The sequence below is a fragment of the Dermochelys coriacea genome, chromosome 20 (assembly GCF_009764565.3).
Source record: "Dermochelys coriacea isolate rDerCor1 chromosome 20, rDerCor1.pri.v4, whole genome shotgun sequence".
NCBI lineage: Eukaryota > Metazoa > Chordata > Testudines > Dermochelyidae > Dermochelys > Dermochelys coriacea.
This window is the reverse complement of record NC_050087.2, coordinates 5,613,644-5,671,594: the sequence shown is the minus strand read 5'-3', so window position 1 is coordinate 5,671,594 and position 57,951 is coordinate 5,613,644. Positions and strand designations below refer to the sequence as shown.

The 57,951-nt window shown below is 57.2% G+C and overlaps 2 protein-coding genes across 3 annotated transcripts; both read right to left on the bottom strand.

Moving 5' to 3' along the window:
* Positions 1-1,945: 1,945 nt before the first annotated feature.
* MFSD5 (major facilitator superfamily domain containing 5) lies at positions 1,946-10,543 on the bottom strand. Its single transcript, XM_038379277.2, has 2 exons — positions 7,098-10,543; positions 1,946-3,920 (listed from the first exon to the last, which is right to left on the bottom strand). Exon 2 carries the CDS (start codon positions 3,870-3,872, stop codon positions 2,514-2,516), a length of 1,359 nt encoding a protein of 452 aa, XP_038235205.1. The 5' UTR covers positions 3,873-3,920; positions 7,098-10,543; the 3' UTR covers positions 1,946-2,513.
* A 1,018-nt stretch (positions 10,544-11,561) lies between these two features.
* Positions 11,562-43,573, bottom strand: LOC119846165 (nuclear receptor subfamily 1 group D member 2-like). Of its 2 annotated transcripts, none has more exons than XM_038379442.2 (8): positions 43,267-43,573; positions 27,931-28,221; positions 25,310-25,398; positions 24,908-25,052; positions 17,337-17,833; positions 16,129-16,314; positions 14,195-14,405; positions 11,562-13,546 (listed from the first exon to the last, which is right to left on the bottom strand). In XM_038379442.2, the coding sequence occupies exons 1-8, from the start codon at positions 43,280-43,282 to the stop codon at positions 13,350-13,352; spliced, it is 1,632 nt and encodes a 543-aa protein (XP_038235370.1). In that variant the 5' UTR covers positions 43,283-43,573; the 3' UTR covers positions 11,562-13,349. The 2 variants fall into 2 exon arrangements, with proteins under 2 accessions (XP_038235370.1, XP_043362592.1); XM_043506657.1 differs by lacking the exon at positions 43,267-43,573 and adding an exon at positions 42,688-42,803 and having other exon boundaries at positions 11,563-13,546.
* Positions 43,574-57,951: the final 14,378 nt, after the last annotated feature.

Below are 57,951 nucleotides of genomic sequence, written 5' to 3'. Positions count from 1 at the left end.
TTGGAGAACACTTCAATCTCTCTTGTCACTCGATCACAGACCTAAGAGTGGCTATACTTCAACAAAAAAGCTTCAAAAACAGACTAAAACCAAAAAGAAGGAGATTTTCCCCCAGCTCTTGGCAGGGAAGTGGAGCAAAGGCCCCAGCTCCAGAACAATGGCCCAGAAGGCGTCAGGTGGCAGGCCTTAGGGCTGAGATGGAGAGAGCTCTCCCTTTGCACTGGCAAAGAAGAGAGAGCCAAAATGGAGTCCGCAGCAGCTTGTCCATGTGGCATGCTGGCTTGGCCAGAATGGACTCCATTTTAACCTTTCTTTGTTTCTCTTAACCTAGGGACTTCCCGACACCATGTTCCAGGTGACTAACAAACCCTGCTCTGTTCTGAAAAGGCTGCCTGGCGTCACTGCAAATCCTTGCCGGGGTGCCTTGGTCCCTGAAGAGTGGCCAAGTCTCTGAGCGGGAGTCTACGTCATTCTTGCTGGGCAGAGGTCATGGTGTGAAGCAAGGGAGCTGGAGCCCCGAGGCTCAGTCGCAGAGGTGTTGAGACCCCATGGCCGATCCTTAAGGAAGAATGGGACCCGTTGGGGGTCTGGCCAACTCAAGCGGCTCCTCCAAGGAACTGTTTAAACATTGGGGTGTAGCATAGCTCTTGGGGATCCAGGACACGTCCCAACCCCCCTGTGAGGCAGGGCAGTGCTCTTATCCCCATTCTACAGGTCGGCAACTGTGGAACAGAGCAACTAAGAGTTGCCCAAGGTTACACAGGGCATCTGTGGCATAGCAGGGTCCTGAACTCGGGTCTTAAGTGCCAGGCTAGTGTCTTAACCATCCTTCCCCTTCATCCTACAGGGGGTCACCTTCAGAGGCAGGGGGGGCACTGAAGAAGAGTGCATGCTGAGGCATCCCAGTAGGGGGAGTTGCAATGGGAGTTTTAAATTAAGAGTCATTCTGTACACAGCACTTCAGAGCATTAACTTGTCACTCACCATGAAACAGGAAGGGGGCGCTCTCTATAGGGGAATGCAAGCTGCTGGAGCAAGGCTTCAGTTTTTACTCTTTATAGACCCAAGACTACAGGGCCCCTTTAACTAAGATGGACCAGCATGCTGCACCCTTAGGGCCCTGAGTACAGTCATGTTTCTGTAATCAATTCCTGACACTCCTCCAGTCCACTTACAAACATGGTTTAATTGGGGGTCCTGGCATCTTTCCCTCCCCCCATATCCCCAACACAACCTCACCCGTTTACCCTCCTGCCAAAGCCTATTTGCATTAGCGCATTCAGGGGAATAGCTGGGCATCTATCCCAAACTAACGCAGAAGGGGTAGAGGGCAAAAAGCAGCACCAGTAACCCATGGGGCAATGCACTCAGTAATGGAGGAGGACTGGCCAAACTAGTTTCTCCTGAAACTACTGAACTGGATACAGGAAGACAAGTATACGCCTGCATGACTGGCAAGGGCAACTCATTGTTGTCAGCTGCCTTGGTTCCTAACCAAGTATTAACCACATTCTGTGGGAATACAGCCTGTTTAGAGACAACCATGCCACTAAACTAGTCAAACTCTGTTCTAAGATGTGGCATGATCAGGATTCCAGATTGGTCTTGAGGTTGCAGTTGCTCTATTCAATATTCATGCAGGGCAGAGAGCAAGATGCTTCCTGAACCAGGTACTCCATGACAGCCAGCCACACACAGAGCTTAGGCATTGGCAAACTCAGTTCTCAATTCCTGTCTAACAGGGTGTTGGGAAAGAGGGGTTAACATCTGCCTGAATTAAAATCCTAATCAATAGCAGCCTCCCCAGAGTCATCTCCTGGCCCCAACAAATCCAAGTGAAGCGACGGCAGATCTGCAGCCCTTGAACCAACAACCGTAAGAATAATTACATTTCCATGTACAGTGAAAGACTTCAGGACACAAAGGAATAAAACCACAGGAGATGTTTTCTCCGAGGAAAGAGTTTTATTTCTTTTTTATTTAAAAAAAATAATAGAGTGAAGGGATTTGGAGTTTGGCTCATGCAGTAACTGGGGTCAATACCTCCAACATGTGAAGAGAGTCTCTTTCCTTGTTCTCCCCCCCAGCAAAAGCTAGGGGCCAAGCAGCTGTGACGTGTTCCTACCGCCTGGCCTCTCCCCGCCATCTCCAAACATGGCAGCTACAGAACTGAGGATGCAGGGAGCTCCCAGAGTTTGAAGGCCCAGGTTAGGAAGTTTTGGATGCAGGCACTCCAGGGTGGGAAGGAACAAACTATGCTTGTTGGGTGCTCACGAGGCTGCTTGTGATTTATAGAAATTTTGTTTGAAACAATACGTTTTTCCAAGTGAAAATTAGAACATACGGGACCAGCCCCAACACCCAAAGACCAGTCCTCAGAGCAGCTGTCTTTTCTACAGAGTCTCTCTCACTTAGAGTCCTCTCCTCTAGCCCAGAGTCATGGTATTCAAAGTATTAAGCTTTTGGAGACTTTACCAATGGGAGGGGGGGTGCCAGTCGAGCCCGGCATGTGATCAGAGCTCCGGGGAGGACAGCTCATTCTGCCCCTGCGGGCTAGGCACCTTGAGCTCTGCGTTGTTCCTGACCACGGTGAAGAGGCTAACGACGGCCAGCAACGCCATCACCATCATCACAGAGCATATGGTGAACATGTTCCTGGTACCTGTCTTGTAGTCGCTGTCATGGAGGATGAGCATGCCAAGGCAAGCCAGCAGGTTCAGGGGGATGCGGAACCAGTTCATCACGCCCACCTGGTCCTTCTCTGGGATCACCTTCCGCCGGAGGAAGCCCATGGCAGGGAAATACAGCCCACAGGAGAGTTCAATCAGCAAAAAGGCCAGGAAGGACTCAGAAGGGCTCTCCTGCCCAGGGTTGGTGGAGAAAGTCAGCATGAAGAGGGAGAAGAATACCATCAAGACAGAAAGAGAGAGGATGTGCATGGGCTGGAGGTGGTACCTCTTGGATGTGGCAATACGGTACAGCGATGACCCCACCATGCTCGCAGCCATGAAGCTGGAGAAGACAATGCCCAGAGGTGGGTTGTGCGGATCGAGGACAGGTGTCCAGAGGAAGATGAAGATATAGATGACGCTTTCAAACAAGGCCTGGATAGCGCCCAAGAGCAGGACACGCCGGTCAGACAGGAGACACTTCAAACCATCGATGCAAGTCTTGGACAGTGCCCGCTTCTTGCCATAGTTCTCATCCCAGTTCTTCACGGCAAAGAAGCCCGTCAGCATGAGGAATGGGATGGAGACCATGAATGGGGCCACGGGGCCCAAGCCCAGCCACTCAGCGAAAAAGTTGGCTGTCACCCCCGCTCCGATCGCAATGACATTGTTCCAGAAGGCGGCCCTCGAAAAGGTGGCCGGGATCCACTCTGCCGGGAAGTCATGCCGTTCCACATGCTCATGCATATACCACGCCTCGAAGGCGGAGAACAGCAGGGCTGTGGACAACCCTCCTAATATCCTCCCCACTACCAGCACGAAGTAATCCCAGGAGAGCTTGGTGAGGCAGCAGACCGAGTAGGTCAGGGAGAAGAGGATGCAGGATTTCTTGCGACCCAGCCAGTCAACCAAGGAGGTGGAGACCAGTCCAAAGAGCACACTGGAGGCAAAGCCGCAGACATAAATGATGGCGATCTGGCCCTCCAGGAAGTGGTAGTGCTGATAGAGTTTATAGAGGTAGGGGCCCTGTAGCCAGTCAGCCGCCAGAGCCAGGAAATACACTTGGTAATAGTCCAGCTGGAACCGCAGGAAGGCAGGGTTGGTACAGGTGCTGCCAGTGAGCTTGGCGCGGCAGGCGGAGAACTCCAAACCCAGGCATATTGCCAGCAGGACAGCAAAGGCGACATATGCAGTGAATAGCATGGTGCCTCAAAACATCATGTGCATCCCCTGCGGTCTACTCCAAAGCACCTGAGAGAAGAGAAGAACTTGCAGTGAGACACAGATGGGAGAGCCAGTTTTATTGGATTTATGACAGTCAGCAGGGGCAGCAGCCCTGAGCACATAGCAGTTTGTGATGCATTGCACTGCTGTCAAACTGGCTTTGCTTGGAGATTAACCTCAGGCTCCCATGCACATACCCCGTGGGATGCTCGCTCCTTCCTAAAGCGCTCTGGCTCTTCTGTTCTTAGCTGGGCATGCGGCCTCCCTCAAACTTCCCACTTGACCTCCAAGTCCCAAAGGGTAGATGAGACATATGACTGGAAGTGCAGCCAAGAAATGTTCATTCAGGGTCGCCCAAGGGGAGGGGAAGACGTGTATAATTAGAAGTTGATGCTAAGCAAAGGGAAACTTGGGCTAAGAATTAGGGAAACCTTTCTGGGACTGAGATCTCTCAGGCTGTGGAAGAGTCTCCCCAAGGGAAGTACCAGAAGCCCCATTAGTTAGGATGTTTAGAACTGGACAGGATAAAACACCAGTGAATACATTGCATGGAGCTATCCTGCATGAGCCAAGGGCTCAGAGATATTGACTAGATGATTTAGGCTTTTAGACCATCCTACAGGGGGTAATTCCTAGGATCCCCTCCAGCTGTTTCATCTGCCTCCCTCCAACCCCATATTTGCAAATATTCAAAACCTGAATCATCAGCTGAACTAGCTACATTCTTCCATCCCTCTCTCGATAAGGGACCTCAAATCCCAACAGCAGTTCAGATCTCTCTGATTTAAGTTAAGTGACTTGCCCAAGGTCACATGGGAAGTCTGTGTCTGAGCTGGAATTGAAGCCAGGTCTCCTGAATCCCAGTCCAATGGCCTGACCACAGTAAATCATCCTTCTCACCCAGTGTGATAAAGACCTTCCTGCCATCGTATCCCCAGGGTTTAACCTCAACTAGCAACAACACTGACTCCAACTCATCCTTATCAACACTGACCACAAAGTTATGGGACGTATGCTGTCAGCTAACTTGACTACGCAATTATGTAGTAACACAATAACATACGGTAGTGAAGACAAGTCCACAGATGGTACAACTGATTTCATGATCTTTAATACTTCTTCAATGTGAATGGATGTAAAGATTTTGGTACCAACAGACTGTTGGACAGAGTAGCTAATGCCACAAATCAATGCCAGGAAAAATCACATCCTGTTTTCCTAGCCTCAAGTCATAGGGGAGGATAACAGTTAAAGTGAGAAGGGGGAGGGGGGGAAGCATGTGATTTGCTGTGTGATATTTGTAGCTCTCTAGATGTGTTCCTGAAAGAAAGATCCACTGGGGACAGTTGAATCAGAGATTTTAACTCCCATCTTGGCACATGTTTTTAAAGAAAAATTACAAAAAGACATGCCACCAGTTTCACAGCTAAATTTCACAGTGATTACCATAGAGTGGCTTCCTTTAGGTCTCCTGTAAATTACAAGATTGCCAGAAAGTGCCTGGAACCGTCCCCTCCTTTAATCTGGGTAAGGCACAATAAAGCCTCCCCTTGCATCTGTGTCCTCCCTCACGTCATTCTAAAACCATGCTTCAAATGCTCTTGTTGAGTTTCTTTGTAGCTTTACCTTTTAAAGAGACTATTTTTTTTTTTTGTAAAGTAATGGTGGAAGGTGCCAGACTGAACATTCTGGAGGCAAAAGTCCTGTTTAGTCATAGAGGGAGAACAGCGTAGGCTGGGGCACAGCCAGCATCACCTGCATTCCCCTGCCCACATGCCTCCAATCTGACCTGAAGGGATTCTTTTGTTCAAGGAGTGAAAGAGCAGGTTAGCCTGTATACTCTGTTCAATTTTAAGCCTATGGGCTGAAACCTGCAACTTGTGATGATGACGTCTGTGCTCTGGTCTGAGAGCCTCCTGCAAATTAAATACAGGACATCAAAGCTTTCCTCTGACCAATACTCTCCCACCTGAGCTCAAAGATAAACCAGAGGACAGATCAAATGTGAAAGAGCTCGAGATTGCTCTTAGTACAGTTGCTAGGGTGCCAGTGTGTTCAGTAACCATCACCACATTGTGGCACCTTAGAGACTAACAAATTTATTTGAGCATAAGCTTTCGTGAGCTACAGCTCACTTCATCGGATGCACGAAAGCTTATGCTCAAATAAATTTGTTAGTCTCTAAGGTGCCACAAGTCCTCCTTTTCTTTTTGCGAATACAGACTAACATGGCTGCTACTCTGAAACCCATCACCACATTAACTCCTGTGCTCTGGAGAAACTCACTAGCATAGAAAAAGTCAACTGAAAACATGGTCAAAGTGGTGCCCTGTTAGCAGCAGGAAACATTTTAACAGAAGAGAGCACTTTACCCGTGGGCTTGGGAAGGGAGAGGAGGAGCCACCTCAGCATCTCCCCACGCCTCCCTGGGAAAAGGGCAAAGCTGAGCAGGGGAACCATGTGGAGTTATAGCCTCAACCTCATCAACAGCACTTGGGGGCCACAGCCCCCATTGGCAGGCAGCTCCACCCAGCTCAGAGGGACCCCCCAAGACTCCCCCCATTCCCACCCGTCCACTCACAGCCCCCCAGGCTCCCCCACAAGGATTTGCCTCAGAACCCACAACTAACTCTCCGTTCCCACACAAAAAATATCCCCCAGCTTCGCTCCCTCTCGAGTCGCTCACTCCCCCAAAGCCTGAGCCTCCCTCGAGCCTCCCCACTCCCCCACAGAGCCCCCTCCAGCCCCCACTCCTCCCAGAGCCCCCTCCCCAGAGCCCCACCTCCTTCCCTCAGCCCTCCTCCTCCCAGAGCCCCCTCCCCAGAGCCCCACCTCCTTCCCTCAGCCCCCCTCCTCCCAGAGCCCCCTCCCCAGAGCCCCACCTCCTTCCCTCAGCCCCCCTCCTCCCAGAGCCCCCTCCCCAGAGCCCCACCTCCTTCCCTCAGCCCCCCTCCTCCCAGAGCCCCCCTCCCCTCAGCCCCACCTCCTCCCCAGAGCCCCACCTCCTCCCCTCAGCCCCCCTCCTCCCAGAGCCCCCTCCCCAGAGCCCCACCTCCTTCTCTCAGCCCCCCTCCTCCCAGAGCCCCCTCCCTCACCCCCGAGCCTCCCCCGCTTCCCTCAGCCCCCCGCAGAGCCCCCACTCCCCGGGGTTCCCAGAGCCCCCCCCAGTTTCCCCAGCGTTCGGCTCCCCGCTCAGCCCCTCACCTGCCCCGCTCGCTCGGGGGGGGGTGGGGGCTCCTCGCCAGCGCCCGCCCGCCTCATTGACACGCAACCCTTCCCGCTTCCGCAACACCCCGCCGGGCCCCGTCCGAGGCAGCCCAGGGCGCCGCCATGCTGGGGGGGTCACGTGACGGGGGAGCCGCTTTGGCCCCGCCCACAGGGCGAGCGTTGCAGGGGGCCGGGTCGCGGGGCCGCTCGTGCTGCTTTCGCGCCTTCTCCGTGACCTCTCCCGCCCCGCCCCCCGAGGGCCTGAGTCGGGGTTGTTGGGCACATAAGACCGGCCCAGCGTTGCCATGGTGCTGGTGCGTGACGTCCTACCGTTGCCATGGTGATGGCTCTTGACATCCTCGCGTCGCCGGGGTGACGGCGCACGACGTCCGATTTCGGCTGGTGCGTGATATCAGCGCGTGGCCCGCTCCCAGCGCGGCCGCAGGACCCTGGGGGCGGGGGGCAAAGCGGGGTGCAGGGTCACGTGACGCCGACGTGGGGTGACCTGGCCCGGCGGGGACCCCCTCCAAATGTGGCCACGTGCTGCAGCCTGGCGAAGTGGCAGGGCGGGGAGGCCCCAAAATGCCAGTGTGGGGCATGGAGGTGGCTGGGGGGGGGAATAGCACCATCTCCCCCATCCCAGCCTCCTGGAGTCATGGCGTCACCCCACCCACGCGTAGCAACAAGGCCGGCGTCGTGTCAGCAGGAAGCTCCGCCAGAGCCTGCTCCCCTCTTATCTGGCTGAGGCGCTTCCATGGCTCCCATTCCCGCAGCGTTGGAGCGCATCGCAGCCATTACTGGGTTTATCTGCACAACCCCACCCCGCCCCCGCGTGAGGTTGAGAAGCATTATTACCCCCATTTTAAAGAGGGGACGCTGCGGCGCAGAGAGGCTAAAGATCTGTGCAGTTCTGCCTCAGCTTGCCGCGCAGTACGTGGTCACGGTGACAAGCTTGGTGTGGGTTGCCCAAGGTCGCACAGGAAGCCAGCGAGTGACACAGCCAGAACTTGAACCTGAATCACCAGGGCTGGTGCCATAACCACCACTGGACCTCATCACTTATCCTTTGCCTTCCCCAGCCTACCACCAGGCCTGCCCCTTGCTCTTCCTGGGGATGAATCTTTTCCACAACGTTCCCAGCCCCTGCTAGCTCAGTGTTGCAGAGATCAGGATCCCTGTATGACCCCAGAGCTTCACCCAGCACTTACGTAAAGAAATAGATTTGAAAAATGTAGCTCAAATAATGTCCCATCGATTCCTTTCCCCTGGGAGTAGCACAGACTCCTCGGATCCAAACAGCTCGGCCTTGATACAGACAGTGAACATCAAACGCAGTAGCCCTCCATCCCTGCTGGACCATACAGTGTCTTTCCTCTTTATTCTTCGGAAGCGTTTTCCCCCTAGCACAGCCCCATTCGGCTGCTGGGTGCCAGGGCTCTGGTCTCCAGCTCCATCAGAGCTGCCTGTCTCTTTGCCCTGGGGTCAAATGCTGCACGCCAAAGGGTGGGTGTGGCATCATGCTCCAGCATTTGGTGCCAGGAAATGAGATGTCATTAAGAATCACAAGAAATGGGAGGGAGCAGCCCATTTTAGTATGTGGGCAGCAGTGGCACACAAAACTGGGCTAAAACCTGCTAAAGAGATTAAGGGGCATGTTTCCAGGGAACAGAGGCTCCATGCATGTCTCATTGTGAGCCTTTATTTGCCCAGTTAACCTAGATTTACACCAGTGTGAGAGCAGAATTTGGCTCTGTGTGTCAGTGGCTCTATTGCTGCTGCTGTGTTTGTCTGCAAGGTGGGCTCCAGAAAGTCACTTTCTGGGCAACAATCACAGCTGAGCAGATGTTCCCAAACCAGCTGTTTTCCTCCTCAGCAGAATGATCCCTGATGCTACAGTAAAACAGTGAAGGTTTCAGGCTTTTGGAATTGAGGGTCCCAGACTGGGTGTTGGACAAGGAGACTGCAGAGCGGGAGGGTTGGATCCTCTGCTGATCGGCATGGGAGGTGCGGGCCTGGCAGTGGAGAGGTAACAAGGTGTATTTCACCACCCTTGTGCCTCCGGGATTCCAGCTTGCAAAGGAGGGTGGCCAACACCAGTCCTGAATTGCGCCTGCACTGGGAGTATTCCCATCCTGGAACCAAAGCCATAATAATGAGGTCAGATGAAGGGATTGGCATTGGTACCCCCTCCCTCAAAATTCAGAGGGATCCAGTTTTGAGGCTCTGGTTTTGACCCGTCTCTGCTCCTGGTTCTGTTCACACCAACACTGGTTTGATACTAGGGTAGCCCCATTGACTTCATGGCAGCGTTACCAACTCTTGTAAGTTGGAGAGTTTTCTTAAAGTCCCAGCTCCTGAAGTCATGCAAATACGAGAGAATCTCAGCCTTCATTTAAAAAAAAAAAAAAGGAAGTTTCTATCATCATAAATTCTGCATATATGTTAAAGGATTTTAGGGACAAAATATACCCTTGTCTCACACCCCACCCGGTGGAAAACCCGCTGGTTGCACTTTGGCCTGTTGGTGGTAGAGACTTGTGATGAGTTCAATAAGAGGCTTTGGAATCCCCATGTCTGCCAGTATCCTCCAAAGATGGGGGTGTGGGACAATATCTAACACTTTTGGGATGTCAATGAAACACATGATTAATGGATGAATGCACTCTGCATTCTTCAATGATGTGACAGATATTTGTGATTTGGTCACATGTGTTTCGGCCTTCTCTGGAACCAACTTGTTGGGGTGGTAGTTTTGCTTCTATCCTTCATTTCATGCGACGCTGGATTACACTGAGCAGAGCTTTGCTCGCATGCAATGTGAAGATCGTACGATAGTTACTTCACTCTGTTATTTATTCCTATTTTGGTAAAGGCAGAAAAGGTCCCTTCAGGCAGTAGTCACCCCCTACATCATTACAGATTTACCATGTAAGATCAATAACTGAAGATGGCTCGCTCAGTTGTGGCCTCCCTTAAGAAAATATGGAAAAACAGTTACATCTCGAAATGTGGGAAGGTGCAACTGGTGAAAAGCCTAATTTTTTCAGAGCAATTTCTGGATGTGAATCATGGGAGGTTAATGCTGCTGGCCAGAAGACAATTGAAGCTTTTGAAATGTGGTGCTGGCAAAGACTTTTGCATATGTCCTGGACGAAAAAAGAAGGGCAAATGCCTATGTTGGAAATATTATTGGAGAGAAGCAGACCTGGTTGCCAGAAATCAACAGATGCAAACTTATATGCTGTGGTCACCTGAGACATAGAGATGGGAATAACCTTGAGAAAATTATTATGGAAAGAACGGTGGAAAGTCATTGTAGTAGGGGTCGACCGGGAGATGATGGATGGATGGTGTGCAGAAGATCAGTGGAAGGTCAGCTACTGAGCACTCAAAGCTAGCGATGGATTGTGAAGACTTCTAAAAATTTCAATAAATGGATGTACTAGCTTAGGTTTCTTTCCCTTGTGGCTGAGGAAAAAAGCTGGAAAACATGATCCCTGAAGCCTAAAAAACCTTAAAGTAACTAAAGGATCCCCAAATTATTGTATTTTTAAAACCTCAGGAATTTTAAGCCAATTGCATGATTTTGGGAGGGCTGGACTCTTGATGCTCGAATGGTTGGGATTAGTCATGGTTGACAGAGTTACTCCAGATTCACACTGCTGCACAATCAATTGCCTTTTCTTAAAATGGGGTTCACTCACTTCACCCTGTCCCCCTGGGACAGAGAGAGACGGAGCCCAAAAGTGAAGAATTGATGTGCTTAGATACCATACCATGATTATAATATATGATTTAGGCTAAATCAGGAGTTCTCAAACTGGAGGTCGGGACCCCTCAGGGGGTTGCAAGGTTATTACATGGGTGGTCGCAAGCTGTCAGCCTCCACCCCAAACCCCGCTTTGCATCCAGCATTTATAATGGTGTTAAATATACAAAAAAGTGTTTTTAATTTATAAGGGAGGGTCACACTCAGAGGCTTGCTATGTGAAAGGGGTCACCAATACAAAAGTTTGAGAACTACTGGGCTAGCTAGCTAGATAGGAGGGGGTGCATGAGGATAGATTGATAGCCAGCTATCCAGCAGGTGGCTCTGTGGGCCAATCAGTAAGGGAATGAAAAGAAAGGGAGAAAAGAGAAATCACCCTGACAGAGTAAAATTGCATCCTAAACCAGATGATAATCTGAACGACGTCAGTGAATATCTGGAGTGACTCCAGATTTGCACCTGTGTACATGGGAACATAATAAGGCCCTCACCAGTAAGGCATTCAAACCCTTAGGAGGTCATGTTTTCCCCAACTACGAAAGCTAGAAACTGAAAAATTGAAATTGTCCTAGATTCCCACGACTCCGGGAGCTGGGGACTTGGGGCTATGGATGGACAGCACCTAGTGCAAGGGGGATCTGGTCTCAGCGAGGGGTGCACTTGGAATAGCAACAATACCAAACTACACACTCAGCTCAAGTTAAGCAAGTCTTTATTTTATTTATTGCACTTCAATATTAGACCAAAAATAAACTGTTTCTTTTCTTCCACTGCCAGGCACTAGGACTTTTTGCAGTCGTGCCCCGGGGGGCATCCCTTTGCTGATATGCTCCGAGTTGGGATAGGGGATAGTTTATTTTTTTCTGTACATTTATATTTTTCAGAAAAGTGCAAAGTTTTGTTGCTTTTTTTTAAAAAAACAAACAAACAAAGAACAGAGCCACAGGGCCAGGAGCTGAGGCGTGGCCCAGCTCCCCCTCTCCCTGCAGATGTTCTGAGCTCGGCAAAGAACCAAACACAAACTATAAAGTGCTCCCTTCTGGTGTGCTAATTTCCTCTCCCCACGGACCTTCAGGATCTGATATGCATCGAAATGCAAAGCCGGGGAGCTTTGGCCCCAGTTCTGGTCCTCACACTTGTCTCCATCTTATAACAGTCTAAAGTGCCACCTCCTCCACAAAAACAGAGCCAGTCTCTTCTGCAGTGGGGGAGCTGTCTAGTGGCTAGGGTGGGGAGAATTAGATTCAGGACGTTTGGGTTGTAATTGTGGCTCTGGGAGGGGAGTGGGGTCTACTGGTTAGACCATGGGGGTAGGGAACAGGAGCCAGTCTTCCTGGCTCGGCGATGGGGTCTAGTGGTTAGAGCAGATGTGGTGGGAGGCAGGACGCCCGAGTTCTGTTCCAGGCTCTGGGAGGGGAATCATGGGAAGCCTGGCAGGGAGGGCTGTACAAAGCACACTGCTCCGGATAGAGGAAAGAAGCAGAAGGGTTTCATTAACCTCCTCCTCCCCAGGGCCGAATTAATCCCATCTCTTCTGAAATAGCCAAGGTGGAGAGACACCCCCAGGTTCCAGTGGGGGAGGAGTGGCGATTAAACCCTTTCTCCTATTTCAGTCACCTGCTTACATTCAAGATCTGCCTCCTTCAACCTCTCCCATCTGAGAGACAGCGCCCCCCCCAAGCCAGCACATCCCACACCCGTCCAGCCGAGCCATCGCGCGTCAGCCTCTTCCGAAAACTCCCTGGAAGCCCTGATGGCGTGAGACGTTTTTAAAAAATACCAGCCAGGAAAACACACAGCACAGGATGGGGGTGGGAGAGAGAACTGTCCCTGCCCCTCCCTGGCCGGTGGAAATGGACCGGACGAGTGCTCCTACCATCCCTGACGAAAAGGCTCCTTGGATATTGTTTTTTGATCCAGTCTATCCTATACCGTCCACAGATCGCAGCTCCACAAGCTACCCATAGGAGAGGGCCGGTATGAATGGAGGGTGGAGGCGGAAAGGAATGGGCTAAAACAGCATGCACCCTAAGAAGGAACTAGATCTTCAAATGAAACATGAGTGGGGTGAGCCGTCCCCCCCCCCCGAGATCTACCAATACGCAGTATGTACAACATATCCAGGCTCTTTATATACAGACTAGAACCTCAACACAATACAGAGCAAGAGTTCTATACACATATATACACTGTGTCTGTGTTGGTGAGGTCAGTTCGGACGCATGTTCTCTACGCTCTCCAGGCCTTGTGGCACAGAGCGCCATGTGGGAAGCGTGCTCTCTCCTCCTGAACCCGCTCACCCCAGGTTGGGGGACGTGCGCTGGCAGAGCCCGGCTTCGACAGGCCATGTGCTGCCCAGCAACGCCAAAGCCCTCCTTCCTCGTCTTCGAAAGAGCTAAATGCAGCCCGAGGCGCTGGGTCCGGTGACTGTTCTTGATCCTTCTCCCCCTAGGCTCGGAGGGCGGGCGTCTCCGGTGGGCTTAAGGATCGATCCGGAAGGCCAGGAGCTTCTCCGAGTGCTGGTTGTTGAGGGTCCGCAGGTCGGGAAGGCGCAGCAGGAGTTTGGGGAAGAGGGTGGAATCGTCGGGATGCTTCTTCGTCACCAGAGTCCGCAGGGCCCGGATGAGGGTCTCTTGAAGGATTTCCACGGCATCCACGTCTGAGATGCCAGAGCGATCTATGAACCAGATGAGCCATGACATTAATACCCAACGTGCTTCAAAAAAAAGCAACTGGTCCCCGCTGCAGGGAAATCTCCCTCCATGACAGCGGTATAAGGCATTTGACACACGCAACAGCTCACAAACTGCGAGGAGAGGCTTCCTAATGCTGAGATCTCAGCCTGGGGAAGAGTCTCCAGAGGTAAGGGATGGGACATTTAAAACCAGGCTGGACAAAGTAGTGCCCAGTTAGGTCTTTCCCCACCTCTAACACCCATCGGCAGCAACCATCCTGTCGAAACACTAGGAGAAGGCTTCCCTGGAAAGCTTTAGCCCAGGGAGCTGCCACAGTCAGTCCTGTTCAGTGGGAGGTCTGGAAGGTCCCAGGCGGGTTGAGCTCCTTGTGCAACAGAATGCTGCGTGCACTGGGCGTGCGATCCCTGAGGGACATGGGGGACTCCCGCTCCGTCATTGTCCTTGCCCCCAGGGCCACGCATAGAGAACAGGCAGCAGAGCTTTTAGCAGTGGTCCAGCCTGCATAGTACAGAACACCTGGCCCGATACACCTGGGGATGGGCTTTGCAGGAGGATTATAGCTGATGTCACCTGTGTAGCTTTGCAGAGAGAGAGCCAGCATCAGAGATCCCCCCAGGGCGCGCACCCACCTGCTGAGACAAGGACGACAGCCATGAAGAGCGCCATCTCCTGGGCGTCCAGCCCGAGGGAGCTGAGCTTCTCGCTGAACTCGAACATGGCATCCAGCAAGCAGCCCATGCCCATGGAGCGCAGGGTGCAGAGCGAGTAGGTCTCGCCGCTCAGGAACGTCACCACCTTCTCCTTGGGGTTGAAGAGGGAGGCGAACCGCACCATCAGCACCTGCGGGAGGGGAGGAGAAGGTCAGAGCTGAGCCTGCAGGGGGTGCTCTGACACAAGCGCCAGGGTGGGGGGCATCCAGATAATGTCCCCCGCTAGTTACCAGACAGTGTACAGGGTTTAGGAGTCTGGGGGTGCCAAGGGTTCTCAGGTGAGTTACAGAATTATAAGCCTGGGTTGCCTGTGATAGCAGGGGACTGGACTCATTGACCCACGAAGCCTTTCCCGTCCTATATTCCTATGACCTGGTCTCTTAGCTCAGGCAATGATAATCAGAATAGTACCTAGCCCTGGCCTAGAACTTGTCATCAGTAGCTCTCAAAGCAGGTCAGTATCATTATCCCTATCTTACAGATGGGGAAACTGAGGCACAGAGAGGGGAAACAGCCTGTCCTAAGCCCCAGTTCAATGCTCTAGCCACTAGGTCTTTAGATGCAGGTACTGGATTCGATCCCCGACCCTGCCCTGGAGTAACTTCCTCCCTCTCGGGCTTCCCAGTGGGAGTTGAGGGTGTTGCACAAGCTGCCTGGGTGAAAAATTGAATAGCCCTGGAAGCTCTGAGGCTTGAGATGAGGGTGATCCATGGTAGTAGCATGGGTTTAGTGCCTGGGACATGTACATGGATGGATGAACCTTCTCTACAGGTGCTGCCAGGCTACTGAAGTTTTATCTCAAGCTGTTTGGACACACATGTCCTGGGTTTGATCCCAGACAAACTCATGAAGGGAACTCTGGAGCCACTAGGACAGCAGTTTATCCCCCACCTGATGTTTCCCACATTAAACACAATATAACAGAATCTGTGCCGAGCATGTCACGGCCACTTAGACAGCAGGGGCAGAATCCAGCTGAATCCTCCTGCTGCAAAAGCCCTGAGCTAGAGGAGAATCACCCATGGCTGTTAGCAGTATGGGGGCTATGACACACAGGTCAGTAGTTCTGATTCCAGAGAGTAGGGGGCACACACGAAAAAAAAGAGGCCTTGCTCCCTCCAGCAGAGAGCAGCAGGGACACACACATAGATTCCAAGGCCAGAAAGGACCATTGTGATCATCTAGTCTGACCTCCTGGATAATCCAGGCCAGAGAATTTTCCCCAAATAATTCCTAGGGCAGATCTTTTAGAGAAACATCCAGTCTTGATTTTAAAATTGCCAGTGATGGAGAATCTACCATGATCCTTGGGAAATTGTTCCAATGGTTAATTACTCCCACTGTTAAAAATTGGCACCTGATTTCCAGCCTAAACTTGTCTATAGCTTCAACTTCCAGCCATTGGCCGGTGTCAGACCTTTCTCTGCTAGACCGAAGCGCCTGCTACAAAATATTTGCTCCCCATGTCGGGACTTATTGACTGTAAAAGTTGTGCTGATAGTTAATTACACTCACATAAAAATCTGTGCTTTATTTCAAGTCATAATTTGTCTAGTTTAGGTCACAGTTTCTGGATAACTGAGCTTGTGTTCCTCCTCCAGGGTCCCTCCTGGGCACCCACTTTCTGGTTCCCAGACATTTCCAATCTTGGATGGACCTGTGGTTCTCTCCCTGCTTATGGGGTTTTATAGCCACAAGTTCCCTGTGATATCCCCAGCAAGTCAGTGTGTCAGCTCAGGGTGAAGGGAAAAGACCAGACCCGACCCCGCAGGGGTCAAAGCTACAGATGCAACCCGAAGCCACTCTCCAGGCAGGAGGGGCCCAGATTCAGGCTGGAGGGGCATCTGACTGACCTGGAAGGTGCCTGCCTTGAGGAGCATGACCTGGTCCTGTTGGCAGAGCGACTGGAAGCCTGGGATGCTCTTGGCGAACTCCACCACCTCCTTGACAGCGGGCGTGAAGCACTGGGAGAACTCCTCCCACACCTGCTGGCTGCTCTTGCTGTTGCTGCAGTATGGGCTGGCGTTCAAAGGGCATGCCTGGGTGGGGAGAGCAAGGCAGGTCAGCAATGCAGGGAGGGACAAGAGGAGCACCAGCCTCCTAACCTGGGCAGGGTGGGCCTGGATTGGGACCCCAGAATGGAAACACCCTGAAAACTTTGGGGATGGGGGAATCAGATCCAGATTGGGGGAGGGGGAGCTCAGAGCCAGATTTGGGGGGAGCTGGAGGAACGAGATCCAGATTTGGAAGGGGGGTCCACATTTGGGGGGCTCAGTGACTCTGGATTGCCACTGGCAGGATCTGGCATCTCAGATTGTTGCGCGGGGGTGGGGAGGAGATTGTATTTGAGCCCAAGGGGAAACACATGGGGTTGCAGAGACAGACCCGCCCTGCAATGCAGCCTAGAGCGCATGAGGGTGCAGCAGCACCGCTGCTGCCCAGCAGGGGGAGCCAACTCTTAAGAACCAAGTTGCTTCTTGGTGTCAATCCAGCTGCAGATCTGGGGCTCTGGGGCCCAACCCAGAGGGGTGCAGAGCACCCTTCATTCCCAATGGGAACCCAAAGGGGGAGGAAGTTACTGTGGGGCAGGGAGGGGTGGAGGGATTTGAATACAATCAAATGGCAACAGTTTAGGAATTAGAGAGTCAGGACTATTCCTGGCTCTGGGTGGGGAGGGGGTCTAATGGTTAGAGTGGAGGGGTGGGTCTGGGAGTCAGGTCTCCTGGGTTGTATTCCTGGTCCTTTGTTTGGGGGGGTAGGGTCTAGTGGTTAGAGCGGGGACAGGCAGGGGCTAGGTTTCAGGACTCTTTGGTTCTATTCCCAGCTCTGGGAAGGGAGTGGGGTCTAATACTTAGGGCGGGGTGAGAAGATTGGGATCCAGGACTCCTGGGTTCTCATCCCAACTCTACTCGGCTGAGTAAGCCTGAGCCAATCACTCCCCATCTCTAGGCATCCATTTCCCCTCTGGATACACAGCTGAGCCAGTCCTGCTTCCCCCCAGGGGAGGGCCCGTGCCCTCCCCCCTAGCCCCTGCCATCGGGGGTCCTGCTCGGCTACTTACAATGCCTCTGCTGGTGGCCGAGCGCCAGGGGCACGCCCTCTCGGAGTAGCCGTACTCAAAAGAAGGGTAGTGCCCAGCGTTGGCCAGGTAGCTGGCCTGCTGGGCCTGGTAGATGTCGTTGCCGAAGCGGCGGGGCCCGTTGTCCACGTAGCCGGGGGCCTCCTGGGGGCAGGTGCCATAGCCGGAGAGGGGCAGGCGGGCCAAGTCGTACTGCCCGTAGGCGTTGCCGTTGTTGAGCTGCTGGTCAGCATAGCTGAGCGAGGGGTAGGGCTCAGCCCGCTTGCCCAGCCGGTCCTGCCCGCTGACAAAGATGTCGTGATAGGCCCGCGAGATGGCGCCGATAGCCTCCTCTTCCTGGGCATCGGGGCTGGGGGGTGCCTCCCCCTCGGGCCCCAGCCCCACGTCCATGGGGGCCTCGTTCAGGCTGTTCATGTAGCTCTGCATCTCGTCCATCAGGCGCTGCTTCTCCCGCTTGGGGATGCGCCCGAAGCGCACAGCTGCCGTGATGAGGGAGGAAGGAGAGAGGGCGTGAGCTGGGCAGGCACAAGGGGTGCACTTGTGAGCACCCCTTACTGGGGGTAGAGAGCAACGGGGAGGGAGCAAGCCAGCAGCGCTGGGAGGAGAGCCCCCCCCAGGGCCAGGCGGTAGGAAGTGGCGCTAGGGGCTTGTCACCCCACACAGTTCCCATCGTGGGGCATGCAGCACGGCCCCAGTCGCGGCAGGTAGTAACAGTAATGTCCTGTTCTACATGGCTGCACTTGGCTGCTGTGCTCTATCCCAGAGCATGCTGCATCGCAGAGCTGCCTCCCACGATGCAGCTGTTTCCCTTCCCTCCGGACGTCTGTGTGTCTAGACTGACACAGCTCCCTTTGCATCCCACACCCCCTACAGAACCCCCCCATGCGCCCTTCTCACACCACTGGCTGATGTCTCCCCCACCCCACAGTCGCACCTTTGCCTACCCCCCTTCCTCTGCCCAGATCACCCCCTGCCTGGCACATCTCTTCTCCACTTCTCTCTATAATGAGGTCTGTGGGTCAGGAGCAGCACCAAGGCCCATGGGAGACGCACAGAGGGGCTGGGGCAATCTACTGCTATTGGACCGTCTAGCACCTCTGACGAGGTGCGGGATTCACCCCTAGAGCCTCTTGAGGCAGAGATGGGGGTGGGGAGTATGAGATTTTATCAAGGCTCCTTATGACAGACAGACCGCATGGCTCCCTCTGCTCCTGCCCGCTGGTCTCACCACCCAGAGGGTTCCCCCAAGTCCCGACCTGAGGCCAGACATAAGCTGATGTAAATCAGGAGAGACTCATTGCAGTCAATATGGCTGCACAGGTGTCAGATCAAATCTTTGGCATGCAGCTACAGAGCCCTGAGTTCTATTCCTGGTTGGAGGACCGGAGTGGGGGGATGGCTAGAGTAGGGGTGGCTGGGAGTCAGGACTCCTGGGTTCTATCCCCAGCTCTGGGAGAGGAGTGGGACTAGAAGGTTAGAGCAGGGAAGTCAGGACTCCTGGGTTCTATTCCCACCCTTGGCGAGTGATGTCTAATTAGAGCAGTGGAAAGAGGAGCCAGGACTCCTGGGTTCTATTCCCACCCTTGGCGAGTGATGTCTAATTAGAGCAGGGAAAAGAGGAGCCAGGACTCCTGGGTTCTATTCCCCGCCCCAAGAAGTGACGATCTAGTGGTTGTGGGTGGGGGAAGGGAAGGGATCCAGGATTCCTGGGTTCTCATACCAACTCCAATTTGCTATGCAAGACACTTGCCTGCTCTGTGCCTCAGTTTCCCCCATCTGTTAAGTTGGGGAAAGTGATACTGCTCCACTTTGCAAAGTGCTTGGAGACCTCTGGCTGATAACAAGTATCTTCCTTATCCCCAGCCCCCACTTTCCCCCAATTCCTCCTTCCTCGCCCCGCTGAGGCCCGACAGCAGAATAACTCTGAATCAACAAGAGACTTTCCCAGGAGTGCATTTCCAGCCCTGCCTGTGCTGGGTGGGGATGGGGTGTATCACAGGGGTGGAAGGAACAGGGGAGGAGGAGGAGTAGCTCCAGGGATGCCTCCCTCCCCACACTGCGCCCCCGGCAGGTGTAGCACAGAGGGGCCCAATCCTGCATGGAAACAGGGCAACGAAAGCGGGATTGGGCCCCAGTGCTGCAGCCTCAGGCGAGGGGACACATGTGGGAGGTGAACGAGCCCTGTGCTGGGCAGGGCAGAGAGCCTAGTTCTCATGTCCACCTGGGGCTTGGTGGGGAGCAGCGTGCGGGGGAGGTGGGGGGGGAAGTCTGGAGGCTGATGCCTGCTCTGGGAGCTGCTGCCATAGCCTGAGCTGGAGCGGGGGCTGCACATGGCAGCCGTGACCTAGAAACCTTCTTTCCAGCACACAGGATCCCACTGCCCCCGCAAAGCCCCAGATGGGCCTGGAACTGGCAGGGCTTGTGGTGGGGAGAGCGCCCTGGGATTCCCTCCCCACCCCCTTCCCTCCCCTTCCCTCCTCCCCATCCTTCTCCCATACCCCCACCTCCCTGTCCCTGACCCTTTCCTCCCCCACTCTATACCACATCTCTTCCTATTCCCCACCCCCAGTCCCTGCCCCTCTCTGCAGTCCCCCCCCTTGTTAACACAGCAGCTGTAAGCCTGGATAATGCCAGTGGGCCTTTCCTGCCCTACACCCCCTGGCAGCTGGGGCTTTGGGGAGCTCTTGAGGCTGCTGCTCAGTCTTGGGGTTTAGTTCCTGATTCCCCCCACCTGCTTGTGAGGATCAGGCCCAAGGGAGGCGAGATCCCCAGGCTGTTTGCTCACCCTTAGGCTCTACTTTGCCTTTGTGTGCCCCTCTGCCCTGCACTCTGCACCAGTGAACGAGCTTTACCTGGCCCAATACGCCTAGCGACAGGCGGGACCCAGGAGCCTGGCCCCGGCTGCCCCCAGGCCCTGACTAGTGGTTGGACGGGTGCGCGGGACTCATGCATTTGGGTGTTGATGATGCTGAGATCCAGGGAGCTGGTTCTCACATGTTCCTGGCCCAAACCAGCAGAGAGCTAGAGCCATTGGGGAGGGGAGGAGGGAAGCCAGGGGAGCCAAGAGTCCCAGTGAAGAGGTCCAGGTGGGGAACCTCTGGTCCCAGATCCAGTCCACTTCCCTGGTTCTGATTCTGGGCCCAGTCCCGACCCATCTCCACGGCTCAAGTTCCAGCCCTAATCCCGGTCTGGCCCATCTCTGCAGTTCTGGTGCTGATCCAAGCCCATCTCCATGGATCTGGGTTTGGTCTCGGCCCATCTCCTGGTCTCTCCACCACCCCCTCACACCACACCCCCCCCGGCCATTCTTAGCATGCTAATGCTGACGAGCCATTTCAAAGTCTAACAAATCCATCATGAGTGGATGGGAGAAGCTCGAGCCATTCATCACAGCCTGGCCCTGGCATCCCCCCACACCACTGCCCCCCCCATTCTTGCTCAGAGCCATAAATCAGCCCCCAGCACAGAGCTCCCATTTATCAGCTGGGGCAGCTGCTGACTGGCCAGAGCAGCAGGGAGGCAGCTATGGCTGCCTCAGGGGGAGGTGGGGTCCCAGCCGCAGGGGGACAGGGCCCCGGCCTTTTGCCCCAAGCCGCCTCCCACATCCCCCACTAGATTCCTTTGTGGGTCTCCTGGGGAAAGGGCGGTTTGATGGCATATCAGAAACAGTCAGCACAATTCAGAGAGTATGCACAAGAGAGAACCAGGGCCAAGATAGAAGGGCGGGGGGCTGCAGGTTGGATTCAGGGGCACTGGCAGAGGAGGTGGGGGGGGGAGCCCACAGCGGGGATAGCAGGTGGGGTTGTGGGTTGGGCTTGAGAGACACTGGCAGAGGGGGCGTGGGAGGAGCCCAGAGCTGGGATAGCAGGTGGGGCTGCGGGTCGGGATTGAGGGACACCGGCAGAGGGGAGGTGGGGGGGAGCCCAGCGCTGGGATAGCAGGTGGGACTGCGGGTCGGGATTGAGGGGCACCGAGAGAGGAGAGGTGGGGGGGAGCCCAGCTCTGGGATAGCAGGTGGGGCTGCGGGTCGGGATTGAGAGGCACTGGCAGAGGGGAGGTGGGGGGGAGCCCAGGTCTGGGATAGCAGGTGGGGCTGCAGGTCGGGATTGAGGGACACCGGCAGAGGGGGCGTGGGAGGAGCCCAGGGCTGGGATAGCAGGTGGGGCTGCGGGTCGGGATTGAGGGGCATCGGCAGAGGGGAGGTGGGGGGGAGCCCAGAGCTGGGATAGCAGGTGGGGCTGTGGGTCGGGATTGAGGGGCACCGGCAGAGGGGAGGTGGGGGGGAGCCCAGCGCTGGGATAGCAGGTGGGGCTGCGGGTCGGGATTGAGGGGCACCAGCAGAGGGGGCGTGGGAGGAGCCCAGGGCTGGGATAGCAGGTGGGGCTGCGGGTCGGGATTGAGGGGCACCGGCAGAGGGGAGGTGGGGGGGAGCCCAGCGCTGGGATAGCAGGTGGGGCTGCGGGTCGGGATTGAGGGGCACCAGCAGAGGGGAGGTGGGGGGGGAGCCCAGCGCTGGGATAGCAGGTGGGGCTGCAGGTCGGGATTGAGGGACACCGGCAGAGGGGGCGTGGGAGGAGCCCAGGGCTGGGATAGCAGGTGGGGCTGCGGGTCGGGATTGAGGGACACCGGCAGAGGGGAGGTGGGGGGGGAGCCCAGCGCTGGGATAGCAGGTGGGGCTGCAGGTCGGGATTGAGGGACACTGGCAGAGGGGGCGTGGGAGGAGCCCAGGGCTGGGATAGCAGGTGGGGCGGCGGGTCGGGATTAAGGGTCACCGGCAGAGGGGAGGTGGGGGGGAGCCCAGCGCTGGGATAGCAGGTGGGGCTGCGGGTCGGGATTGAGGGGCACCAGCAGAGGGGGCGTGGGAGGAGCCCAGGGCTGGGATAGCAGGTGGGGCTGCGGGTCGGGATTGAGGGGCACCGGCAGAGGGGAGGTGGGGGGGAGCCCAGCGCTGGGATAGCAGGTGGGGCTGCGGGTCGGGATTGAGGGGCACCAGCAGAGGGGAGGTGGGGGGGAGCCCAGCGCTGGGATAGCAGGTGGGGCTGCAGGTCGGGATTGAGGGACACCGGCAGAGGGGGCGTGGGAGGAGCCCAGGGCTGGGATAGCAGGTGGGGCTGCGGGTCGGGATTGAGGGACACCGGCAGAGGGGAGGTGGGGGGGGAGCCCAGCGCTGGGATAGCAGGTGGGGCGGCGGGTCGGGATTGAGGGACACCGGCAGAGGGGAGGTGGGGGGGAGCCCAGCGCTGGGATAGCAGGTGGGGCTGCGGGTCGGGATTGAGGGGCACCAGCAGAGGGGAGGTGGGGGGGGAGCCCAGCGCTGGGATAGCAGGTGGAGCTGCAGGTCGGGATTGAGGGACACCGGCAGAGGGGGCGTGGGAGGAGCCCAGGGCTGGGATAGCAGGTGGGGCTGCGGGTCGGGATTGAGGGGCACCGGCAGAGGGGGCGTGGGAGGAGCCCAGGGCTGGGATAGCAGGTGGGGCTGCGGGTCGGGATTGAGGGACACCGGCAGAGGGGAGGTGGGGGGGGAGCCCAGCGCTGGGATAGCAGGTGGGGCTGCAGGTCGGGATTGAGGGACACTGGCAGAGGGGGCGTGGGAGGAGCCCAGGGCTGGGATAGCAGGTGGGGCGGCGGGTCGGGATTAAGGGGCACCGGCAGAGGGGAGGTGGGGGGGAGCCCAGCGCTGGGATAGCAGGTGGGGCTGCGGGTCGGGATTGAGGGGCACCAGCAGAGGGGAGGTGGGGGGGAGCCCAGCGCTGGGATAGCAGGTGGGGCTGCAGGTCGGGATTGAGGGACACCGGCAGAGGGGGCGTGGGAGGAGCCCAGGGCTGGGATAGCAGGTGGGGCTGCGGGTCGGGATTGAGGGACACCGGCAGAGGGGAGGTGGGGGGGGAGCCCAGCGCTGGGATAGCAGGTGGGGCGGCGGGTCGGGATTGAGGGACACCGGCAGAGGGGAGGTGGGGGGGAGCCCAGCGCTGGGATAGCAGGTGGGGCTGCGGGTCGGGATTGAGGGGCACCAGCAGAGGGGAGGTGGGGGGGGAGCCCAGCGCTGGGATAGCAGGTGGGGCTGCAGGTCGGGATTGAGGGACACCGGCAGAGGGGGCGTGGGAGGAGCCCAGGGCTGGGATAGCAGGTGGGGCTGCGGGTCGGGATTGAGGGGCACCGGCAGAGGGGAGGTGGGGGGGAGCCCAGCGCTGGGATAGCAGGTGGGGCTGCGGGTCGGGATTGAGGGGCACCAGCAGAGGGGAGGTGGGGGGGGAGCCCAGCGCTGGGATAGCAGGTGGGGCTGCGGGTCGGGATTGAGGGGCACCAGCAGAGGGGAGGTGGGGGGGGAGCCCAGCGCTGGGATAGCAGGTGGGGCTGCAGGTCGGGATTGAGGGACACTGGCAGAGGGGGCGTGGGAGGAGCCCAGGGCTGGGATAGCAGGTGGGGCTGCGGGTCGGGATTGAGGGACACCAGCAGAGGGGAGGTGGGGGGGGAGCCCAGCGCTGGGATAGCAGGTGGGGCGGCGGGTCGGGATTGAGGGACACCGGCAGAGGGGAGGTGGGGGGGAGCCCAGCGCTGGGATAGCAGGTGGGGCTGCAGGTCGGGATTGAGGGACACCGGCAGAGGGGAGGTGGGGGGGAGCCCAGCGCTGGGATAGCAGGTGGGGCAGCGGGTCAGGATTGAGGGGCACCGGCAGAGGGGAGGTGGGGGGGAGCCCAGCGTTGGGATAGCAGGTGGGGCTGCGGGTCGGGATTGAGGGGCACCAGCAGAGGGGAGGTGGGGGGGAGCCCAGCGCTGGGATAGCAGGTGGGGCTGCAGGTCGGGATTGAGGGACACCGGCAGAGGGGAGGTGGGGGGGAGCCCAGCGCTGGGATAGCAGGTGGGGCAGCGGGTCAGGATTGAGGGGCACCGGCAGAGGGGAGGTGGGGGGGAGCCCAGCGCTGGGATAGCAGGTGGGGCGGCGGGTCGGGATTGAGGGACACCGGCAGAGGGGAGGTGGGGGGGAGCCCAGCGCTGGGATAGCAGGTGGGGCTGCAGGTCGGGATTGAGGGACACCGGCAGAGGGGAGGTGGGGGGGAGCCCAGCGCTGGGATAGCAGGTGGGGCAGCGGGTCAGGATTGAGGGGCACCGGCAGAGGGGAGGTGGGGGGGAGCCCAGCGTTGGGATAGCAGGTGGGGCTGCAGGTCGGGATTGAGGGACACCGGCAGAGGGGAGGTGGGGGGGAGCCCAGCGCTGGGATAGCAGGTGGGGCAGCGGGTCAGGATTGAGGGGCACCGGCAGAGGGGAGGTGGGGGGGAGCCCAGCGCTGGGATAGCAGGTGGGGCGGCGGGTCGGGATTGAGGGACACCGGCAGAGGGGAGGTGGGGGGGAGCCCAGCGCTGGGATAGCAGGTGGGGCGGCGGGTCGGGATTGAGGGACACCGGCAGAGGGGAGGTGGGGGGGAGCCCAGCGCTGGGATAGCAGGTGGGGCGGCGGGTCGGGTAGAATCTCGGGCAGGGTAAGTGGGGAGCAGGCTGGCGGGGGACCAGGCCGGGGGAGGAGCAGGGGCGGGAGGCCGGGATCCCTGCGCTCACCGTCGCGGGACATGCCGACAGCCAGGCACTTCTTGAAGCGGCAGTGCTGGCAGCGGTTGCGGTTCATGCGCATGATCATGCAGTTCTCGTTCTTCACGCACATCTTGTAGTTGATGTTCTGCTGGATGCTGCGCCGGAAGAAGCCCTGCAGGGCGCCAACGGGGAGAGGAGTCAGCGCCAGGCAAACCCTGCCCATCTGTGACCCCCCCCAGCCTGCCCCGCCCTGCCTGCTAGCCACTCAGGCTCGGGGTGGGGGGTGGGCGTGCTGGCCATGAGCCGGGTCGCCCGAGGAGACGGCGCCATGGTGACGCTGCGGCTTGCAAGGAGGCTCCGCGTGTCCGCTCCGTCGTCCGTCCCCCCCCCGGCCACCCCGAAACCCCGCCCCTGGCCCCGCCTCCTCACCTTGCAGCCCTCGCAGGCGTGGACACCATAGTGGAAGCCGGAGGCGATGTCCCCGCACACCTTGCACAATAGCACCATCCCGCCTGTCTCTGCAAGGAGGAGAGGGCGGGGTGAGCATCACACTGTTTCGGTCCCCTCCTGCCCACCCCACTGCAGCCTCCCCGACAGAGAGGGAGAGAATCATAGAATCATAGAATATCAGGGTTGGAAGGGACCCCAGAAGGTCATCTAGTCCAACCCCCTGCTCAAAGCAGGACCAAGTCCCAGTTAAATCATCCTAGCCAGGGCTTTGTCAAGCCTGACCTTAAAAACCTCTAAGGAAGGAGATTCTACCACCTCCCTAGGTAACGCATTCCAGTGTTTCACCACCCTCTTAGTGAAAAAGTTTTTCCTAATATCCAATCTAAACCTCCCCCATTGCAACTTGAGACCATTACTCCTCGTTCTGTCATCTGCTACCATTGAGAACAGTCTAGAGCCATCCTCTTTGAAACCCCCTTTCAGGTAGTTGAAAGCAGCTATCAAATCCCCCCTCATTCTTCTCTTCTGCAGACTAAACAATCCCAGCTCCCTCAGCCTCTCCTCATAAGTCATGTGCTCTAGACCCCTAATCATTTTTGTTGCCCTTCGCTGTACTCTTTCCAATTTATCCACATCCTTCTTGTAGTGTGGGGCCCAAAACTGGACACAGTACTCCAGATGAGGCCTCACCAGTGTCGAATAGAGGGGAACGATCACGTCCCTCGATCTGCTCGCTATGCCCCTACTTATACATCCCAAAATGCCATTGGCCTTCTTGGCAACAAGGGCACACTGCTGACTCATATCCAGCTTCTCGTCCACTGTCACCCCTAGGTCCTTTTCCGCAGAACTGCTGCCGAGCCATTCGGTCCCTAGTCTGTAGCGGTGCATTGGATTCTTCCATCCTAAGTGCAGGACCCTGCACTTATCCTTATTGAACCTCATTAGATTTCTTTTGGCCCAATCTTCCAATTTGTCTAGGTCCTTCTGTATCCTATCCCTCCCCTCCAGCGTATCTACCACTCCTCCCAGTTTAGTATCATCCGCAAATTTGCTGAGAGTGCAATCCACACCATCCTCCAGATCATTTATGAAGATATTGAACAAAACGGGCCCCAGGACCGACCCCTGGGGCACTCCACTTGACACCGGCTGCCAACTAGACATGGAGCCATTGATCACTACCCGTTGAGCCCGACAATCTAGCCAGCTTTCTACCCACCTTATAGTGCATTCATCCAGCCCATACTTCCTTAACTTGCTGACAAGAATGCTGTGGGAGACCGTGTCAAAAGCTTTGCTAAAGTCAAGAAACAATACATCCACTGCTTTCCCTTCATCCACAGAACCAGTAATCTCATCATAAAAGGCGATTAGATTAGTCAGGCATGACCTTCCCTTGGTGAATCCATGCTGACTGTTCCTGATCACTTTCCTCTCCTCTAAGTGCTTCAGGATTGATTCTTTGAGGACCTGCTCCATGATTTTTCCAGGGACTGAGGTGAGGCTGACCGGCCTGTAGTTCCCAGGATCCTCCTTCTTCCCTTTTTTAAAGATGGGCACTACATTAGCCTTTTTCCAGTCATCCGGGACTTCCCCCGTTCGCCATGAGTTTTCAAAGATAATGGCCAAGGGCTCTGCAATCACAGCCGCCAATTCCCTCAGCACTCTCGGATGCAATTCGTCCGGCCCCATGGACTTGTGCACGTCCAGCTTTTCTAAATAGTCCCTAACCACCTCTATCTCTACAGAGGGCTGGCCATCTCTTCCCCATTTTGTGATGCCCAGCACAGCAGTCTGGGAGCTGACCTTGTTAGTGAAAACAGAGGCAAAAAAAGCATTGAGTACATTAGCTTTTTCCACATCCTCTGTCACTAGCTTGCCTCCCTCATTCAGTAAGGGGCCCACACTTTCCTTGGCTTTCTTCTTGTTGCCAACATACCTGAAGAAACCCTTCTTGTTACTCTTGACATCTCTTGCTAGCTGCAGCTCCAGGTGCGATTTGGCCCTCCTGATATCTTTCCTACATGCCCGAGCAATATTTTTATACTCTTCCCTGGTCATATGTCCAACCTTCCACTTCTTGTAAGCTTCTTTTTTATGTTTAAGAGAGGCCTACCGATGGGAGCTCCACCCCCTCCCTCGAACCATCTGCCCAGCCCCAGGGTCTCACCTGCCTCCCTCAGACCGATCCACCTTCCTACTGCTGCCCAGACTCACTAACTAGCCTCTCGGAGATGCCCGTTTCCCACCAGACTAGGTTGCCAGCCCTACAGGACTGGGGACCCCCCAAAGAGGGGGTGCATGGTCCACGCTGCGTGTCAATTTGGCCCCTTGAGCTTCATGTGAGAGTACCCTACCCCTCAGTATTCCGGTTGCTTTGGATGGTCTAGTGGTTAGAGCAGGGGGGCTGGGAGTCAGGACTCCTGGGTTCTATCCACAGCTCTGGGAGAGGAGTGGTGTCTAGTGGTTAGAGCAGAGGGGCTGGGCATCAGGACTCCTGGGTTCTACTGCTGAATTGCTGTCCCTTCCCCTCTCTGCGCCTCAGTTTCCCCAGCTGGAGCAGGGGGATGATGACAGAGCGTGCCCTGGTCACTTACTAGAGAAGGTGCCGGTCACGCTGTTCTGCTTGGCCGTGGCAACTCTGCTCTGGGTGGGGGGCGACTGGCCCTTGCTGGGGTACCTGACCCCCTCCGGGAACTGGAAGGCCACCTTGGGCGAGGATGGCGAGCTGGAACCCTGTGGCTTGATGGCCCCAATCTCAGTCAGCGTCAGCTCCTCCAGCGATGAGGGCAGGGAGTGCTGTGGGGAGGGCACCAGGTAGCCGCCGGGTGGGCTGCCTGGGGTGGGGCTGGAGCCGGCCGTGGAGCCCACGTAGAGGATCACGCTGCCTGGGGGAGAGAGAGCAGTGCGGGGGAGGTCAGATGGGGATCTTGGCTTGAGTCCTGCTGCAGAAAACAGCCGGAAGCAACAGCCGGGATAGAGGGTACTAAGGGTCTGCAGCCTCCAATAGGGGCAAGGGAACTGCATTGGGGGACGCAGGTTGGCATCCATCCCCCAGGGCTCAGGCCTGCCAGGGTTTAATCTTGGAGGGCACACAGGTGTTTTCCTGCCTGGCTAGTGTAATGGGAGAGGTGGGGAAAAAGAACAGGGGGCAGGGCAAATGAAACGGGAGGATGAAAAATGAAAGACATGGAGACACAGGGCAGAGAGAAATCTGTGCAACTGACGAACTCCATCACCTCCGAACCCCTGCACGGACTTAGGGTCCCTTCCCTTCCCCTGGCCACAGACAGCTGGAGGGGACGGGACCAGGGAGCGGCTACAGCCCACCTGGCTGGGAGATGGGGAGATCAGAGCCCCCCCTGGAGCTCGCCCAGTGTCTCACGTGGAGCTGCAGCATGGCGGGGGGGAGGAAGGAACACAGTGTCAGCCTGTGTACATGCACTCACACACACGTATACACACAGTCGCCGGGCAGCCCTGAGATGAGGCTGCGGGGAATGTGGGGCAGTGAGGCACGTGCTTCAGAAAGTAGGGCAAACAAACAGATGACAAAATGCAAACCCGCTGGAAGCAGGCCCAGGGGTCCGAGGGTACGGCAGAGGTCGTGCCAAAATTCCCAGGGACGCTGGCATGTGGAGCTGCCCGGGGGGGACGGGACGACGCCAGCTGCCTAGATTCCATCTCCCTGCAGGCCCAGTTCTGAGCGAGAGCTTTGAGCCAAATTCAGGTCGGACACTCAGCCCCCGTCCATGCCCCTCAGTCCCCACCCGCACTGGCAGAGGGGGCATGGGGGGAGCCCTCCTGCCATCCCAGTTCTGCCTTTTGCATTAGCAGAGGCCCCTCCGCCCTCAGTCACAGCAAACTGCCTGAAGATTGTGTGGAGGGAGCCCACAGAGGCGGAGAGGAGATTCATCCCCTTGTGCACGTGGGCACCCACATGCACGCATGTTCCTGGTGACCTATATCAGGAAACTAGCTGCTCTTCTGACTCAAAGATCTCAGCAGGAACCGGTTCCCCCACAGTGGGAACCGTCACACATTCCTTTGAACCCACCAGCACCCAAAATAAGCACTCCCCGCCCCTCCCGGCATTTTCTGAGGTTGTGCCTGTGATTTTAAGAAGGCCCCGATCCGGTCTTTTAACCCGGCAGGTGCTGCCCGGACTCAACCCCCGGCAGCCCAAATTCCAGCTCAGAGCAAATATTTATAGCCAAGCCCCGTCTGCTCCCTGAAAATGGTGGGGTGAAACTCAGAGAGGCCCTTTGCTGTAGCAGCAGGTTGCCAGGCGGGATGGGAGGAGGCACCAGGCTAAGCCAGCTGGGAGATTTGCCCCTTTCGTGCCACCTGTTCCATTCGGCCTGGGGGCAGAGAGAGACCAGGCTGCCATCGGGGCCTGCTCTCCCCATGCCCCCGGGGAGCAGCATGCCCTGGAGCCCAGGTAACACGGCCACAGGGCCTGAGGAATACGTGCACAACAGCCACATGGGCCAGCCGCTTTCTCTCCCCCCGCTCAGCCTGCCAGTCAGTGCCCACCACTCCAAAGCAAGACTCCAGCCCAGTTACTTTCTGCAGGGCAGGAAAGCGCAGGTAGTCTGGCAATAGTTCTCTCCTATCCTGACACCCACAGCACCCCCTGCTGGGAGGGGCTGGGAGTGGCATCCCCAGGAGCTCCTCGACCCCGGCCAGCGCTCCTGCCCCACTCCCTACAGTGCCCCCTGCCGGAATAGGCTGGGACTGGCGTCCCCAGGAGCTCCTCGACCCCGGCCAGCGCTCCTGCCCCACTCCCTACAGTGCCCCCTGCCGGAATAGGCTGGGACTGGCGTCCCCAGGAGCTCCTCGACCCCGGCCAGCGCTCCTGCCCCACTCCCTACAGTGCCCCCTGCCGGAATAGGCTGGGACTGGCGTCCCCAGGAGCTCCTTGACCCCGGCCAGCGCTTCTGCCCCACTCCTACAGCGCCCCCTGCTGGGAGGGGCTGGGCCTGGAGTAGCCCAATACAATTTTTAAACCCCCCCCCCCACTCCTCAAGTATAGTTGATTAAAATTCAAGCTGGCAGCAGAAATGAGAGGATTGACACCCCTCTCTCTTGCTAACAGAGGGACGGACAGACAGATGATGCCAGGGATGTGGGGTCAGGGGTAGGAGTGAGCACAACAGGAGGGAGGCAGAAGGGGTCAGGACAGGGGGACAGGAGGCAGAAGGGGGCACAATCGGGGCAGGGTGTAGATGGCACAATGGAGGGCAGAGGGGGCACAAAGGGGGGCAGGGGGGTTGGAGAGGTCATGCCGGGGGGCAGAAGGGAGAGGCAGGGGGTAGGAGAGGGCACAAGGGAGGGCTATGCGGTAGGAGAGGGCACGCTGGGGGGCAGAAGGGAGGAGCAGGGAGTAGTACAGGGCACAAGGGAGGGCTAGGGGGTAGGAGAGGGCATGCCGGAGGGCAGAAGGGAGGGGCAGGGGTAGGACAGGGCACAAGGGGGAGTAGGACAGGGCACAAGGGGGCAGGGGGGCAGAAGGAAAGGGGAGGGGCATGGGTAGGAGAGGGCACAAGGGAGGGCTAGGGGGTAGGAGAGGGCACGCCGGGGGGCAGGGGGCAGAAGGGAGGGGCAGGGGGTAGGACAGGGCACAAGGGGGGGTAGGAGAGAGCACGCCGGGGGACAGAGGAGCAGAAGGGAGGGGGAGGGGCATGGGTAGGAGAGGGCATAAGGGAGGGCTAGGGGGTAGGAGAGGGCACGCCAGGAAGCAGGGGGCAGAAGGGAGGGGCAGGGGTAGGACAGGGCACAAGGGAGGGCTAGGGGGTAGGAGAGGGCATGCCGGGGGGGCAGAAGGGAGGGGCAGGAGTAGGACAGGGCACAGGGGGGGTAGGAGAGGGCACGCTGGGGGGCAGGGGGCAGAAGGGAGGGGCAGGGGTAGAACAGGACACAAGGGAGGGCTAGGGGGTAGGAGAGGGCACGCCGGGGGGCAGGGGGCAGAAGGGAGGGGCAGGGGGTAGGACAGGGCACAAGGGGGGGTAGGAGAGAGCACGCCGGGGGACAGAGGAGCAGAAGGGAGGGGGAGGGGCATGGGTAGGAGAGGGCATAAGGGAGGGCTAGGGGGTAGGAGAGGGCACGCCGGGAAGCAGGGGGCAGAAGGGAGGGGCAGGGGTAGGACAGGGCACAAGGGAGGGCTAGGGGGTAGGAGAGGGCATGCCGGGGGGGCAGAAGGGAGGGGCAGGAGTAGGACAGGGCACAGGGGGGGTAGGAGAGGGCACGCTGGGGGGCAGGGGGCAGAAGGGAGGGGCAGGGGTAGAACAGGACACAAGGGAGGGCTAGGGGGTAGGAGAGGGCACGCCGGGGGGCAGGGGGCAGAAGGGAGGGGCAGGGGTAGGAGAGGGCACTCCAGGGCCGGGGGGGCGGGGGCAGGAGAGGACATCATCGCCCCCCCCATCAGGTCACGGCTCGCACGTGTCCGCCCGGGGCGCGGTGCCGGGAACAGCAGCGGGCGGGCGCCGCGCCAGCCCCGGGACACCTGAGCGGCTGCTCACATGGCTGCGGCGGCCCGGGGCGCTCGGGCGGGGGGGGTGCGATGGCTCCGGCTCGGTGCAGTGGCGATGGGCGGGGGGGGGCGCCCTCTTTCAGACGCCCCTAAGCTCCCGAATGGGGGGACGGGGGTAGCGGCAAAAGTGCCCGCGTGCAACGGGGGCTCGGCTGGGCCGATGGACAGACCGACAGACCTCGGGGGCGGCATCTCAAAGCTACCCGCCCTCTCCCTCATCCCCCTCCCACTGTGCCGAGGGGGGGGGGAAGGGAATAGAACCCAGGAGTCCTGGCTGTCAGCCCCTCCCTCAACCACTAGTCCCCACTCCCCTTCTGGAGCCCTGCACAGAACCCAGGAGTCCTGGCTGCCCTTTGTCTGCCCTAACCACTACCCCTACTGCCAGAACTGGGATCAGAACCCAGGTGTCCTGGCTTAGGACCCCCCCACCCACTCTAACCACTAGTCCCCACTCCCCTCCCCGTTCTGGGACCAGAATCCGGCTGTCCACTCCCAGACCAAAAATTAACCCTTTAAGGCTTTCTAGCGGGCTAATGCAAACAGTTGGGGGTGGACAGGAGGTCTGCCCCCACCCTGCAGTGCCAGGGGTTAACCATTACCATGCTGGGGTTTTGCAGCTTGGCAGCCAGGCGGACGCTCCTGCCCACGCCTGGCCCTGTCGTTCATCCAAAATCTTGAAAACACTTTAAACGTTTATTTTTGAGCAAGGTGTAAATTTCCCTGCTCCCCTTCGGTTCGGGTCTGTCCATTGCTTGGTGCCAAGGCCCAGCAGTGGGTCCAGTCTATATCTGGCCGAAGGACAGGAGCTGGGACCGTCAGCCTGCCAGAGTTAACTCCTTTTGCAAATCCGGGTGTTGGGTTTCTTACATCTTAAATCCAACTGCTGGGTTTGGCTCCAGACCCAGCTGCTGGGTTTCAGCTTTGGATCTGGAATCAGAATCAGCTGTCAGATTCTGAGTTTGGCTCCGGACCCAGGTTGGGATGCGGATGTCGGGTACTGGGATCAGATCTGGACCCAGCGGTTCCGTTCAGGGTCCTTTCCATGCTGGCCCAAGGACTCTCCCCAGGGCTTTTCTCTAAGGCGTAGCTGCCGATGTGTATCAGGGTTTGGAAGTGTTAATGGACTGCTGGGGGCAAGCGGGGGGACGGCTGGGGACCTGGCTCCCACGACCCATCAGCTGCTGGGTGCCCTGGACTCATCTGATGGCCTTTAACAAAATGGGGCTGTCCCATTGTGGGGGCACCCTCCCCCCCTTGACAGGGCCTTGCCGTTGCAGCCAGCAGACAGACCAACAAATTGCCCTGCGCCTGGTGCTTCCTGCTTCCCGATTATGGCCCCTTCCAAAGGGGGTTAGAGCCCCACTGGGTGGTTGGCACCCCTGGGCAACGCACAAGCAGCCTATAATTCAGCTCTTGCCTCCTCTATGGGCCAAAAACTTGCCCTCTGGCTCTGGATCCTCTTGAAGGCGAGGTCTGGATTTGACAAACTTGGATCTGAACTCGCCCCAATGGTTTGGGTTCAAGGTCAGGTACAGACGGGGGCCTGTTTCCCTGTTCAGATGCCGCAGGCATCTTATGGGAATGGTGGCTGGGCAGGGGATGTTGGGGGATCGGGATCCCCAAAGGGCAGCTTGCAAAACTGCATCACTATCAGCCCACTGCCCTGGCCCCCATCCAGCTGCAGGACCTTACACTGCGGGATCCCAAACCAGACACTGACCCAGTCCTGCAACCCACAGCTCCTGTTGATTTCAAGCACTGGGAATACAGGGGAAGCCGAAATGGCACATTCCCTCTTCAGATTTAGATCCATTTCCCCTTAGACCTCTCAGTCCATTTCTCTTGGATAAATGCACCACTTTTCACATTAAGATAGCATGTAGATCCCCAGTGGAGATCAGGGCCCTATTGTGCTGGGCACTGCACAGACAGAGTTAGGGGCTCCCTGCCCCCAAAAGTGCCCAGTCTAAATAGACAAAGGGTGGCAGAGGAAACAGATGCCAAGAGAGAGGAAGTGACTTGCCCAGAAGCTGGCAGTGGCAGAGCTGAAGAAGAGCCCAGCTGCCTTGAGTCCTAGTTCAGTACTCTAGCCACTAGACCACGCTGCCTAAAGGACACCAGGGCCTCTGAGTTTCCCTGGCTCTGTTTCGTCGCAGCCATTTGCAGCCCGGTTGGCACCTTCTGCCCCAGAGCGGCGATTAGCACAATGGCGCCGTCCCAGCCTTGCTGACTTGACAATCTGACACGGGGACCCGCTGCTTTCGGAAAAGGGGCATCGTGGAAAATAAAAAAAAAAAACCCGTCCCCACCGGGGGACTGATTTCAGCAGAGCTACTGGAGCTGGGAACGCAGCAGAGGTTAAGACGCCGCACTGTGTGTTTCACCGGCACTGAGGGGAGGAGGGGGGCGGAGGAGAAGGGGGGAATCCATCATGAAGACACCTTCTCCTTCGTGTTGCACTGGAAGCAGCTGCTGCCTCCCGTACCTGGTGACCTGAATTCTTCTGACAAAGGCAAATCCCACTGCGCTCTCAAACATATTTATAAGGCATGTCACACGCCGCAGCTTCCCCAGCTCCCAGCAGCTGGGGGAGTCCTTGTACATTTCACAGGCCGGGCCGGCTCACCACCATCCGTTTGCAGCGTTTAAACCCCATTATCCTCTCTCTCCAGACACGGGAAGCATGTTTTTGGGTTTGGTTTTTGGTTTTTTTTTTGGTGCTTGGCTTTCGGAGTTATTTAGAGGCTGAATCCAAGCTGGCCTTTGCAGTCCCACACGTGTCTCTTAAGCCCTCCCCGCCTCCCCCGGCAATCTGTCCAGAACTGCAGCCAAATACCAAATAAAAAAAAAAAACCCTCAGAAACAAATGCAGGTTCATGGGTAAACAAGGGGTGGGAGGTCATGCTGACCCCTTTCTGACCCTGGCTCTGCTGATTTCGGTTGCCCCAAAATTGCAGACTGCCTGAGTTTTTAGAGGTGCTGAGGACCCCACAATTCCAGCTGAAGTCAAGCGGGTGGCAGCCCTGAAAATCAGCCCCCCTCCCTGCCACAGTGTCCCTTCTGCCTGTGTGTTTTCCACGCTGGGGAAGCCTTGGACTGGAGGCCTATTCTTCATGCCAGCGTGTGGGGGTTTTACACACCACCGTGACTCGGCAAGATCGTGATGTCTGTCACTGATTTGGAGCAAGAAAGTGGGTCAGTTTCACCCACAGTAAAATAACTTGTCGCATCGGGCAACTGAGGGTCAGATCTCGGGTTCCCAGCTTGGGACTCCTCGCTGGAGCAAGACAGGACATTTGGAGCTGTAACTCCAGTGCCTTGGAGTTCGTAAGGGTCGTGTGTTGGATCTGGGGTTCCTGACCCCCGCAGAAGCCAAGACACAACCTGGCTCTTCAGTCCAATCTGTCCCTCCCCTCCCAACTCCTTCCCATGTCACCTAGGTGCTGCAGGGGATTGGGATGCAGGTGATTTCCCTCCACCCCTCCAGACAGGCTACTGCAGCCTGAGTTACACAAAGGGTGTTAACATCCTTGGCTTGTATAGCTCCTCACTAATGTGATTTAACCTTTATCCTGTGACAGTGCCCAGAAGCCTCTGCCAATTCAGGCACCATCGTACTGTGCTCAGACCAGAACACCCCGGGATTTCAGGGTGTTGAAAATCCAGCTCCAAATTTCTTGCCTGGCACAACGCTCCATTTGCAACCATCTCAGGTGCCTGAGCTCTAAGCAACTTCCTGCAAAAAGAGGACAAGCTGGGGCCCCCAGGCGGTAGGAAACAGCCCCCCTCTCCCCCGGCAAGATGGGATGCTGCATCCCTGCGTATGGCAAAGTGTAAATAAATGAGATTACCCAGAAAGGGAACACGCGTCTAGTAAAGGACTTAGCTGCGCTGCCAGGAGACACTAGCTACTCGTGCGGGGTTTAATCTTCCAGCACGTTCCTTCACCAGTGGAGCGAGGGGCGGGGGGAGGAAACTGCCTCGCGCTTTTTTTGGCTTAAGTAGGTTACGCAAATCAGAGTGCATCTGGCACTCAAATCGGCGCGAATCTGGGAGCAGGGACAGCAGGGCAAGTAGCCCCACAGAGCTCGAGTGTCCGGCGTCAGGGGGAGAAGGGCAGGCAGCAAAGATCGCCCGCTCTCAGGGGTGGGGCTGGCTCAGATCTGGGCGAGAGAATCCCTGTATAAACAGCTGCCATGCCCCAGCCCAGAGGTGGCTGCATCTCAGCAGTGGGGGAATGATCCCCGGGTTGTCTTTTTGTTCTCTTTGTGCGGGGTCCTGCTCTGTGCCCGAGACTCTTGAGCACATCTGCACTACAATAATGAATAATAATAATCAGGAGCATAGTATTTCAATGACTCTCCCTCCCTAGTCTGACTACTTCCACAGCCCCATCACCAAAAGCTCCAACCATCTAGGGATGGCATTTTCTAAGCCAGCCAAAGGCCAGGATCCCCATGGGGTCAATTCGCAAAGAGACATTGATTTTTTCCAGAGAGCCCCGCACCCAGCAGCTGGGACAAAATCAGGGCCAGATTCTCCAGCATCCAACACACCCGAGATGAAGCCACTTGCATCAGTGCCTAAATTGGAGCTAAAATTCTGGCCTCCTAGCCTCTGGCTTGCTTGATGCTGGGGGGCTTCCGCTCCCCCCAGCTTACAGACCCAGGGGTCCTGTGGGAAGCCACAACGCAGCCTGCATTCTCTCACTCCCAGCTGAGCTGCGTGTTGATTTTAACCAGTCAATTTTCTTGCTTTTGGGGAGACTTTCCTTCCAAGACAGATGAGTGGAGAACCCCGCTTTACCAAGTGGGGAGCAGCAAAAGCCAGCAGCTGAGCTGACTGCTCTGCCTTGGCTTCCAAGTTTGGCAGCCCCCTGCCACAAAAGGAAAGGCCCCTTTCCTTTGAGCAATTGGGGAGCCCACTCTGCAGGGATGCCTGACCATGCTGGATTTACAAGGAGGTGGGAGAGGTTGGCATGTGGGTGAGGGGGGTCAGGGACAGGATGGGAAGGGGTCTCTGGAGAATTGAGTGGGGAGTCACTGTACAGAGCGACCCCCTTGCACATGAGTGGATGGGGGTAACGATAAATGGAGGAGCAGAGTTCCCCATTTTGGACCCAGATCTGCATTCTGGTTCTGCCTGCCATGGAAGTTGGGGTGGGGGATCCCTTCCAAGCAGAGATGGGTCTGACCCCATCCCCTCCACCACTACCCACACCCCAAGCTTTGGGGAAGGGGCTGCAAACATAATCCAATCTGGGGCCCTCAAAGCACTTTACTCAGGTCCCTAGGCGAGTAGTCTTATCCCTGCTTTTCAGAGAAGGAAACTGAGGCACAGATGGAGCCACTAGTAAAGCTGACAAGAGGAGCCAGCATCCCAGTCCAGTGCTCTGTGCTATGGGCCTGGATGCTCCCAATTTTGGCTGTAGATTTTTGTGGTTCGTGGCCATAGCAATGAAAGAAAAAGCTGTTTGGAGGGGCTGTTTTAAAGCTTGCTGGGCCCTTAGGGGAAGGCATGGAAGCAACAGAGAACCAGACCTCTCCCCCTGGAGAGACAGATTCCCTCAGTTGCTGATATTTGTTCTCCAGCAAAAGCTCTTTTCAGAGGTGCAGATTTTGAGGCCAGAAGGCACCACTTTGATAATCTAATCTGGTTTTCTGTGTAGTCCAACCCAGAGACTGTCCCCAGCCACTCCTGCATGGCCCGGGCAAGAGACCCCCCCCCAGCCAAGGATCCCTACATGGCCCAGGCCAGAGACCCTCCCCCTGTGATCCCTGCGTCCAGCCCATATCTTGGGGTTGAGCTAGGGCATATGTTTTGATGCCCGGGCCAGAGCCAGGTGCGTCTCCTTGGCCAACAGGAACCAGGCAAGAGGCAACCCCTCCCCTTCCTCTTGGAGACAAGAGGGCTTTTCCAGTTGCCATGCAAACGAGACAGCCTAACAAACTGCAAACCCCCCCCCCCCCGCTTTTTTTTCTCTAGGGCCAGCTTCCTATCCATTTTCAAGCCGGTTTCAGCCTCCCTGGCACCTGGGTGCCCCGCCGACGTCTGCAGACAAGCAGCAGAGAGAGCAAATTAGGTCAATGTCACCGTGACGGTGGACAAGATATATGAGGTGACGCAGCCTCTGGATCAGGGACTGGGCGTGGGGGGGTGGCAGCCCAGAACTAACTCCCGACCCTTGAGCATACACCCCACCACCGCCCCACTAGCTGGGTAGCTCCAGGAGGGGAGACAAGCCCCCCACGCTCCGGTGGCACAATGAAAGAGCCCTGAAACAAAGAGTGTGCCGAAATCCCAGCCGAGAAAACAATCAAGCCATCTGCTTTCCTCCGGCCCCAGCTCAGCTTTGGGGGAAAAATCACCCTGCTGCTCAGGCAACATTTAGTGTCCCCTTGGAGATATTTATTTCAAGCACTGGCTCCCACTCCCCCCCTCCGCCCCGCACGTTCCCCTAATTAACGGGCTGATTAGGGAACGAGGAGAACATTCTGGGTGCTTCAAGGAAGAACTGCCAACCTACCCAGGTTCTTTTTCGGTGTCTGGGCAGATGAAGTACTACTCCTTTCAACTATGAGCAGGGAGGGACAGCTCTTGGTGTCTACAAACCAGGGTGATTGGTATGCAGGAGGCAAAGGGATTGGGCTGGTGGCCGCTGGTGTGCAATTCATCAGTGCTCAGAGGAGCAAGTGGATCTAGGGCCTTGCTGGGACTCAGGAGACCTGGCTTCTGGTCCCAGCTTTGCCACGGCCTTTCTCTGTGCCTCAGTTTCCCCTCTGTCTCTTTGTCTACGTAGATCTGGGGCAGGGGCTCTCTGTCTTGCTTAGAGTGTGCCATGTATGGACAGGCCTGCCAGTAGATTTCAGATCCCGTCTTCCATGAACTTCCGCCAACAGCAGGAGAATGGGCATCTCTCACCTTCTCTAGGTGCTGGACAAAGAACAAAGCCACTAAACTGCGGAGCCACCCGTAACAATACTGCAGAGCTGAGCAGAGAGCGCATCCTGCTGCCATAAATGCCTGGCTATTGGGGAACAGAAATGGGTCTTTTTGGATCACGCCCAGGGAGGCATCTCGCACTGGTAAAGACCCTGATCCTGCAATTTGTCCCTATTCAGCCCGTGTGCCTCACGTGTGCTTAAGTCCCACTGGATGTAGGTGCCTAACTCCCTTAGGCACTTCTAAGAATCCCAGCCCAGGCTCCCAGCAGCATCAGAAGACAGTATTGGATGGATAACCCAGAAGCTGTCACTTTGGTTCCTCCAGAGGCCCGCTCAGGCATGCCCGTGATAACACCTGACACCCCCTCTCAAGAAATACCTGCACGCACCCCCCTCGCTTTCATGTGACAGGCTGCAGCAGACTCATCCAGGGAAGGAGCACTTTCAAGCCAAATAATCAAAGCCCCAGGATAAACCCTCAACTGTGCCCTGTAAGAAACCCAAATCCAGATTGTGGGCGAGGAACAGGCTGTGTGGGCACCCCTGCCTGCAGGGAGATGGACAATGTCCAGGTGCAGGGCATGTCCACTCATCTCTGAATTGTCAGGGGCCTGTTCTGATCCTTCCTTAAACCCTGGGGGCCGCTCGCTTGCGAGGCACCGTGCATGTAGGTCCCGGAAGGGAGGTGCAGAGCAGAGACAGAGAGCAAGAGGCGTTGCAGCACAAGGAGATTTGGCCCGAGATGCAGCAGACGGCAAGGTTTGCAGCTAACCTCCAGGGGCCATTTTTCTTCTCTCCGAACCCAGCTCCCCATGCGGGGCACAGGGCAGTGCAGTCCAATGGGCTGATCTTGCACTGAGCAGTGCTCTAATGAGGACTGCCACTAGGGGGCACTCAGAACACTGGGAGGGGTAGCTGCTGCTCCCAGTTTGCACTTGTGTCAGGGCACGGGATGCAGTCTCCCCGGCAACGAGCACGGCCCTGGCATTTTACTTAGCAGTGTAGAGTGGTGCCCTTCACCAAGGCATCTGGTACCACTATAAACCAACTGTCTTGACCCATCACAAACCAACTGCCTCGGTAAACAATCCCTATTAGGAAGGGCCAAGTCTGGTGTTACTGTAATACAGAGCAGGCCCTGCCCTGGGCAAGTCACTGCCTTTCTCCGTGCCTCAGTTTCCCCACCCACTCTTTGTCTATTTAGATTTGGGGCAGGGTCTCTCTGTTTTGTTTGGAGTGCACCAGGTATGGACAGGTATGTCAGTAGATTTCAGCTTCCATCTTGTATGAGCTCCTGCCACCAGCGGGCAAATGGGAATCTCCCATCTTCTCTAGGTCCCCATCACTGAACTGTCCCCACCGTATTGTCTGAGCACCTTACAATCCTTAATGGATTTAATGACCCCCACGAAGAAGGGCTGGGCCATCCCCATTCTACAGGTAGGAAACTGAGACACAGGGGATTAAGTGACATGCCCAAGGTCATCTGGCAAATCGGTGGCAGAGCTGGACATTGCGCCCCACCCAACTCTCCCAAGTGCCACTCCAAGAGCTCTGACCTTCCTACCTCTTCTCACCCCTGGCAAGCGGAGCCTCCTGGGACAACAGTGAGTGTGACCTCAGCAGCGCAGCAGCTGTGACTGGTCGGATAAGCACTTCCCCGGCTCCTGGGGAATGTGTCCAACACCTTGAACTTCACGTGACCCCAAGGAGAAGATTGGGGCTCTTAGCCTCCTAAATGAGATCCGCCTAAGCCAAGCTGGTGAGTTCAACACTCACATTCCAGCTCGCCAGGTTTTAATGACCTGGCTGGATGCTGGAAGCGCACACACTCACACCCACACACCCACCCTCCTGCGTGACATCCTCTGAGTCACCAGCAATCTTCCCATAAGCGTGATTTACCCGGGAAGCCTCGGGCACGTACAGCTCAGCCGGAGTGAATTACGGTCAGCAGAAGACACAGCCTCCAGAGCTGCGCCCTGGCTGCCAGGGGGAAGGGGACAGGAGGCAAGAATAGCACACAGGCATGTTTGGGAGCTGCCCCATGGCCCAGGTGGCCACTGGAGAGCAGGGGCACTGAGAGCCATTGAACCAAACTGTAAACCCTGGATAGGATGGAAACCACTTCAAGCTGGGGGTGTGGCAGCCCCCCTAGCTCCAGCGCCTATGCTGGAGAGGCCAAGCAACGGCTCTTGGGCTGCCAGTCCCAGCCCCGGGATAGACTAGACAGACAGACAGAGCCACGAGTGGACAGCAAAAGGAGACAGCTAGGATCCTATTGGACACAGAGGGTGCTTCATAGATAGATAGATAGATAGATAGATAGATAGATATTGGGGAGGGAGGGCAGATGTAGGGGGGATGGATAGACAGGTAGATATGGGCAGGGAGGAGGGATGGATAAGGGAATGGATGGACAGGTAGAGGCGGGCAGGGAGGGGGGTTGGATAAGGGGATGGATGGACAGGTAGAGACGGGCAGGGAGGGGGGATGGATAAGGGGATGGATGGACAGGTAGAGGCGGGCAGGGAGAGGGGATGGATAAGGGGATGGATGGACAGGTAGAGACGGGCAGGGAGGGGGGTTGGATAAGGGGATGGATGGACAGGTAGATATGGGGAGGGCCTGGAGAAAATTGTGATTTTTTGTGGCAAATTCACGGCCGCATCCTTCGCATAAAACTGCTGCCATGTCCCCCTGCACTGCTGCTATTTACTCTGGTGGCTGCAGACTTTTTCCTCCTCTCCTCCTTTCTCCCGCCCACCTGCCGCTGACCCAGTTGCTGGATGTGTGCAGTTCCCTGCATACCCCTACTTGACAGCACGAGGGGCCTTCCGTACGACAGGATGTTACAAAGGTGATGTCAAAATGCAAACCAACTCAGCATGATGTCACCACATGGCACAGTGACCTCAAAGGACCAATGTGACCCAAATGTGACATCATGACAAGCACTGGCGTGACATCCTCAAGATGCCAACGTGAGCTGGTGTGACATCGCCCATGGCCCAGTGGTCTCAAATCACTGCCTCGAAACACCGACGCGACCCGAGTGTGACATCACTGGGCAGCAGGGTAACATCCTCAGGATGCCAGCATACCCTGGCATGACATCAAGACACCAGTGTGACCCATGGTGATGTCGCGACACTGCACGGTGACATTGCAAGATGCCACAATGACCTCATGTCCAAATGCCATTGCGTGGATCCCTCTCACCCCACAGAAGCGATGCCAGGACCCGCAAACACTGTGGTGATCCTAGAAATGAACATGAAGTGCCCTCAGCTGATGCTGTGACATCTGGGATGGCGGCCGTTACAGGAGAGATTTTGATATTTCAGAGGGACCCATTACATCTTAATTACCTCAATTGCTTCCCTCCACACCCCCCCCCCCACCCTCCACACCCCCCAGTGCTGCAAGCTGCTTAGAAGTGATTTACACAGGAGGATGAAATGCAGGAAGAGGGGTTCCCTGCCCCAGAGGGGAGGGGGTTCCCGTGCCCCTGGCACACAGAAAGAGGAACCCCCAGGTGAACTCTAATTACAAGGCACAGGGCAGCAGCTTTCGCCAAAGGGCTAGTGGTGGGACAGGGGTAGAACTGCATTGTATTATCCCCACTTCCCATGGGCATATCCTGCCCTCGATCAATGCCAGTGCCAATCCGGAGTCGCGCCACCCACATCAGTCGTGGAAATGAGAGAGGTGACTGCCCCCCCACCACTATCCCAAGCGCCGGCCGCAAACTCCCCATTAGTAGGTCAATGCCATGCCTCCCACGTCACTCGCCCAATTCCCAGCTAGCCAGGGGCAATCCTCTTGCCACCCTCCCGAGTGCCGGGCCATGTCTGCAGGGACCTGGTGTCACACACCTTTCTCTGTGCCGGTCCCACGGGGGGGAAATCGCTGGAGACAGGTTAGAGGAGGATTGCAGGCTCTCTCCCATCAAACAGAATGCACCACCGATTCGCATCCTCCCTCTGCCTCTACGGAACCATTCCCCCCCCCCCACCCCGGCTCAGCACCTCCCCTGGAGCCCACCCCCAGGGCCCCCCCCAAACGAAGCCTCCCCTCTAAGCTTTAACCCTTCGTGCTTTTCAGCCGTGCAAAAAAAAAAAAAAAAAAGATACTGCCCAGTTTACAAATTCCAGCCTCTGAAAAGTCCACCTGCCTCTCACCCCCCCCCCCCCGGTGGGGAGAAGGGAAATAAAGCAAAGCGGGGAGGGGCGGCTTCTGATTTAGCTGCAGCAGAAAGTAGCTTATCTGTCAGCCAGCCCATTCTGGAAGCTGCAAGAGAATCCTTGAAATAAACACAGCACCGATGAGCTCCCCAGGTGCGTCAGCAATTTGTGACCCCCCCCCAAACAAATCCCGGGCCAGCCCCGGGTCCCTAGGGCAATCCGTGACCGCGATGCTTCGGGGCGTGCAGCTCAGAAAGGCCGTGCTCTTACCAGGACTGTTATCCATGGTGATCTCTGTCTGGCTTGTCCTTAATTTCACCCGGACCCCTTTCGGGGAGGCAGGCAGGAGTGTGTGAGGGGGGGGCTGTGTGTGTGTGGGGGGGGGGGTTTGTCTGTGGCCACCCGGCTTTCTCCTCCGCGGCTCCTCCGGGCGTGTTCGCTCCCGAGCCGCCAGCTGCCCAAATGCCTTTAGATTCCAGAAGGCAAAACCCCCGGCAGCCGCTTGTAGCTTCCACGTGCTCCGAACCGGGGCTGGAGCTTTCTCCGCGTCTACACGGGCGGCCGGCTCAGTCGGGGATTAGCAAGCGGCTCGTTTCCTAGCCAGGCGGGGCTGCGGGGGAGTCGGGCGCTGGCGATGCCTTCGCGGGCGGCTCGTGTGTTGACGGCATGTGAGCAGCCCGAGCCGTGCCCCACTGACACACATTTCAGGCAAGGAGCGGGGGGGGGGGCTCAGCTCTGCGGAGCACATGGGTAAGGGGCGGAGCTGGGGGCGAGTAAACACGTCTCGTTGGAGCGCGGAGCGAGCTCGCCCTGCAGCACCATCTCCCCCCCCCCGCCCTGCAGCGCCCCCCCACGCAGCCCCCCCACGCACCCCCCCCCAGCGCCAGGCTCGCCAGCCGGCCCTCTTGGCACGGGCCCAGCTGGGGCGCGGTAGAGCCGGCCTGGCCCAGGCCTGGGTCACCTCCCCGTGGCCCCAGGGAACGGGCCAGGCAGATCTGGCCACTAGATTTCGAGGCCCCCGAAGGGCTTAGCCTGGCCCAGGCCGGGGAGGGCCCCCAGCCAGCCCTGCCTGCGGCCCCGAACTTCTGGGGGCGCCGGGAGGGAAAACTGGATTGAAGGACACCACGTGAGGGCGCATCCTGGCCACCCCGGGGAGAACCGAATCCAGCCCTGCTGGCTAGGGCGCGCCTGGCCCGTGCTTCATTACCCGCCCCGGGAAAAGCCGGCCGGGGGGAGGGGATTGCCTACCCCTCTCCCCCTACCCCCACCCCATCGCTCCCCCATCTCTGCCAGGTTCCCATTGGGGTGTCTACAGGCTACGCCCCCTCGTCATCCTCCCACCGGCCCAGCCCCATTTGGACCACCAGCCCCAAAGCTGCCAACTAGCCTGCCAGGGGACCCCCGCCGATTAGCCCCTCTCCCCAATTCATCCCCCTCTCCCCAATTCATCCCCCTCCCCCTGTTCTTCCCCTCCCCCGCCGATTCGCCCCTCTCCCCAGTTCATCCCCCTCTCCCCAATTCATCCCCCTCCCCCGTTCTTCCTCTCCCCCGCCGATTAGCCCCTCTCCCCAATTCATCCCCCTCTCCCCAATTCATCCCCCTCCCCCGTTCTTCCCCTCCCTCGCCGATTAGCCCCTCTCCCCAATTCATCCCCCTCTCCCCAATTCATCCCCCTCCCCCTGTTCTTCCCCTCCCCGCCGATTAGCCCCTCTCCCCAATTCATCCCCCTCCCCCTGTTCTTCCCCTCCCCCGCCGATTAGCCCCTCTCCCCAATTAATCCCCCTCTCCCCAATTCATCCCCCTCCCCCTGTTCTTCCCCTCCCCCGCCGATTCGCCCCTCTCCCCAGTTCATCCCCCTCTCCCCAATTCATCCCCCTCCCCCGTTCTTCCCCTCCCTCGCCGATTAGCCCCTCTCCCCAATTCATCCCCCTCTCCCCAATTCATCCCCCTCCCCCTGTTCTTCCCCTCCCCCGCCGATTCGCCCCTCTCCCCAGTTCATCCCCCTCTCCCCAATTCATCCCCCTCCCCCGTTCTTCCCCTCCCTCGCCGATTAGCCCCTCTCCCCAATTCATCCCCCTCTCCCCAATTCATCCCCTCCCCGCCGATTAGCCCCTCTCCCCAATTCATCCCCCTCTCCCCAATTCATCCCCCTCCCCCCGTTCTTCCCCTCCCCCGCCGATTCGCCCCCTCCCCAATTCATCCCCCTCCCCCTGTTCTTCCCCTCCCCGCCGATTAGCCCCTCTCCCCAATTCATCCCCCTCTCCCCAATTCATCCCCCTCCCCCTGTTCTTCCCCTCCCCTGCCGATTCGCCCCTCTCCCCAGTTCATCCCCCTCTCCCCAATTCATCCCCCTCCCCCGTTCTTCCTCTCCCCCGCCGATTAGCCCCCTCCCCAATTCATCCCCCTCTCCCCAATTCATCCCCCTCCCCCGTTCTTCCCCTCCCTCGCCGATTAGCCCCTCTCCCCAATTCATCCCCCTCTCCCCAATTCATCCCCTCCCCCGTTCTTCCCCTCCCCTGCCGATTAGCCCCTCTCCCCAATTCATCCCCCTCTCCCCAATTCATCCCCCTCCCCCCGTTCTTCCCCTCCCCCGCCGATTCGCCCTCTCCCCAATTCATCCCCCTCCCCCTGTTCTTCCCCTCTCCCCAGTTCATCCCCCTCTCCCCAATTCATCCCCTCCCCCGTTCTTCCCCTCCCCTGCCGATTAGCCCCTCTCCCCAATTAATCCCCCTCTCCCCAATTCATCCCCCTCCCCCGTTCTTCCCCTCCCCCGCCGATTAGCCCCTCTCCCCAATTCATCCCCCTCCCCCCATTCTTCCCCTCCCCCGCCGATTCGCCCCCTCCCCAATTCATCCCCCTCCCCTGTTCTTCCCCTCCCCTGCCGATTCGCCCCTTCCCAATTCATCCCCCTCCCCCTGTTCTTCCCCTCCCCTGCCGATTCGCCCCTCTCCCCAACTCATCCCCCTCCCCCCGTTCTTCCCCTCCCCCGCCGATTCGCCCCCTCCCCAATTCAGCCCCCTCCCCTGCCAATTCACTCCACCCCCTGTCCTCTGCTCTCCCCCTACCTCTTCACTCCTCCCCCAGCTCTCCCCCTCCCCCATCGATTCACCCCTCCCCTGCCAAGTCACCCCTCTCCCTAGCAGATTGACCTCCTCCCCCAAGCTATTCACCCCTCCTCCAATTATCCCCTCCCCCACTGATTCGCCCCCTTCCCCCATGCTCCCCTCTCCCCAGCTGTTCACTTATCCCCAATTAATTTCCCCTCCCCCACCGAGTCATCCCCTCCCCACCAATTCAACCCTCCCCCACCATTTCACCCCTCCCCCCATGCTCCCCTCTCCCTCCACATATTCACCTCTCCCCTCTGTTCTCCCCTCTCCTCCCTTGGCATCTCACCCACGCATTTTCCGAAGGGGGCAGGAGTGTCCTGTGCCAGGCGCCCCCTGGGAGGGTGTGGTGGGGCGAGTGGAAGAAAGAGGGTATGGAAAGAAGGAAGCAGAAATGGAGGGAGGCAGAAATGAAGCCCGTGTGTTGGGGGAATGGAAGAGGAGGACCCGAGGGTGGGGAGGGTTAGCAATGTGGGGGTGGGGAAGGGGCCAGGCTACTGAATGTAAGAAGGGGGCAATCAGAAAAGAGAAAGGCTGCAAGGAAGGGGGGACATTTTTGAAGTGTGGGGAATTGGGAAAGTGATGGAAAGACAAGTGGGAGCAGAACCAGGAATGAATCAGGAGCGGGGGGGGGGTGCCAAGTGCAAGGATGTGGGGGGAGAACGTCTCTTCTCTGTCTCCCCCAGGCCTCAGCGAGGGGATAAACACCTGAGCAACGATAGGTGGGGCTTAGAGACCCCAATGAAGATGGGTCATGAGGGGCAGGGCCTACAGTCCCCAACAAAGGGACATGAGGTGCGGGGCTTAGAGACTCCAACGAAGATGGGTTATGAGGGGCGGGGCCTTCAGACCCCAACAAAAAAGGGACATGAGGGGTGGGGCTTAGAGACCCCAATGAAGTTGGATCACAGGGGGTGGGGCTTAGAGATCCCAACAAAGACAGGACACAAGGGGCGGGGCTTAGAGACCCCAACAAAGATGGGCCATGGAGGCGGGGCTTAGAGACCCCAACAGATAGGACAGAAGCGGGAGGCTCAGAGACCCCAATGAGCCACAGGCCTTGGCCAGGAAGCTCCACAGCGCCACCCCTTATTGAGCCAACTCCACGATTGTAAAGTAGCCTCGGGTTATGGGTGCCCAAATGGACCCAACCAGAGCCTGACTTGAACCCAGGACCCTATGCAGCACCGAAGCATTTGAGCAGAAGGAGCAGCCGCCCCACACTCCGGCTAGCAAAGGGAGCTCTGTGGATGGAGGGGGGCTGTACAGGAGCAGAGGATTAGCATGAGGGCAAAAGGGCTGAGCTTGATTGTTCAGCGCCCCCTGTTGGTGCTGAAGATTGAGCTAATGCCAGCCCTTGCCTGATGGGCTAATAGGATTTCTTCATCTCCAGCTGCTCGAACCCTCTTTCCATCACAGGACGGAAGCATGACCAGACGCTCTCTGAGAACCAGACAGGCCAGCACTGGATTTCTGAGCCTGCCTGGGAGGGACTCGGCAGCATGCATGGGCCCTGATTCCAATAATAAGAACATAAGAACAGCCAGACTGGGCCAGGCCAATGGTCCATCTAGCCCAGTGTCCTGTCTTCCGACAATGGCCAGTACCAGAGCATCAGGGGGAGTTCACAGAACAGGGCAATTTTCGAGTGATCCACCCCTTGTCTTTCCCTCCTGGCTTCTGGCAGTTGAAGGTTTAGGGCCACTTGGAGGATGGGGTGACATCTCTAACCATCTTGGCTAACGGCCACTGGTGGACCTATCCTGCAGGAAATGATCAAATTCTTTTTTGAACCCAGTTATACTTTGGCCATCACAACATCCCCGGTGATGAGTTCCGCATTTTAACTGTTGCTTTGTGTGAAAACGTATTTCCTCTTGTTTGTATTTAATCAGTCCCTGAGTGGGGTGTTTTGCATTTGATTTCAATGCTTGTTTCCCTGTTATGGGGGCTTGTTGGGATCTCTCAAGACACCCTGATCTCCCCCAGTCAACCCCCATCACACACACACACACGCTGCTCAGCCTTCCGACCTGCCAGGGCGTGATGGGAGCAATGGAAACACGCAGCAAATGGGTGGCATGTGAGTCCCTGGCATTTCATTGCTTGCAGCACCACAATTAAAAGGGATTAAACCATCAAGCGTGTTTCAAGGCTGCTTTCTTGCTGGGTAAATTCAAGAAACCACCTGTTTAAAAAAAAAACAAAAACGCTGGGATGGTAGGAATTCCCTTACATGCAACCGCAAGGGGTCCCCAAGATTTGGGCCCAGCATCTTCAGATCCCCAGCACAAACCCCACGGGCAAGACACATACCTTGCCAGCGTGTTACACAACTCTCCACTAGGCAGCACTAGAATGTGAGACCTTATCCCTGCCTCTAGGAGGGGAATGTGGGCTAGTGGTTACAGACAAGCCCGCTGCAGAAATTTGGCCCGTCTCTTCGCAAAGGACAGCGCGGCTTTCTTGTATTAGAGACTGAGGTTCTATTTAAGCAGGCTCCGTTAACAGATCTGTAGCAAGGAGTGTGGGGAATTGAATTATACTTGCTTTTGCCCTAAGTTGTGGGGGTCTGAGGTCTTGCTCTGTGGGAAGGGCTTTGGGGCACACAGATATAGACAGCACCGAGTGGAAGCCAAGACTTTAGACCTCACTGGCACTGGGTTTCCAGCTCTGTGCACATTCCCTATGCCACAGGGTAACTCAGGAGGTGGGGCTGGTCTCTGCCCAGTGAAAGTCCACCCTGGCATTGCAATGCTGTGGCAGTTTGGGGAGGGGAGGTCTGCTGAGTGGCTTCCTCCCCCGGCTCAACCTGCTTTAACCCCTGCCTGTCCAGTGTTGCAGCAATAAGACAGTGATGCTGAGAGGTGTGAGCTCCTCAGGAAGTGGGAGGGGGTCGGGGGGGGCTGAGTCTATTAAGGCTACGTCCTGCTCTCAATGCTCGGGGGTAGAGAATTCCTCTCCATAACGCTTCATGGAACAAGCAGAGACACTGTGGCTACTGCCCTCCAAGCCACAGTAGCCCTGGGGGCTCCTGTTCTACAGCAAAGAACAGGTGGCGATCTTGCAACTGTGCCGCCCTGAACCCAGCCAGGGGACAGCAAGCCCCCACAGAGGTGTGATCCTTGGCACATGAGGACAAAAGGGTGTCCCCAGAATCCAGATCCCTCCCCCTACACAGTGGAACTCCCTGAATCCCACCAGGGCACAGTGAACCCCACAAAGATGTGATTTTTGGCATACAGGGGCTAAGAGGGGTCCCCACAATCCAGATCCCTGTCCCCGTACACAGTGGAACCCTGAACCCTGCCCAGAGCACAGGAGGGGAGCAACTGGGGGATTCCCCAACTCCAGATCTCCCCCAGGCCAGTTGAGAGAAATTTGGGGCGCCAGTACATCTTGTTCCCTGGGATCCCACCCATTTTGCCTCAGTCACAGACATTATGGGGGGCCCCAGAGCACACGTCTCATCAGCCCCTTCCCTTCCCACCACATGCAGCAGAACCCTCCAGCTGCCCCGTGCCAGAGACACAGATCCATCGAGTATTGTTAAAGATCAAAAAGAAAAGGAGGACTTATGTCACCTTAGAGACTAACAAATTTATTTGAGCATAAGCTTGTGTGAGCTACAGCTCACTTCATTGGATGCATTCATGTGGATGCATCCGATGAAGTGAGCTGTAGCTCACAAAAGCTCATGCTCAAATAAATTTGTTAGTCTTTAAGGTGCCACAAGTCCTCCTTTTCTTTTTGCGAATACAGACTAACATGACTGCTACTCTGAAACCTGTTAAAGATCAGTATCAAATATATGTAACCCGGGCAACAGATGGGTGCCTGGTGCCCCCCCTCCTCCCAGTGGGGTGGGAGGGTCACCCAGCAGGTGCTGATCTCATCCATCCTGGGAGATCCATCTCTAATCACCCTTGGCAGGCTGGGTGTGCCGCTCCAGCCAGCCCACGCTGACCCAGTTTCCAGCCCAGATCTGTTACAGTGCAGGCCACCTGCCAGCCCTCTCCCTGCAGGTGAGTGGGGGACGAGGGGCTAGCACACGGGGGCCCTTCTCCCCAAGGTCAGGTCCATGCCCCCCCAACCACCCAATGGAGGCTCCTGCTCAGGACTGAACTTTGGGGGTTCAGCGTCACACGGGGGGCCTGGTTCACCCCCCGTTGCTGCCTGAATCGACCTCCTGCACCCTTTGGAGTGCCACGTGAAGCGCGCCAGAGCCCCAGCTGCCTGGCCTCCTCGTGGGATCGCCCGGCCCAGAGACAGGATCCGGGCGCCAGCTGTTCTGGCCCTTCGGGACAACCCCGGCCCCTGCTAATTCCTTGAGGCCCTGGCACGATTCTGTGAGGCGAAGATTAACGAGATTAAGGCATGTGCGGAGTGGGAGGGGCACAGCGTGACTTCCTAGTAGCACATGGACCCAGACAACGTGAGCATGGCTCACCCCAGATAAGGGGGGAAGGGGCTGGCAAGCAGGGGTGTGGTTAGAGGAGTAAGGTAGCCGCTAGGATTGCCCACTTAACTCCAGCTGAGAGGATGGATGGGATGGGGGGTTCCCCCAACAATGCCCCCCCATGGAGTTCCTGAGTCACACATACACACCCAGCCCGGCCTACTGGGACCCATGCAGGGGGGAGACACATGACCCAGCAGTAAAGCACCCCCAAGCCCAGCTCTAGCAGAGCCTGCTGGCACCCGTGGGCGTCCCACAATGCAGGGGAAGAGAGGCCCAGGGGGGTATGGGGACCTCACCATCGTTCAGCTGTCCATGTTCCCACACTCCCCCGAGCCATATCGCTACTTCAGTGCAAACGTAACACTGACAGATGCTGGTCATCGGGATCGAACCTGGGAGGCTTAGTGTAAGAGGCTCCACTGCATGAGCTAAAAGCCTCGTGGCTCTTAGCCAAAGCTGTCGCAGACTCATCAATCGCTGGATGGTCAAAATATCACTACGGCGGGACAGAGTGCCACACCAAGCAGGCATGGGTTACATAAGCCCCTGTACAAGTTGCCCCTCTGCTTGTGCAACTACCCCAGCCCCTGTGTAACTACCCCTGTGCTCATGCAATTGACCTAGCCTTTGTGCAACTACCCCAGTGCTCGTGCAAATACCCCTCCACCCGGGCAAATGCCCTAGCCCCTGTGCAACTACCCCTGTGCTCAAAAATAGTCTCTGCCCCCATGCAAATACCCCTGTGCTTGTGCAAATGCCCCAGCCCATGTGCAGCTACCCCGTGGTCATTCAAATACCCCTCCACTTGTGCAAATACCCAAGTGCTTGTGCATATACTCCTGTGCTCACGAATATGCCTCTTCCCCCAGGCAAATACCCCTCCACGTGTGTAAATACCCCATCCTGTGCAACCACCCCTGTGCAACTACCACAACCCCCATGCAATTACCCCATGCTTGTGCAAATACCCAACACCCATGCAAATATCCAGTCCCACCAACATACACACTGCGCCCTGGCCCTGATTCAGCTCCCTTCTCCCTGTCCTGCCTACTTCACTGCCTTGCTGGCATTGTTGGGGAAGCCCCCAGTCCGAGCTCCTGTTTGGGAAGCCTCAGGAGCAAGCGGAGCATAGAAATTAGAATCCCCGCTCGCCCGCTGTCCCCGACACCTTGCCCCTGGTCATGCCTGTGCCCGCTTCCAGGACTGGGGCCCAAGCTCCTTACTCCAGCAATTAGCATCTCTGGGAGTCTGCATGACCCCTGGGCACTGTTCCCTCGATGTCCCCTTGGCTTCCCAGGCTGTATAATCGGAATACGGATGCTGGTCCAGCTTATAAGGGCTGGGTGATGGGGCCAAGCTGGGAAAGGAGGCCAGAACTGGACACCCAGGTCTGTGCTCTAACCTCTAGACTCCACTACTCTCCTCCTTCAAGAGGCAGCTAGGGGATATAGCTCCTACTGAAGCCTTGGGAACTACCTGGAACTCCCCAGGTTGTGTCAGGCTGACAGCAATGCCGCATGCGGAGAAGCTCACAGCACTGACATCCTGGCTGAGCGTTGCTACAGGGAAGCTCACAGCGCTGGCGTCCTGCCTGGGCACTGCTTTGGGGAAGCTCACAGCACTGGGGTCCATGGCTGGGCACTACTTCAGGGAAGCTCACAGCACTGGGGTCCAGGGCTGGGCACTGCTGCAGGGAAGCTCACAGCACTGGGGTCCAGGGCTGGGCACTGCTGCAGGGAAGCTCACAGCACTGGGGTCCAGGGCTGGGCACTGCTGCAGGGAAGCTCACAGAACTAGCATCCTGGTTGGGCACTTCTGCAGGGAAGCTCACAGCACTGGGGTCCAGGGCTGGGCACTGCTGGGGGGAAGCTCACAGCATTGGCTGCTAGTACGGCAAAGGGACCCCATTGCAGAGCTCTGGGAATTTCTGGGGACACAGCTTCCTCGCTTTCCCTTGTCCCAGGCCTTGGCATGAGCCCCTGTGGTCTCGGACCCTCCCGGGGAATGTTCCACAGCTCCGTGGGCCATCCAGGCTGCAGGGACATGTCCAAGGTGCCGGGAACAGTCCAGGTGCTGGTGGCCTGGCCTGCACGGTCCCTTCGTCCCTGACCACGGCAGATAAGGCACGGTGGGTGTGGGGGACCCCGGTAACTTACCGCAGCAGAGCCGCAGCTGCTGCAGAGATGGGGCGGTCCCCCCGGGCCTGTGGATCCGGCAGCAACTGGAGAGACCCGAGCGCCGGTCACTTGGTGATGAGCCGAGTTCCAGGCCTCTGACAAGCGGAGCAGGAAGGGGGGTGGCACCCGTGGCAGGGAGGGGGGCAACAGGCCAGGCACCCGCAGGGGGGGCGAGGGTGGCAGCAGGGGGGGTGGAGAGGGCGGCAACAGCCCAAGCAACAGGGGGCGTGGCAGCAGGCGGGGCAGGGAGAGGGGCAGCAGGGGCAGCAGCAAGGGGGCGGGCAACAGGTGGGACAGTGGCAGCGGTAACAGGCAGGGCAATACATAGGGCAGAGAGGGGGGCAGCAGGCAGAGCTGCACATTGGGGCGGGAGGGGGGGCACAAAGCACCCAGGGCAATTGCAGGGGAAGGAGTCAGCGGAGAGCCTGGGGAAGATGCTCCCGGGCTGCCCAGCTGCTCTCTGCAGCCGGATTGCTGCACTCGGCAAGAAAGCCCCGTGGCTCGCGGGCCCTGCCCCCTCTCATATTCCAAGTCACGGGTCCCGCCGCGAAGTGGCCTTGGCTGTATTTATAGCTCCATAAGGCCAAGCATGCTTGGCTCCTAAAGCCGGCTGAGCCCTGCACAGGGCCTGTGTTCACCAGGCTGCTCTCGGCCCACACTCAGCCACCCAGGGACCCAGCTGCCGGGCAAGGGCAAGCCCCCCCGCCCCTTGCAAGGCAGACCCCGGCCCGAGGCAGCAACATGTAGACACTGGGCCCCCATGGGAGCTTGGGAATTGATTTCCGGGGGAGCAGGATTGCAGCCTGTGAGCTGGACATGTTGAAAGGCAAAGCCTGGTGCTGGAAAGGGAGTCTGGTCCAGTGGTTAGAGCAGGGGGGTGTAGAAGACCAGCCTCCTGGGCTGTATTGCCAGCTCTGAGAAGAGGGTGGGTTACATTACAGGGTCAAGGAGATAGGACTCCTGGGTTCGATGACAGTTCTGTTACAGACTTACTGGGTGACCCTGAGCAAGTCAGGTCGCTGCTCCGTGCCTCAGTTTCCCCTTCCATAAGCTGGGGACAGTGATACCGACTTCCATTTACAGTGTGCTTTGAGGTCCCTGGAGGCAGAGTGCTAGATCAGTGCTAAGCATTAGTGCAATGAGCGGCTGGATCCGTGCTTGGAGCCCGCTCGCTCCAGGCAATTTTCCAGTCGCGGCTCTGAGCAGGGCGGGCGGAGATCTCCGGGATCCACAGAGCCCCCACAGCACGGGACAGGTCCCAGCATGCACTGCTCTATCAAGTCCTAGTCAGGTCCCAGCACTCACTGCTCCATCGGCTCAGAATGCAGAGCTGTGAGGGACCCAGGGACTGGGAATTAAATGGGAGGGAGCCTCAGTCCCATCGCTAATGAGGCATGGCACCCCCGGGCAGTAGCTCAGGCATACCCATCCGGGGGTGGGGTGTTATTGGATCGGGAATGGGGGGCTGAAAGAGAGAGAAACACCGGATATGGTGCGTGTGTCTGTTTGGCATATGGGTTGGGGGGAAGATACTGGATGGGGTCTGTGCGTGTGCACATGTGCATATGTGTCATCGCTGCCCCCTATTGGATGGAATTTATATGACCTGCTTTTCCGTGTCATGGCCCCCTGTGCTACTAGTAGCCAATGGTGATTCTCCTTTAGCTCAGCGGGCTGGGCTTGTGGACTGGGAGGAGCTGAGTTATAGCGCCAGGTGGCCACGGATCCATTATAAAGGCCAAGTCTACACTAGGAGGGGTTCTCCGGCATAGCTATCCCAGCAAGCCCTCCTAGTGTAGACACAGCTTACACCGGCTTTCCAAGAGAAATATGTTACCCCAGCAAGGGCACTGCTTTGCCACAGTAGCCACATCTACACTAGAGCTTTGGCCAGCATAGAGATGTCCCAGAAATAATCATCCCCTAACTGCTCTATGGCCAAACGTGACTAGGGTAGACCTGGCCTGAGGTTCCTGCTGGCACCCTCCATAGGTGAGCTGCAAAGCTTGGCATGCCCAGAGAGATCCACACAGAGTCCACCACGCCAAGCTCCCCCCACAATGCCCCACTTAAGGGGGCCCCAGCGACCAGACTGCACAAACCTAGAATCAAACATCACAGGTAGTCTAGCTTCGCTGCAGCACAGAGCACCCTCCCCTCCGGGCCATCACTAGGGGACATGCTAACACACAAAGAGCCGGGCTTGTCCCCTCCAGAAGGAGGCACTATCACATACACACACAGAGCCATGGCTCTGAAGCACCATAAAATCAACGCTGATGGGGATTTATTACAGTTCCAGTTCCCGGGGTGTCAGCATTTTCCAGCATGTTATCATAGAATCATAGAAGATTAGGATTGGAAGGGACCTCAGGAGGTCATCTAGTCCAACCCCCTGCTCAAAGCAGGACCAATCCCAACTAAATGTGGCCAGGCTGGAGATTGCGCCAGGATTGTGGGGACACCAAGGACTCTGGCCATGACTGGGGATTCATTTTTTAAAAGGCATCATTTATTTCTACATGTCCCATCTCACCTTCGGACTGTTTTGGGGCAGGCTCCCTTTTCTCCCTCAGCAGCTCATAAATAACACAAGCTGTCTCATATGGGGTGTCAGGGTTTCCACCCCACTCTGAACTCTGGGGTACAGATGTGGGGACCCGCATGAAAGACTTATTTCTACCAGCTTAGGTTAAAAACTTCCCCAAGGCACAAATCCTTCCCTTGTCCTTGGACTGTATTGGTGCCACAACCAAGTGATTTAGACAAAGATTCAGGAAAAGGACCAGTTGGAGTTCCTATTTCCCCAAAATATCCCCCCAAACCCCTTCACCCCATTTCCTGGGGAGGCTTGAGAATAATATACCAACCAATTACTTTTAATAAAAGTACAGACCAGACCCTTTATGTTTAGGACAGTAAAATCAATCAGGTTCTTAAAATAAGAACTTTTTTATAAAGAAAAAAGTAAAAGAAGCACCTCTGTAAAATCAGGATGGAAGGTAATTTTACCGGGTAATAAAAAGATTTTAAACACAGAGGATTCTCCTCTAGGCTCAACTTCAAAGTTACAAAAACAGGAATAAACCTCCCTCTTAGCATAAGGAAAATTCACAAGCTAAAACAAAAGATAATCTAATGCATTTCCTTGCTTTTACTTATAATTTCTGTAATTTTAGATGTATCATTTCAGTAGGAGCTGGGTTACCTGCTTGGTCTCTCTCTTTGTCCCAAGAGGGCACACACAAAGAGAGCACAAAACAAAACCTTCTCCCCCACCTCAGATTTGAAAGTATCTTCTTTCCCCACAGGTCCTTCTGGTCAGGTGCCAACTAGGTTAATTGAACTGATTAACCCCTTACAGGTAAGTGATTCTGTACCTCTGGCCAAGAGGGATTTTATATTACTGCATACATAAAGGTTGTTACCCTTTCCTTTATATTTATGATATGGGGACTGGGGCAGGGGGGATATTTAAAGACACATGATAATACTCCCCCGGCCCATCACCCACTAGCCCCATCTACACACCACCGCTATCCCCAAGCGCTTTAGCAGCATGACTGGCTTAAGCCTCAAACTCCCCCGCCCCCTGCAGACGTGAGTTAGGGAAGTGTTGGAACGGACTTGTGTGTGTGTCCCCTGCTGGAGGAGACAACATGCTCAGAGTATGTGCGTGTGTGAGTCCCAGTTCTGCCCTCTTGTGTATGTGTGTCCCTGCTACCCCCGGATAGAGGGGATGAGCCCTGCTCTGTGTGTGTGTCCCAACCCTGCCCCCCGTGAATGGCAGCTCAGCTGTGTGTCATGGCTCCTCTTCTGCCGAAAGCTGTTGGAGGTTTAGTTCAAGTGGGCGGCAGGGCTGGGCTTTTGGAGCCGAAAGATCTGAAGTCCAGCCCTGCAGCTGCCCGCACTGTTAACTGCAGTTGGCTGAGCCAGTGCCGAGGGGAACTCCTGCAGTGAGTGTCTGACTCTAGAACCTGCCATCCAAGGATCTCAAAGCACTTTACAAACTTGAATTAATTAAATCCTCACTCCTCCCATGGAAACTGTGGCAAGGAGAAAACAATGTGCCCAAGGTCACAGGGTGAGTAAGCGACAGGGCTAGGAATAGAACCCAGGCATTCTGTCTCCCCAGCCTCCTGCTCTAACCACTAGACCCCACTCCCCTCTCAGAGATGAGAATAGAACCCAGGAGTCCTGACTGCCCAGCCCCCTGCTCCAGCCCATTTTCTCTCCATCTCCAGCAGGAGTTGCAGCACATGGGGTAAAGCCCTGCTGAGAGCAGCCCTAGGACAAGCCTGACCTATGAGCCAGTCTTCAAATGTAGCTCTCTGCTCTGGGTGAGATGCCAAGGGCCATGTGCATGTGTGTGTGGGGGGGGGACCAACGGCAGGTGATTCGCACCCACCAGTCAGGGCTGCAGGACAGAGCAGCTCTCAGGCTCCTGTGATGGGGAGGTTGGGGGGGGAAGGGGGTGAGTTCTCTGAGCTGGATGCCGGTATGACGGCATGCAAACAGGGGCACTAGTGCAAAACGGGACTTGCACCATTGTGACTCACCCAGATGGGCTGCCCCCGGCACCCCCCTCCATATTACATCATCGCACACCCTGCGTTGCGCCAGCTGGGTTTATCTCCATCCATCCGCACAAACCCCATCCCGGGGCTCAGCACAGAGATGGTGGCGTGTGGGGGGGGACCCCTGCCAAGGACGCCGTGGGAGCCGTCACGTCGCCGCACTCCGCTGGAGGAGTCTAAATATATCTGGGGCAGAGCATGAATCTGGGTCAGGCAGGAGCAGCAAAGACGGCTGCAAAGCAGGCTGTGGTGGGAACCTAACCCCTTCCTGCCTTGTCTGACATGAGCTGCGCCTCGAGGGACCCAGACAGCCTCCATCCAGCCCTGGAAGCAGTGCCACCCAGGCCCACTGGCCCCCTGCCAGCGTGCCCAGTCCTGCTCTGGCAGGGGCAGAGAGGAGCGCACAGCCTGTCTGCTGAGTGCCGACTCGGGGTGGAAGCTTTGTAAACAAGGAGCCCCCCATCCCCTAGGACGTGGGCTGAGACCCCCCAACTCATCTCACCCAACAGGCTGCAGAGACCAGCCCCTGTGCTCCCCTTGGCCCGGTTCTGGGCAAAAGCAGGAGAGGCTGTCCCCCTTCTCTCCCCGCTCCAGTGCCCCTTAACTTCTTGTGGCACAGGATTCCTCAT

Bases quoted from the DNA above. Each gene is read 5' to 3' on its own strand.
- LOC119846165 (XM_038379442.2), bottom strand. The intron at 17,834-24,907 runs GTGAGCGCAGGG...TCATCACGGCAG, and splicing joins TGTCGGCATGTCCCGCGACG to CTGTGCGCTTCGGGCGCATC. The intron at 16,315-17,336 runs GTAAGTAGCCGA...CTCCCCACCCAG, and splicing joins CGGCCACCAGCAGAGGCATT to GCATGCCCTTTGAACGCCAG.
- MFSD5 (XM_038379277.2), bottom strand. From the start codon at position 3,872: ATGCTATTCACTGCATATGTCGCCTTTGCTGTCCTGCTGGCAATATGC.